The 72,089-nt window shown below is 34.9% G+C and overlaps 4 protein-coding genes across 5 annotated transcripts; 2 read left to right on the top strand and 2 right to left on the bottom strand.

The window, feature by feature from the left end:
* Positions 1-13,108: 13,108 nt before the first annotated feature.
* Positions 13,109-17,319, bottom strand: LOC145589447 (ABC transporter F family member 1-like). Its single transcript, XM_081646017.1, has 6 exons — positions 17,170-17,319; positions 16,852-17,060; positions 15,912-15,985; positions 15,600-15,810; positions 15,271-15,505; positions 13,109-14,664 (listed from the first exon to the last, which is right to left on the bottom strand). The coding sequence occupies exons 2-6, from the start codon at positions 17,050-17,052 to the stop codon at positions 13,610-13,612; spliced, it is 1,776 nt and encodes a 591-aa protein (XP_081502143.1). The 5' UTR covers positions 17,053-17,060; positions 17,170-17,319; the 3' UTR covers positions 13,109-13,609.
* Positions 17,320-27,182: 9,863 nt separating this feature from the next.
* On the top strand, positions 27,183-35,813 carry LOC145587515 (uncharacterized). Its single transcript, XM_081644252.1, has 6 exons — positions 27,183-27,523; positions 27,727-27,917; positions 28,358-28,403; positions 32,167-32,249; positions 32,327-32,443; positions 35,378-35,813. Exons 1-6 carry the CDS (start codon positions 27,325-27,327, stop codon positions 35,447-35,449), a joined length of 708 nt encoding a protein of 235 aa, XP_081500378.1. The 5' UTR covers positions 27,183-27,324; the 3' UTR covers positions 35,450-35,813.
* A 1,966-nt stretch (positions 35,814-37,779) lies between these two features.
* Positions 37,780-47,373, bottom strand: LOC145589448 (ABC transporter G family member 3-like). The gene is made up of 12 exons (XM_081646018.1): positions 47,051-47,373; positions 45,931-46,524; positions 45,753-45,832; positions 44,162-44,448; positions 42,991-43,162; positions 42,404-42,517; positions 42,148-42,276; positions 41,163-41,354; positions 40,217-40,303; positions 39,743-40,015; positions 38,513-38,620; positions 37,780-38,058 (listed from the first exon to the last, which is right to left on the bottom strand). Exons 2-12 carry the CDS (start codon positions 46,406-46,408, stop codon positions 37,801-37,803), a joined length of 2,178 nt encoding a protein of 725 aa, XP_081502144.1. The 5' UTR covers positions 46,409-46,524; positions 47,051-47,373; the 3' UTR covers positions 37,780-37,800.
* Positions 47,374-53,877: 6,504 nt separating this feature from the next.
* On the top strand, positions 53,878-57,381 carry LOC145589449 (uncharacterized). Of its 2 annotated transcripts, none has more exons than XM_081646019.1 (4): positions 53,878-54,006; positions 55,596-55,749; positions 56,703-56,855; positions 56,967-57,381. In XM_081646019.1, the coding sequence occupies exons 1-4, from the start codon at positions 53,955-53,957 to the stop codon at positions 57,052-57,054; spliced, it is 447 nt and encodes a 148-aa protein (XP_081502145.1). In that variant the 5' UTR covers positions 53,878-53,954; the 3' UTR covers positions 57,055-57,381. The 2 variants fall into 2 exon arrangements, with proteins under 2 accessions (XP_081502145.1, XP_081502147.1); XM_081646021.1 differs by having other exon boundaries at positions 53,885-54,006; positions 55,589-55,749.
* Positions 57,382-72,089: the final 14,708 nt, after the last annotated feature.

Below are 72,089 nucleotides of genomic sequence, written 5' to 3' on the forward strand. Positions count from 1 at the left end.
ATTATAAATTACAGTTTTGTAGACAGAGGCTTCATTGTATATGTATGTATATATATATGTATGTATATATATATGTATATGTATATATATATATATATATATATATATATATATATATATATATATATGTATATATATATATGTATATATATATATATATATATATATATTGTGAACAATTAGTATTGTTTGGAAACATGTTATTTTGGGGCGTGTTTATTAATTTGAATGAATTCAATTTCTTATTATGCAACAAATTTATTGATGTTTCAACTTACATGTTGCAGTTGCACTTCCAGTCAACATTTACTTAATACAATACCAACCTAGGTTAGTTAAGAGTCAATGAAATAGTCATTAAGAATATTAATGGTGATTGTAAGTCTGTGACTAAAACTGATTGATTAATGTTGAATGTTATAAATTGTTTATTTATATAGCAGGTTGAGCTATGTTGAGCATGACTTATTCATCTAAGCATTAGTGATTGATAATTCTGAGTTGCCATATGAAATATATTCAGGAGTCAAATATCTAAGACCTTTCAGCTTTAGGAATCAAATATCAAAAGGGTTTTATTCTTTTGTAACACTATACATACATTCTTCTCATAAATTTTAATTGGTTGTTATGATTAAGGAGATTAGAAGATTCGAAAACTGGGTGTTATGATCATAGCGTTTAGAGGATTGGAAAACTGGGTGGTGCAATGATGGGGATGTGAGGATTGGCAAACTATGTGGTACAATCAAGGCAATTGGAGGATTTGTAAACTGAGTGTTGAGATCAGGGCCATTATAGGATTGACAAACTGGGTGGTGTAATCAAGGTGATTGGAGGATTGAAAAACTGGTGCGATCAGGGAGATTGGAGAATTAGCAAACTAAGTGGTGCGATCAAGGCAATTAGAGGAATGACTTTAAAAGTTGAGTAGTGCGATTAGGGAGATTGGAGGATTGTAAGTTGAGTGTTGCGATTAAGGAGATTAGAAGATTGGCAACATCCAATTTGCCAAATTAAAATTGAAATTTAATGATTGAAAAATAAACTTCAATTATCGATTAACCTTATAACTTTGAAAGTTTTACCAATTGTTTGTGTTGACTGAATTAAATGAATTCAATTTCTTATTGTGCAACAAATCTATTGGTGTTTCAATTTTCATGTAACAATTACACATTGAGTCAACATTCACTTAATACAATACCAACCTTGGTTAGTAAAGTGTCAATGAAATATATAGTCAATAGGAATATTAATGGAGACTATGAATAAAATTGATTGATTAACGTTAAATGCTATAGATTGTTTATTTATATAGAAGGTTGAGCTATGTTGAGGCTTACATGACTTATTCATCTAAGCATTAGTGGTTGATAATTCCGAGTTGCTAAATGAAATATATTCAGGAGTCACGACATTCCAGCTTTAGGAGTCAAATATTACGGCTTATATTCTTTTGTAACACTATACATACATTCACCTCGTAAATTTAAACTGGGTATTGTGATCAGGGTGATTAGAAGATTGACAAATTGGGTGTTAAGATAAGAGCGTTTGGAGGATTGGAAAATTAGGTGGTGCGATAAAAAGGATGTGAGAATTGGCAAATTGGGTGGTACAATCAAGGCAATTGGAGAAATTTGGTAAACTGGGTGTTGAGATCAGGGCGATTGGAGGTTTTCCAAACTGGGTGGTACAATCAAGGTGATTGGAGTATTAACAAACTGGGTGGTGCAATTAGGGCGATTGGAGGATTGACAAGCTAAGTGGTGTGATCAAGGCAATTGGAGGAATGACAAATTGGGTGGTGCGATCAAGGCCATTGGAGGATTAGCGAACTGAGTAGTGCGATCGGGGCGATAAGAAGATTGCAGATCGGGTGTTTCGATTAGGGAGATTGGAAGATTGACAACATCCAATTTGCCAAATTAAAATTGAAATTCAATAATTAAAAAATAAACATCAATTATTGATTAAACTTATAACTTTTAAAGTTTTACCAATTGTTGTTACCTTATGTCACTTTTGTTGTAGTGTACACTTTCTCCCTTTTTTCCCTTTTCTCTCTATTTCCGTTTTTCTTTTGTTCTCTCAATCTCTTTCTCTCTCGGGCCTTCTCTCTATCTCCCTTTTTCTTTTGTTCTCTCAATCTCTTTCTCTCTCGGGCCTTCCCTCTTTCTACCGACCTATCTTTCTTTCTCAACCCTTATCTTCCTGTATTGCTTTAGTTCTTTCTCTTTTGATTTCTCATGGTCGTCACTCTCCTAGTCTCTTAATATTGCTCTCCTTTTCTCCCAACTCCTCAACTTTCTTTGTCTCTTTTTTGTAGCTTTTCACTTTGGGTCTTTTTTCTCACTCCTGATCTCTCTCATGTCCGCTCTCTCGTCTTTCTTGACTCCTCACTTCTCCCAACATGCCTTCTCCTTTCCTCTCCTCTCCTCTCCTGGCCTACCCTTTTTACGTTGGCCCTTTTCTTTCTCCTGACCCCTTTTTTTTCTCTCGGCCCCTCTCTCTTCCACATCCCTTCTCTAACTTGGATTCTTCTCCAACAACACATACCTCTATTCCTCCTCCTCTATTGCTCTCTCGCATGTCCCTTAATGTTCTCTCCTTCTCCCTCATCACCCCCCCGCCCTCCGCCCCCCCTCTCTCTCTCTCCCCCCCTCTATCACAATTTTACATTAAGGTTGATTTTTTTTCCTAATTATAATATTATTGATCAATTTTCTTTCTATACAAAGTATCAAATATTGAGTTTGAGCACATAAAATTGGCAATTAAGTGACCACATCTCTCTTCCTCACTCCTTCCTTCCATTACTCCATCCTTCCTTACTTTATAATTTTACAAAATTCATAAAGTTAATCTTTACTTGCGTTCAATTCAAACCACTTCTCCAACCCTCACTTGTTCTCCTCTCCTTTTCCATATTCCTTAACATTTTTACACTTAACCTGTATGGTTTTTAAAATCTTAGAATCTTTTTAAAAAAGTAATTTTTATCACTTCTTTGATTACAATCTATAAAAATAGTCATTGAACCACCTCCTTGTTTTTCTTTTTTTCATTTTCACATTCCTAATTTCTCTCATTTATGTATCTCCTTTGTGACAGTTGTATCTTAATTTTAAATACTAAAAATGATCTCTTAAAGTGCTTTATTCTCACCTACTCTTTCTATTGTCCCAAAGCTCTCCTCTCTTTTTTTGTTTCTCTTCCCCTGACCTTGTCTACTTACTCTTTCTTTGAAAATTATTGATATACACTTGCTTACCTTTCACAATTCCTTCCTTTATTTAACCAAACTCCCTCTTTTTTTACTAATTATTCTTCTCGTAGTTCCCTCTCTCCTTTTTTTTTTATTTTAAAAATTGGATATAAAATAAAATTATAGGTAGTACTTGTTCACCCTTCTCTTGATCCCCCCCCCCCTTCACCCCCCAATCTAGCACAAAATCTTTGTTAAAAATGCTTATAATTCTTGTTGTTACGAGCTATTCAATAAGTGTATCATAATTATAAGTTTTAATTGTTGAACAATTATCTTAAAGGTCTTTATGTTATTACAACATAAATAGCTTGTTCTTGTGTTATTTTACGAAAGAGGTCTAAGTGCTGTAATATCAATAGAGTAAAAATCTTCCATTCATCTTACTTACTTACTTGTATCCTATTTATTTTCTCTAGTAATCTATTTCATTTAGGAATCTCTTTTTAAGTGGTTTATATTCCATCCTCTATTCTCTTTTTATTTGTTAACAATTTGGAGAGTTTATAGTTAAGTGCTACTTGCATATGTACTTTCTTCATTGGGTTTCACATTTATAAGAATATTTATCCATTTCAATCTTATTATTAGAGTTTGTACTTTCTTCCCCTCTATCTTCCTCTGTCTCTCTTCTAAAAAGCACATATGTATAAATCCAGCATAATTCTACTATAAACTCTCATTATTATTGGTGTCTTCTAACCCCACCTTACCTCATCGCTATCTTGTTTCATTGCTTACCTTCTCCTTTAACTTCACCCCGTCTTCTAAGGTTTTACAACAAATACTCTTTTTCAATTTGTTTTTTTTTTTTTTTCATTCCCCATATTAAGTACTTAAGTACTTTCCTTACTGTCTCGTCTCTTATGATTTTGCATATTTCATTGTTGATTTTCTATTTGCTTTGTTTTTCCATAAAATAAAGCATACACTAAACAGTAAACACTAATGATGTTCTTTTTTAAAAAAATGATCAATATACCCAAATTGGAGGTACCGGTCATTTTACCTCCAATTAAGTCATTAGCCACCAGCTATCATAATAGTTTTTTCATTTTACTTGCTAGAAAAATGGACATATGAATGAGTTTAATTAAGATTTAATGAAGATGGATGGGAGTCAAGTGGAAAATCAAGGTTAAATAAATAAATAAATAAATAAATAACCCAATACGAAGTATTTTACAAGAAAAAAATTTATTCTTAATCAGAAAATGAGTGGAATTCTGTTGTAATAGTGTAATAGCAAGTTACACTTAATATATTTATACGAAAAAACTTATTCTTAATCAGAAAATGAGTGGAACTCTGTTGTAATAGTGTAATAGCAAGTTACACTTATTATATTTAACATAACCAACATTAACCAAAAACAAATACATTAAGTTCCAAAATAATTAAAGCTACCTCTGCATGTTAAATACAAACAATTAAGCCCTAAGAAAGTAAAGAGCCACAAGCTGATATTTCACATTTTGAAGATCAAGTATGGGCTCCCTTGTGTGATCCTGCTTTTTTAAATCAACAATACCACATCAATGAGGGCTATAATCCAACAAAATCTAGATTCAATGGAGCTATAAACAATTCATATAAAGAGATAATCAAGAATTTAGCTGCTATTTTCCAAAAATTTAAGATATTAATGACAATATAACAACAATAATTATGAAATCAAATTATACCAAATTCCAATTAATTAAACAAAAATAAAAACAAAATAATCAATTTAATTGCAAAAAATACAGAAAATCTCACCCATATCCATACCCATACGCCATGATCGCAAGATTTGATAAAGAATCAATACTTTTAAATCAGGTATTAACACTCCACCAATTATTTAACAATGCAGGGGTCGTGAGCACTATGGCTGCTCTTATGTGGGCTGCGTGGAGAGGGAGGAACCTAAAGCTCTTCCAAGGTGAGAACCCAAATGCTGTAATGTTGGCTGCTGGCTATGTGCGATTGGTGTCTGATTACAATATATATGCTAAAAAGGTTCTGCCTAGCCCTCATTCTGGTGGGCAGATTTCTTTGAGTGCTGCATTACTGTGGCAAAAACCTAGTCACGGATGGGTCAAGGTAAACTCAGATGCACATGTGCTAGGGGGAAGCAAGGTGGGGCTTGGTGTTGTCATTCGCAATGAGGAGGGCCAAATCCTAGCTGCTGCTGCCAGGGTATCACATTATACTTCCTCAGAGGTGGCTGAAGCTATAGCAATAAGGTATGCGCTGCAGGTGGCTAGAAGGTTTGGGTATGATCGAATTGAGGTAGAAAGTGATGCTCTGAATGCCATTCAAGCTGTGAAGTCTGCTGCTGGTGGGATGTCTCCTATTCACTTGGTCTATGAAGATATTAGAAAAGATAGCTTGCTGTTTGTTGGATGTAATTTTGCTCACATTAAAAGATCTTGTAATACGGTTGCTCACCTCGTTGCAAGGTGAGATACCGGCACTAACTCTGAGCTTCTTCGTTTAGGTCCGTTCCCTCAAAGTATTATCACTTTGGCGGAATTGGACCTCGGTTAATCTTTAATACATGGCTATCTTTTCTTTCAAAAAAAAAAAAAAAAATTTAACAATGATAACAAAAATTTATCTGATATGCACTTCAAAAGTGAACAGTCAAAATCAAACAGCTAAACAGGGGAAAACCACATAAAGATTACTTTTTATTTAAGAACTCACCTCTCAATATATGTTGGCAATTGCACATCATTGTTTTTCTGAGCAACTTGAAAATAGAGAGTTAGTTGTCAGCCAGACCTATTGGTAATTTTACCACTCAACCCTTTCACACATTATTTAACTGGCTTGAGTTTATTTTACCCAATGACATTCTTTTCATAATCAGAACCAGTGAAGCGAAACCAAAAAAAATAAAATAAAAATCAAAACCGATGACTAATACTTCAAAGATCTCAATTTGATTGTAAATTTCCAGTCCAAATTCTAAGGCATTGATTGAAAACCTAATTAACATCAACACATTTTCCCAGCATTAACAACACAAAGTCCAGTAAGTATGATTGCAGATAAAAGCTCAAAATCCCAAAAGTACTACCACCTCATTCCCCTTATAAAAGCTCAAGCTAAACCAACCCACATTCAAAAAGTAAAAAAAATCCATCAAATCACCCAACTAAAACAATAAACAACCACATTTCACAAAAACAACAAGCACCGAAAAACAAAAATCACACAAAATAACGAATTAATACAAAACCATTAATTAATACAAAGTATAAATACTGTATCTAAACAGTGTAGTCTCCAAAGCAAATTTCCTTTCCCACTGTAACCTCCAAAGCCAAATTTTTATTGACATACTTAATGAGGCTAAGTTAATCTCTAATTAATTTATAATAGAAATCTACAGGAAATTAATTTTTGTTCACAATTTTATTAGCTAAAGCTAAAACATAACATACTTAATTAGGCTAATGAACTAATTAACTAACTAAACTAAAACAACATAGCAATGAACTAATTAATTAATTAAATCAACCAAATCACATTACTCATCAAACTCAACAATAATTAAACTAAAATTCGCAAAAAAATGCGAAACAATAACTAACCACACCTCACACATAGCAATAACCAGATCCACAGCTGCGACCAAAGAAGCTCCTTCAAACCACTCCATGAAATTAACAGCTGCCAAAACAAAAAAACACTATTATCTATTTACAATTAACAACAAGAAGCGGGAAAAAAATTGTTAAATTTTAAAACAAAGCCACATACCTTACAAAGAACGAAATGAAGAAGATAAAAGCTAAAAATGGTAATAATTCAAGGTCGATCGCCATTTTGGTACAACGGAAGAAGCAATTAACCCAATGCACCTCACATCCGCTACACCCAACACTTCACTGACTACAATACATACACAGCTTCAAGCTTCTTCTTTTTTTAAGTGGGGAATTCCAATTAAAATACGGCAAAAAACAACTAATTCTCAACCTTACTCAAGTAGACCCAACATTCATTAATATTATACTTCAGACAATACGGAGTACTTATATCGTTAAGCAAAACTACAAATCTACTCAAATCAGAGCACAAAATACTAAAATTCATTGAATTGAAAAAAATACAGTAAGACCCACAAAAATAAAGTAAAAACAGAGCAAACCCAGGTGAGCAAAAAAAAATCATAATTCATGCAAAAAAAAAAAAAAAAAAAAAAAAAAAACAGGTAAATTAAGTAATTAAGATAAAACAGATATAATTAACAAATAAACCCACCTCATTTTCAAGCTTAGCAGTTCTTCCATCCAAATCTTCGAGATCGTCTCCATCCCTAACAGCAATCGCACCTCCATTTTCAGAAATTCGTGCGCTAGAATTAGTATTCGGCACTGGAGTTTTCTGATTCTCTCTCCTCGGCGACAAAGACCAATCCGTAAAAACCTTCTTATGGGGTGTAAACATTGCTTCAAACTACAATTCAATCGATTTACAGCAGAAGAAATGAACCCAGTAACTCAACTTCATCAAAAAAGATGAAGAATTTTGATTAAAGCAAATCAAGATTTGAGTATCTTGAAAACCAACCAAAAACCCTAACCCTAACCCTAACCCTAGAATTTCGAAATCAGGCGAAAAAAAAACAAAGGATAAAACAATAAAACCTCCAGAAAACGCCGGACTTAAAAGTTGAAAATCCAATTCACCGGCAAAAAACTCAAAGTAGGCTTCAATGGATCAGAGAACTCAGAGTGCGCTTTAATGGAGAACTCAAAGTGCGCTTCAATGGAGGAGAGAAAGGGGGAAATTTGAGGATGCTTAGGAGAAGTGATGATGAGAGGAGCAAAAGCAAGAGAGAGAAATGGGCAACACGAAAAGACCAAGAGGATGAATGCCACGCGTCAGCTCATTCAGAACACTTGGAATGTCAAAGCAAAAAGACCAAACCACCCCTGGAAATTTGGTCAATCAAGGAAGGGTGCTAAGGGCAAGGGAGGGCAGAAACGTCAATTTCCTGTTCATAAGGAACAGTAAATGTGAAACAGTAAGGGTGGTTGGGGCTTTTATAAGGGTTATAGATATAGATAAATACCTTAATCTTCGTGAAACAGTTTTTTTAAAACCCATTTTTAAGACAGTAAATAAATTCCTTGTATTTATGTAATCACTTTAAAAAGTTTGAGGCCAAGCCCCAATGAGCCTCGATGTAGATCATCCCCTGCTACTCTGCTAGCGAGAAAGCAAAGACGATGATACTGAGATATTGGGTATATTTTGCTCTGAACTAGTCAACATTGTTTCCTTTTGGGAGAACCAATGATAATAGTTTTCCAAAGGCCAAAAATTTCCACAATCCAAATTAGCTAGTAATGACATCTTCTGAATCATCAAAAGAGACAAACGTTTCGAATGGGGCAAAGAATTTTCTAGCAATGAATCCTTGTTGTCGATGTACAAATAGTGTAATGAGATAGGCAAAGTTGTATGATGCGCATGGATCGGAATTCATGTTTTCAATCATTTACGTACCAAATATTTCTAAAAATGAAGGTTTAAGCTGTTTAGCTGATTTTCAATGAACTGAATGATAAGCAAGGAATTCGTGAAATTTTTGGAGGTTCGTTTGGCATTGCTGTAGTTTTTTATTTTTTTATTTTTTGATTTTCATAATCATATAATATATGTCATATAATGAATAAAAAATTAATCAAACATATTAAAATTATGTTAATTATGAAAACTAACAACAGAAAAGTGAAAACACCTTTTTCTTGTTTCCTGTTTTTAGTTTTTTGTTTTCTAAAAAACAGAAAACCGAAAACTAAAAAACGATGCCAAACAAGCGATTAAGGCCTTGTTTAATTCACTTTATTTTTGCTTATCCGATCTGGTCTTGTCTAATCTGGTTTGGTCTGATCTGATCTGATCTTATTATCTGATTTGACCAAACTTTAACCTTAAGTGTACGATAATGTGTAAGGAATAAATAAATCAAGTGGGATCTTATTAGATTAGTAATAATGTGTATTTTATTAATATGTAATTTTCATAACTTTTTTCATTACGAAATTTAAGATATTTGGAAATTTTAGATTTAACAACTCACAAAAAGCCGAAAATGATTTTTAACACCCCCATAAAAAAAAAATTTAACACCAGACAAACTTACAAAAAATTGGTATTACCACCACTTAACAGATTCCGTTTAGGAATTCCGTTAAGTGTGGTCCTTGGTGACTCGTGTCACCATTTTATTTGTTAAAAAAAAAGAAAAAAATTAAAAAAATAGAAAACCTGAAACCATCCCAACTACCACCACAGCACCACCATCGCTCCACCACCGCCCTCCCCCCAACCCACCACTGCCCTCCCCGAATCCACCACTGGCGGCGCACCGGCACTCCCAACACACCTAAACCCTCCCCCTCCCTTTCCTGCAACCGTGTCGCCCCCAAAAACCACCAAACTCAAAACCCTCCTTCCCCAAAACGGCCACAAATGGCCGAAATCGACCAGTTTTGGGGCTGAGTGGCCTTAACCGGCCGATTTCGGCTATTTATGGCCGAAATCGTGGCTGTTTTGAGGGATTCGTGGCCGTTGAGGGTTGTGGGTTTGGTTGTTTTTGGGGCCGATTGCGGTTGCGGGAAAGGGAAGGGGGGTTCAAGTGGGTTGGGGGAGGGGGGGGAGGAGACGCGCCGTCTATGGTGGCTTCGGGGAGGATAATGGTGGGTTGGGGGGAGGGCGGTGGTGGCGCGGTGGTGGGGCTGGAGTGGCTGGGGTAGTTTTAGGTTTTTTATTTTGTTATTTTTAATTTTAATTTTTTTTCGGTTTTTTGCCAATAATAAAGCGACACGTGGCTTTATGGGCCCACTTAACGGATTCCTAAACGGAATGAGTTAAGTGGTGGTAATACCCATTTTTTGGAAATTTGTCTAGTGTTAAAATAATTTATTTTTTTATGGGGGTGTTAAAAACCATTTTCGGGTTTTTATGAGGTGTTAAAATCTAAAATTTCCAAGAGATTTTGAGATAAAAATTGCAGATAAAACGATGATCTGATTTGAGCTTATTTTTTCTGATCTGATCTGAACTTATTTTTTCTAAAATAAGTAAAATTAAGGTAAACTAAACAAGGGCTAAGTAGTTGTTACTCATTTGTGTAGTCAGCTACTCAGCTTGTTTAGCTTGAACAACCAAGTTAGAGGTGTTCGCGACCCGAAAAAAACTGACCGTTTCGAACTGTAACCAATCCGATTTGATCTGAGAAATTCAAGACTCAAACCCGATATGTAACCGAACTGAACTCAACCTGAATCCGAACTTGACCCAATCTAAACTTAACCCGACACCGATTTGATCCGACCTGAACTCAACCCGAATCCGAACTTGACCCGATCTGAACTTAACCCGACACCGATTTGATCCGACCTGAACTCAACCCGAATCCGATTTGACCCGACCTGAATTCAAACCGAACCGATTTGATCTGACCCGAGCTCAACCCGATCCGAAATTGACCCAGCAAATAACCGATCTAATCCGATTTGTTTTGACCCGAACTGATATTAACCCGACCCGATTTTAACTGGATTTGATTTTTACCCGATCCGAATTTAAACCATAATTAATTATTGACCTTTTTATTCAAGTTCCTATACTATGAGTACTATATTTTACTAATTATTAATAAGTTAACGTTTTTTACTACAAAGAAAAAATCCGAAGTAACAAATTTACTTCATGTATATATCAATTATATAAAATAACTTACTAAACTTTATATTAGTCTCATCTAAAATTTGCTACAAATAATTTGTAATACTTGAACATTAAAACCTCTTTTTTCAACTCGATAAAAAATATGATACATGAATGACTTGATATTGACCCAATAATAAGGTAAAAACACAATAACAACTCTAGTTTAAAAATAACCTTATTTGGATATGAATTGGGTCAACTCGATTAAAATCCAACCAAACACAAAAAGGAATTGAATTGAAATTGACCAATTAATGAATCAACGGATCAACCTTATTTTAATCAAATCGAACTTGACCAAACCGAAATCAACCCGACCCGAAATTAACCCGGTTAAACCCATTTTGAACCCGATCTGAATTTATCCGAACCGAACATGAACCGATCTGGAGTTGATCCGACCCATATTCGACCCGTACTCTATAGATCCGACCCGTACTCGATAGATCCGACCCAAATTTGACTTGACCCGACCCAAAAATAAAATTTTTGACCTGAACATATCCAACCAGATCCGACCCGAATAGACCCGACCCAAACTCCATCCGATTATCCGAATCGACACCTCTAAACCAAGTGATCAAATCTTGATTGCTAAATTAAACTTGTTTTTTGACCACTGCTACGTTGCCAATTGTACAGTTTTCATACTCCCTTCAGTAAATTTGAGAGAGATTTCCCTTAGAAATTTGGGCATCAATTCGTGAAGATAAATTGTGGAATAAGTTAAAAGATTAATTGTCACAGGTCACCGCAGATATATCTCATGGAAAATGCAGCACCAATTTAGTGCACGTATAAACGCAATGAAAATCCATGAGCAGCAATTTCATCTCATAGAATATCGTCTTATTTATCCAGCTAACTACTACACTAGGCATAACATTACATACTAGAGTGGGGAGCCGATAGCACACAACAATCTACATAAAAAAGACAAGGAATACTTGATTGGCTGCTGTTGCTATCACACTTGATGCACAAAGCAAAAGCCGGTTGCATCTGCAAGTTCATCAATTTCTCCTGCATAGACGCGTAGTACAGCTCATATTCTAAGTTATGACAGGTCTCATTTCAGAACGGAGGCAATAGTTAAATGTGAAGCAAAAAAAGACCAGAGAATTGCTCGGAGGTGTAGAAATCAATTATTTTATCACGGGAAAAACTAGCTTCCTAAATACATTAACTTGTTGCAAGATTAAAGCCCTAAACAGAGAGCCTAGCATGTATATTGTACACCAGATTCTCTTTTCCACTGTTAAGCAAAGTATTTATATTATTATATACTCCCTCCGTTCCTTTATATAGTGTTGCTTGCAAAAAAAAATACACAGGAACTAAAAATGGAAGGAGGATGTATAAAAGTATACTACCTCCGATTTTTATTATTTGCAACTTTGGAGTATTATTTGTAAGATATAAAATATTCCAAAGTTACAAATAATAAAAATCAGAGGTAGAATTTTTTTTTTTTTTAATTCCCTATAATACATTATATATTGGTCTTTAAAATTACAGATTTTTACCATACCGAAATCATTTTCAAATAGCAGCCATGCATAATTTCACATCACATAATGATAAAATTATGAAAACTCCATATATATTCTTCTTGTTTCAATGGCTGCTTATGTGATACCCTTCCTCTTCATCACAAGTTAGATAAATAACAGAAACTCAATGTCTCTTGTTCCAAAAATCACTGCTCATGTTATGGCATCTTCCTCTCATCTCAAGTTATTACGAGTATAAGAAAACGAGTAGTTGATCTGTTAGTTCATTTCTACCAGAGCAAACACGATGTTATAGAATCAGCCGTATGCTCGCTCAGTAACTCATTAGCCAAAAAGGAACAATTGCATATCTCAAGTTATCTTCTTCCACTGTTTTTGTAAAAAAAAATCAGTGAATGTCTGCTTTGAATTATGAATTATATTCTGCGAGTGAAACTAACATCGACTATTCGACTGCCAACCCTTTTGATTACTCAGTCATCTAAATGGCACCATGTAGAACACAGTTCAGGAGCAAATACGTGAGAACTTAAAACAAAAATCTACAAAGTACATACAAAATACAAAGAACTTTGTAACTATCAATGATCAAACTAACTGCCACAAAAAAATAATTAGTATTTAGACTGTTTGGGGTGTATTTGTTACCAAAGTGTAGCTGACTGGCTAACATCCCATTACCATTCCCAGGTACAACAGCCAGCAACTAATTAGTAAATAAACAAGAGGATACATAAAAAAAAATATTTAGAAGTAATTTAGAATCTCAAACATGCAGGTTCACAAATGATCTCGTTTACATAATCTCGTTGGTCAACTACAGAGTTTGTTTTTATAAAGTGTTTTTTTTAAGGGGATAAAGAAGCAAAAACAAAAAATTACCTCAACTCAGGCCACAGTAATGCTCAACTTGCCAAGCTTGGGACTATAGCCAGTACCTTCAAGGCTCAACTGCAATTTTCTATCCAAACGTCGAGAAGGAGCTATGCTCATTGAGGCAAAACTGAAGATCGAGGTGAGGTGCATAGTACTAATAAACGTTTGACAAAATTCTAACCAACTCACACCCATTATAATCATCGGCTTATTCGAATCCAGCTTTCTTCTTCAGATGATTCTTGAAGGCAATGATATCCCCTCCCCAACGAGTGACGGCTTGATTCTCACACACCCATATCTCATGGGCCACTTGGTTGATGAGCCTGAAATCGTGGCTAACAAGAACCATACCACCATCCCACTCGTTCAACGCCTCGGCCAATGAATCAATAGTCTCAATATCCAAGTGATTAGTAGGCTCATCCAGCAACAGCATGTGAGGCTGCCGATAAGCCAGCCAAGCAAAGATAACTCGACTACGCTGTCCATCAGACAAATTTTTCATAGGCATAGTCTGTGCTTTGCCAGATAGCCCAAACCTCCCTATTGCTGACCTCATTTTCTCTTCTTCGGTACCTGGATATTCTCGCAACATATATAGTAGGGCAGAAATTTCTAAGTCAAGCTTTTCTGCAAGATGTTGATGGTACTGGGCAATCCTCAAGTGATTGTGTCGCTTCACTGTGCCTTCAAGAGGAACCAAATCCCCTGTCATCAGCTTCAGAAGCGTACTCTTTCCAGCACCATTGGGACCCACCAGGGCAATCCTGGAGTCAAGGTCCACACCAAACTCAAGGTTTTTGTAAAGAATATTCTCTGGTGTATAGCCAAATGACACTTCCACAAACTGCAACACTGGAGGGGGAAGCTTTCCAACATCTGTAAAACGGAAAACAAGAACTTTGTCTCTGGAAACTTTCTCTGTCAGTCCTCCCCTCTCCATCTTTGCAAGTGTTTTCTCCTTGCTCTGTGCTTGACGGGCTAACTTAGCAGACCCGTGACCAAACCGAGCAATATACTCTTTCATGTTAGCAATTTGTTCCTGCTCCCACTTGTATTGTTTCATTTGATTCTCTTCAAGTTCAGAACGGGTCTGAACATACTGATCATAGTTTCCAGAGTAGATTGTCAACTTCTTGTTTTGCATGTGTATAATGTTAGTGCAGACACCATTCAGAAAATCTTGAGAGTGTGAAACCACAACCAGAATGCGATTGAAATTCTTCAGATTCTCCTCTAGCCAAACACAAGCTTCAAGATCTGCCATCAAAATGAACAAGCAAGGTAAATCAAACTTATTTCTTAAGAAAATATGCGCAATAACACCGACACAATACAAGTTCCCAAAGAGAAATATAATTCAATTAAGCTAAACATATCTGATCACACCACCACCATATTATTAGTACATTATGTGCTGAAATTTTAAAAGAGTGCCCAAACACGATCCAAGCGCACTTACAACAGTTTTGTGGTTAAGTGCCTAGGCCAAATCAAACTTATTTAAGCATGGTTGACTAACATTGAGCCGTCCTTCTACATTAAAACATGGCCCAGAGCCCAGCTCAAAGTAACATTGCCATGTCAATCGGGACGGGCCAGCCCGGCTCAGTGTCATTTTTACTGTTAATGTCAACAGCTCAACGTAATATGTTGACCAAGTATGTTTACAGAGGATAAGATTATCTAAATTGCACCATCTGGCATATGAATCACCGTAAGATGTTCTCAAAGCATCTTAACATAAAATGTTTGAGAAACATCTCTCCTTACTTTAAAGGGAAGTGGATGTCAATGTCAGAGAAACTTGGGCATAAGAAAAATTAAGCACAAAAGAAGTACCATGAGATGAAGTGGTTAACTTACCAAGGTGATTTGTAGGTTCATCCAGCAGTAAGATGGTTGGATTCATAAATAACGCCCGTGCCAATGCAATCCTCATTCTCCAACCACCAGAAAAATCTCTAGTCATTTTTTCCTGCATCATCTTGTCAAATCCAAGACCATGCAAGATTTCAGCAGCACGCTTTTCAGCAGTTGCTACATCAAGAGCTTCCAACCGCTCATAAATACGTTCAAGTGCTTCCCCACCTCCATCATCCTATAGGCAAAAATATTAATTCTGCAAGCCAATGATTATATAAAATAAATAAATAAAAAATCAGGCAAACAATTAATATATGCAGAGTAAACACCTGTGCCACTAATCTTTCAACTTCTTGTTCTAACTTGATCCTTTCCTCATCACAGCTTATTACAGCCTTAAGGGCAGACATGTCAGATGCTTCTATCTCACTGCTAAGATGATAGATATCCATGTGCTCAGGAATTGGAAGCTCTCGGAGTCCTATTGCAGTAAGAAGGGTAGATTTTCCACAACCATTTAAACCCAGCAAACCATAACGTCTGCAGATGTAATTTACAAGTATAACGCATTATGTCCAGAGTGAAACAAAGTATAAATATAAAAACAAACTTAAGAATACAAGTTTGGGATAGCAACAAACCTTCCATAGTTCAGCTCCAGCATCGAGTCAACTATCAGATCATGTCCATGAAAAGTAACTGACAAAGACTCTATCTGCAAGGTAGAGTAGCTCTATCATGACGCAAAACAGAGAGCTACAGAGACTAGAAGCAGTCACATGCTCAAAATACAAAAGCATACTATACATAACTTTACCTCCTAAGTAAGAAGGAATCACAAGGGATGACATTTCGGGAAAATTCACTAAATTATAAGTTCATTCAATTAATCCAGCATCATAGATGGCAGAACACCCAGCTGACAGACGATCTGCTCGCCTAGGCATTGGTCTAAGTGCGGCATAGCTAACAAGAATAAGCTAGAAGTGAGACCAGCTAATCACAATGATTTGTGAACATGCACGTAAACATATGTGAAAGAAAGGACTCTATTACCAACTACATATTCAACAAAAGAAACTCAAAGGAATATAGACGTGATTGCAAATACCATAATATATATAGACACGATTGCAAATACCATAGTATATGCAAAGACTAATATGCAATAAATGGATCAATTCCATATTCTCTACACCGCATACTTCGATGGCTAACATATCATCCAAACCTCGCCATTCAATTTCAGATTAACAAACAGAAAAATCATTTTTTTACATCAAAATTTCATGAATTATTTATCCCAATACAAACAATCCCATTACACGATGATGACTTCCAAATAAATTTGTTAAAAAAAATAAACCCTTTAACTGATTAATTCAAACCCCTTATTCAGTTCAAGCAAATCCCAAAATAGACTTCAATTATCTAACATTAGTAAACTCCAAAAACTCCCCCTAAAGCTCCCATTTTTATCCCAATTTTTGTAATTATAATCAACAGAAACAACAGAATTTCACATAAATAACAAAGGAATAAGAAATTCAGCACAAAACAGATCGAAAAAAAAAACCTTACCCTAACATCTCTTGACAAAGGATGCGAGCAAAGAATACCGGTACAATTCCGATCAGAAATCACCATATCCCCAACTGCTTCAGTAACCTTATCAACACTTTGAGCTGCCGCCTTTGATGAGGCAGGCGCTTTACCTCCTCTTTTCGCCGCCGCAGCTGCCTTCTTCTGAGCAGCCTTCTTCTTGCTTGCGTCCGACACCATTTTCAAAGCTACAAAACCACACAAAATCAATCAAAAATCCAAAATCAAAACTACAAAATCACATCAAACACAACAAATTCAACTAAATTGATGAGTATTATACATATACAAACATACCAATTAGGTTACGGAGAAGATAGAGAGATGAGATCGGCGACAAAAAATGGAGGAGAGAGAAGATGAAAAAAAAATTAGGATCTAGGGTTAGGGTTTCCGACGGAAGTGGAATTATATCGGACGATAGAGGGAGAAAATAGACTCCCAGGTGTGTGGATTATAAGGCTTGTTAAAAAGAGGGTTTACAAGTGAAGGTGCTCAATTCATAAGTACCTAATTGGTGTCGTGACCGACTTTTTTTTTTTTTTTTTAATTATTCCCCTAGCCTAGATTTTTACATCTTCTAGATATTTATTTTTTGCCAGATACAAAGCCACAAAGGTGTACAATCCGGTCAAAATATGCGGTTCATTCCAAAGAATCATGCCCTTGGCCTCTTAGATGGCCCGATTGCTTGTCAAATTTAGTCCGTTTAAATCTTGCGATGTTATTTGAGATCTGAAATCGAAGAGAGACTATGAAATTATGATTGGAAAAAAAACAAATCTAAAGTGATTCATATTTCAACCCAACTCAAACTGATTCAATAAGATTGCTGAATTGAAACTGAATACATCATGTGTCTATGCGTGTTTGCTCCTCCCTAATTTTCAACCTTCGTATAAATCCCAAAATTCTTGCTTCGTAAGTATCATAACCTTCTTATAAATCCCAAAATTCTTGCTTCGTAAGTATCATAACCTTCTTATAATCTATAGTGATTCATATATTAGGATTATATTCTTGCTTCAAAAAAAATATAATTTCTATGTTTCATATCATTTGTTACATATTACATTTATGGTATTCCTTTTTTGCTTTTTCTATCTGGAATCTTTTTACTTATGTTATACGAGTAATGTCTAGACATACTTGTTATTACTTTAGCTTTACTTTTTATTATTCTATTGTTACACCATATTTCTCGTCAATAAATGTGCCCTTCTTTCTTTTATTTAATGCGTGGTTCGTTAATTAACTTGCTAACTTTGTATATTAAAATCTCATTGTCCATTAATGAATTTACATTACATTCTCTTTCCTCATATCTCATTTCATTATTTTCTTTCACTCAATCTCTCTCTCCATTTGTATTAGATAATTTCTCTTAAGAACCCTAAAAACAATAATTTTTCACTTATCAAATTAATTTGATGAGACTTGGTGTTTGGTGTTTCCGGAAATAAAATCTTTTATCAATGAAGCTTGGGAGGTGGAGTGTAATAGGTCACATATGTACAAGCAGCTACAACATTCAAAATGGCTTCGTAGTAAGATCAAAAAATGGTGTTTGGACAACAAAAAAGTATGAGGCATTAATTGGAGGAAGTACTCAAATGAGTTGCAAGAACAGGGAGAGAGTATTACTACTTTGCAACAATGGAATAGCTATTAATGATACTTTTTCTCAGAGTACTGATGGGCGTTAGAACGGTCGCACATTCCACACTCAATCAAACACATTTATTAACAAACACCTTACAAACCAAGCATAATGACAAGTAAGAGTTCGGTCCACAAGGAACGGGATATGGTTGCCAAAGATCTTAACACTTAAGCTAATTCGAAGTCAATGGTGAATTGGGGTTCGTCAAGAAGACAAACAAACTATGGTTCTAAATCAATGGATTGAGGACACTGGGGAATGGGATCCACTCGACCAAGACAAATACACAAACGGGGAGTGAAATTGATAAGATATAGCAAGGACTATATGTAAGATCAACCTCATGCAATTAGGAAACAACTCACACTACTAAACTTAGATTCCTCATTAGTTTAGCAATAGAAAATACATAATCAAATTGCAATAAGTAATGCCATGCTTCATTCACATTTCCATGTTAAACTAAGCATATCATGCTATCAAGCTCCTAAATCAAGGGTAGCTAATCCTATCATTGAAGAACTAACAAGCAATCTCATATAATCAATTTAATTGCAATACAAGCATCAATGCTTCTCCCACATTTGCATAATTAACCCAAAAGGTTGAGCTTCACCCAACCCCTAGCAAGTAGACTACTCACAACTCATATTTATCAACATGCAAACAAGTATTAGGGTTCTAACTTCTTCAATAATTGGGGAAAAATAATTAACAATTGAAATAACTATCATCCAATAACAAATTATCAAGAACTAAGAAGATTTAAATATCATGCAACAACAAATAAAATCAGAAATTAAATGGAGAAAAGTAGAAGGAAGTTACTAATTGAGGCTTGAAATTGTTGAATACAAAGTGCCAATCTTGAGAAACAAACTTGAAACCAACTATTACAATGATTGAATTGATGAAAATTAAGCTAAATTAATTAAAAGGAATGTTTCAAACTAAGAGGAGTCTCTAAAAACTAGGCTATATCTGTCTAGGTTACAAATGAATAAAGGAGGAAGTATTTATACTCCCCGTAACACATAGGGAAATCCGTCAAAGAAAACGGATTTCCCAGCCAGGAGCGCCCGCTCCACAGCCAGGAGCGCCCGCTCCACAGCCAAGAGCGCCAAGGCTGCACGCCCGCTCCTCACAGGGTGTGCAATTCTTGAAGCTTTGGCAGAAAGTTGGCAGAAAGATCGGAGCGCCCGCTCCTGCTGGAGCGCCCTCTCCATTCTTTAATTCTCTTGCCTTAAACACAAACCATGCACCGAAAGTTTGCCAAATTGAGTCCATAGACCTGCAAAACATGGACAAACACAAACCAAGAGGGGGAAAGCCGAGACAAAACATTTTCATTCAAAATTGGGTTAGAAAGAGGGGAAATGATCGCAAAACCGGGTTTAAATTAACACAATAAGTGGTCAAATAAACCACTTATCAAGTACTCTTAAGTTTAAGTACTGGCAACAACGAATGAAAGATAAATGGATAAATGAAGGGGATATTTCTTCAACTTTGATGTACAACCACTTCTAGAAATAGGCTGATTTCCGACGGACTGGTTCCGACGGACATGAAATTCCGTCGGAAACATCGGAAATTTGACGGATCTTTAAAAATCCGTCGGAAATTTACGACAAAATATAAATCCGTCGGAATAAATGGGCTTTCCAACGGAATATTCCGTCGGAAATTTAATTTTTTGACGGAATTAAAATCTGTCGGAAATTTTCGACGGAATATATATATATATATATATATATATATATATATATATATATATATATATATATATATATATATATATATATATATATATATATATATATATAACCCTCTTAAAACCCTTAACCAACCCGCTTCCCCCTTCATTTCTTATTTTCTGTATTCTCTTTCCTCCTCCTTCCTCTTCTCTCTCCTCTGCCCCCCTCCTTCTCTTCTCTTCTTTCCTGTTCTCTTCCTCTATCCTCCGCCCCCTCCTCCTCTTCTCTTCCTTTCTCCTCCTCCTTCTCTTCCTCTCTCCTCTTCGTTTTGTTTCTCTTTCTCTTCGCCTCATCTCTTTTCTTCTCGACGGAAAAAATAAGCTTTTTCTCGATGGTCGGATCTAGACTCTTTAACGGTTTTTTGGCCGGAATATATGGGTGTTGTTTTCTCGATGTTATAGAAATTAATGGTTTTTTGGTCAGGTCGAATTTGGCCTATTTAAACCAAATTCAAGAATTCAAAGCCAATTTCGGTTATTAAGGTATGTTTTTCGATTCTTTAATATTTTTTTTTTTGTTTTTTTTTTTTAATATTGTCGGTTGTTGGCTTGTTGCTGTAGTGGGTGTGGATGTGATGGCTGGTGCAGATCTGGTGGATGTGGCGGCTTGTTTTTTTTTAATTATTTTCGGTTATTATGTTTTTTTTTCTTGGTGGGTGGGTCGGGTTTAGGTGGACCGTGGTGGGTGGTTTTAGATCTGGGTTTAAGTGGGCCGTGGTGGGTGGTTTTAGATCTAGGTTTAGTTTGGGAGGGTTAGGGTTAGGTGGGGTGGGTTAAGGTGGTAGGTCTGGTTAGATTAGGGCTAGGAGGGGTTTGGTTCGTTTAGGGTATGTGGTGGGGTAGTGTTTCGGTTAAGGTGGGTAGTGGTGTGGTTCGGATAGTTGGGTGGGGGTGGGGTTGATAGCGGCGTTTTGGGTGGTTGGAGGTGGTAATACGCCATTGGGTGGCGCGACGTTTTTTTTTTAATTTTATAAAAGAATTTTCCGACGGAATTCCTGTCGGAAATTTCCGAAGGACTTTTCCGATGCCGAAAAATCTCTTACGACGGAAAATTCTGTCGGAAAAGGTGGGTTTTCCTACAAATGCTTTTCAAACGACCACTTCCGATGGAATTGCCGTCGGAAATGTGTTTTTCGACGGATTTTTCCCGTCAGAAATGGCCTTTTTTCTTGTAGTGAACAGAGTTAAACAACGTTAAAAACGGAGAAAGATTGTTACCCTTAGGAATGATGAGGATACCTGGATTATGGGTCAAAAAAACTTGGAGGCTTTAATTCGAGACACTCTAAAGGAAGTGTATAATCCACCTTTAGTGGCTATGACTGTTGGTTTTGAAAGAATTGATTTAGTTCTACGTGAGTCAGACTTGCTTGTAATAGCAGACTTGGATGCACAGTCTTTGGTCCGGCCTTTTTCACATCAATCAAGAGATTAGAAAGGCGATGTTCTCTATTCATAATCTTAAGGCTCCAGGTCCGGACGACTTTATTGCAGAATTTTTCCATCAACACTGGAAAAAGGTGGGTACTCCAGTGGTTGAGTGGGTAAAATCTTTTTCTCTACATGCTATTTATTGAAAGAACTTAATGCTTCACTTTTAGTAATGATTCCAAAAGTGGATATTCCAGAATTAGCAATGTAGTTTAGGCCTATTAGTCTATGCAATACAATTTATAAATGCATACTTAAATGTTTGGTAAATAGGATGAAGTCCTTTCTGCCAGATCTTATTTCAGAATTCCAACATGCTTTTGTGCCAGGGAGGTATGTTGAGGATAATGTGATGCTAAGTCATGAACTTTTTCACTTGATTAATACGAGTAATGGGACTTCTACAAAAGCTGTGATAAAATTGGATATGTCAAAGGCCTATGATCGTGTGAACTGGGGATTTCTTTTACGAGTCCTTAATGCGTATGGTTTCCTGGCAATTTGGATACAGTGGATTTCTCAGTGTTTCTCAACTGTTTCCTATAAGACCCTAATTAATGCAGGTTTCGAAGGCTTTTAAACCGGAATGCGGGTTACGCCGGGGGACCCTCTGTCCCCTTATCTTTTCTTGTTTTGTATGGACATCTTGTCTAGGATGTTCTCAATGGCAGAAAACGTCAATCAAATTAAGGGTCTTCACGTGACAAGGAGGTCAGCCCCGATCTCACACTTATTTTTTGCGGATGATGCAATTGTTTTCTTCCAAGCGAATCAAACCTCATGTCAAAGCATGTCAAAATGTGGGGGATATTTTGAAGAGATTCGGTGAAATTTTAGGCCAACAACTAAATTTGAATAAATCTTATGTCAAATTTAGCAAATAGGCTCAACAGGAAGAAATAGAGGAACTGAAAGGGATCCTTGATATTGGTCAGGTCCCTGTCTTGGAGAGACATTTGGGGGCACCAATTGATTTTCTTGCAGGGAAAAAGATTGTCTTCCAGTTCTTAGTTGATAAGGTCTCGAAACGGATTTTATCTTGGGGATCTTTAAATTTGTCTCAGACGGCAAAACTGGTATTGATTAATACCGTGTTGATTAGTACTTCTTCTCACGTGATGAAATTTTTTAAGTTGCCTATTTCGATTACTAACAAGATTGACTCGCTGATTACTCGATTTTGGTGGGGTAACAAAGGGGAAAAGGGTTTGCATTGGGTGAAACGGGAGTTTATCTAAATGCCAAAAGGCATGGGTGGTCTAGGTATTAGATCAATGGCTGGCTTGAATGATGCCTTACTGTTTAAACAAGTGACAAGGATGCATTAAAATCCATAGTTGTCGGTGGCTTGTGCTTTAGAGCCAAATCATTCTTGTGCTTTGTGTGTAGGGGATATAATGACAAGGGTTCGTGGAAATCCTTCTTGGGAAAGGCGGGGTTTGCTCAATGTGGCAAACAAGATGGTAAAGGGTTACCACTGGAAAATAAGGTATGGGGATAGAGTTAAATTTGCTAATATGAAGTGGGTGCAGGGTGCGATTCCATAATTTAAGTCAAACCAGCTCCTCAGTGGGGTTAGAACGGGCAGAGTTTCAAATCTAATCTTATAGGGGTCTAGATCTTGGAATGCGGCAATCATTAGGGACAAGTTCGAATGGAATACGACACAGAAGATGTTGGCAATGGAATTACCGGCTTCTGCGGAGCTGGATGTTCTATATTGGGGAGGTCACTCCTCGGGTGCTTACACGGTCAAGTCGGGGTATGCTTTTTCTAATGAGTGATTTTTGTTTGCAATAGGGTGTCTGGTGTGACTTAGTTTTTCATAAGCTCATTTGGAAGCTAAACATACCGCTAAAGTGGAGGTTATTTCTATGGAAGCTTGTGACGAATGGCTTGGCAGTTAAGTCAAACTTGGCTCATAGAGGGATGGAGGTTCAAGTTCTTTGTGATTCTTGTGGTATGGAGCCAGAAGATCTACAACATCTATTTAGGATGTGCTCTTCTGCAAGGTATGCTTGGCAGAATTGCCCTTTGCATATTTTCTCTAAACTTGATGAATCTACTCCGCTGTGATACTGGATTCAGAAATATATCCTGGTTTTTCATAGCGAGGATGGTAGAAATAGTGAACGAATTAGTTCTTTCATTGGTGTTATTTGGAGCCTTTGGCTGACAAGGAATGGAAGGGTGTTTAACAATGAGGGTAGATATCTGGTGGACTTATTCATAAATTATACCTCTACAATGACAATTTTATCTGTTTGGCAAAGGGTGGATTCGAGAAGCTCTATTACTACTCAAGATATGGGTGTTAATGATGTACCTTCGGGATTTGCAAGACTGGATATTGGTAGTGAAGGAGATCTCATAATAAGCATTTCTCAAGATGCAAGATTGGAAATGCTTGTAATGGTAGATGGCTCCAAGCAAAAAAGTACGAGAAATGCAGGAATGGGATGGGCATACTCTGTGGACAAGACAACCTATTTGGAGGGTGGAGGCACCTTTGGAAAAGCACTTTCACCTTTACATGCGGAACTATTAGCGTGCTTAAAAGCTATTCAATGAGTGCGGCTGAAGGGTTATGACCGAGTTATGGTTTATACAGACTCTTTAGCTATTACCCAGTTGCTACAAAACCCCAATCGAAGAGAAGTTAGACTTCTTTGGACGATTGGTCCTTCGAAGCTTTTGAAGAACTGCATTATTTTTAAAGTTGGAAGAGAACAGGTCTCAAGAGCTCATGATATTGCTAATATGTGTAGGGTTAGCTTACATAGTTTCTCTAACTAGTTTTGTTTGTTTAGTTGCTGTTGTAAAAATAAATAAATAAATAAAATAGTTTGATAATTTCTTTAGGTTATGTACTCGATTATAAGTATTTGTTCATCAACTCTATTTATAATAACTAGATCTCCAATATAATTTAATAAACCCAATTATGATGGGAATCATGAGTATATTCCCAATATTTAAAGCCCCATTGCATTTTCTCTTTAGTTGCAACACCTACTCCAATCCTCAAAAAAGAGGTGATTGCTAATGGTGTACCAAATGTGGAAAGGAATCCACCATATAAGGGATCACCATCGGCGATAAAGTTGTTAGTCAACTATATATGTCCCAGGTGATGGTGTTCAAAGTGATTACGAAGATTAGTGGCAGACTCAGGATTGATTGATAGGTTTTCCCATCCTCGACCACATATAATGTATCAAACAATAGCCAAAGCTTTAATAACAAATTAAAAAAAGTAAACATAAAAGGTTCATTTTATAAAGTAATATAAATTCATAGTACAACCAAATATACTTAGGTTTATTACGATTGCTCTCGACGGGTTTTCATATTTTGATGATGATTTACAATATCATTCATGCTAATATTATTTTAAAAAAAAAACACAACAAATTATCTCTAGATAAGTAATCAAGCAATTTTTGAACATTTGATCTCCCATGCTATTACACAATTTATCTTTTCCTTGCGTCATTACGGAAAATAATCTTTCTACACTTGTCCTTACAACGAGAAGAATCAACACTAACTTTGACAGTAAGAAGACTCGATCATGAGTTACAAACTTTCCTATCTCAACAAGTTTCGTAGAAAGCTCACTTAGAATTTTCAAAAACCAAATCTCTCATCATTCGAACATCAACAATGAAATTTTCAAGTGAATTAAAAAAATATTAATTCCGAGCTTGAAAATTCTCAGGATAGAATTGTGCGAGTTGAACTAATTTTCTTTTGTCAAAAAAAGAAAACCAAATAGCGAGAATAAAGCAAGACATACACACAAGTAGATCCTTACTCACCTCGGCAAATCTATTTTCAAGTTCTTGTAATTGAAGATCAGTAACACCTAGAAAAACTTCAACTCGAAAATGATGAAGATTTGTCACTTGTGGGCCTTTACCTCGAAACATTTTTCTCCTAAGAACAATATATCGCCCCTCCACCTTTGGAACCTCAATGTCATATTTATCCATACAAGAAGTGACTTTCTCAATATGATAATTCCATCTTTCATCTCTCATGAATCTTTTGCAAATTAGTCTTGGTTACATCAACCATGACCATTGCATTTACAATTTCTTGATCATGTTTTAGAAACGCCACATTCAACTCATTTGTAATTCTAAATATAGCAACTATCAAGTGTGCCACAAACACATAATTAAATGACATCAACAAGTATGTAATGGATTGTGTTTATTTAAAGGGAAATTCTCTTTGGTACAACTATAGTTTTTAATTTTCTCAGTGGTGAAGTGTGAAAATTCTTATTATCTATGGTAAACTTGAACTTTTTATATTAAGTTAACCACGACATTAATGATCAATTGCAGTTAAATATTTAACTATAGTTAGTCTAATTATTTATTTAATTATTATTTTTTACTTTAAAAAAAAAAGAAATAATTTTTTTTAAACAATAAAAAAGCCACCCTTCCCCTACCAACCAGCCACCACTCTCCGTCCCCCTCCCCCTTAAACCGGCAGCCGCCACCACCGCTCAGATCGCAACCCTACCTCCATTTCCTTCCCCCAACCCGACACCTAGCCCCTTCCCTAATCGCGAACCCAATTTTCCGTCACCCTCCCCAAATTACCGCCCCCAAACCCTAAACGCCGTACCGAACCAGCCTGATTGAGCAACATCAAACCTAAAGTATTTTTCGCTTTTTTTCTTTTCTAATCTGACGATTTCAGGGATTTAATTTCACATTTTTAACAAAGATTCTTGAAGATCTGATTTCTAAGCATTTTCAATTTCCCCAAATTTCCCTTTTCTTTATGTAGATTTGGGGAAAATGGGTTGCCAATTAAACCCTAAAAATAAATGGGTTGCTGCTAAGATACTCTGATTTGTTGTTTAGTAGTTGTTGCTTGTTTTCTCTATCTCATCTCAGGTAATTGGTTTCTTGATTTGTGAGAATCAAGGTGGGGGATCGGAGTGGAAGAAGATCGAAATGGAGAATCGGGGTGGGGGAATGGGGAATCGGGGCGGGGGAGAGGACTACAATCGGAGGGAGTGGAGGGTTGCCGCCGGCCAGGGGAGCTGGGCGGCGCCGCAAGAGAAGAGGGGGTTAGGTGGTGGCTGATGGGTGGGGGAGGGGTTGGTTTTTTTTTTAAAGAAAATAATTATTTATGAAATTATTTTATTATTAAAAAATAAATAATTAACCATGGTTAAAGATTTTTATTAAAAATAATTATTATCTTTAACTATTGATTTGGGTGCAACGTGTGCTATTAGTAGGTATTTTGGGCACTCAAATTGAGACATTTCTGGTAATTTAAGGACAATTAATGACACGCGTTATACCCTAATTAATAGTTGGATGTGTTCCGATTAGTAGTCAAAAATTTAAGGTGTTGATTGCACCAAGCTACATTTCAGGGTGTTGTGACGAATCATCGTATTGCGTGCACTTCTTAGATTGTAGCACTAGCCAACCTTGGGAAGTCGGAAAGTCCTGCTCTTTGCTCTCCCTTATCCTAGGAATTGAAATTCCTAAGAAGATAAGCACCTGTCATTTGATTTGAAACAGAAAATATCTCTGAAAGGTGAAACCCACCAAACAGAGAAACAATGGCTGCCATGAACCACCATTCACCTCCATTGTTGCTGAAAAACCCTCCTTATTCTCAAACTCCTCTCTTCAATCCTTCCTTTCCCATTCAATTCCATAAATACCCACTTCGAATTTCTTCTGAATTAGCCCCTAAAGCTCGAATTATCGCCCGCCGCAAGGAGACTGTTCCTGTTCACCAGCTTCAACGCCCTCTTTGTAATATTACTCTATTTCCTTTAATTTAAATGCTTGCATTATTGATTTCTATTCTTGGGTATTTCTTATTTTGGGTTGTTGATCGTTTGCCTGTTTTCATTTATATCTTACTGTAATTAGGAATTTGATTATCATGTTTGTTTATGATATCTTCAATGATTTTATTAATTTATTTATTTATATGATTGTTTGTGGGCGAGTAGTGGAGTATATGAGCTTGCCGGCAAGTCAATACTCAGTGTTGGATGCAGAAAGGATAGAGAGAGTAGATGATAGTACATTTAGGTGCTATGTCTACAGGTTTAAATTCTTTTCTTTCGAGGTTTGCCCGGTTTTGCTTGTTCATGTCGAAGAAGAGCCTAATGGATGTTGTATTAAGCTCTTATCCTGCAAGGTCTGACTTCTTCTTTGCCCTTTTGTTCTATTGTTAGCAATGTCCAATTTTTGGTAAGCATTGGTTATGTGATTTGAGGCTATATATGGTTCAATTGCCTTGATTGATTGTCTTTGTTAGTGTGAAGCTGACTAGATTGTCGACCTTAAAATAGACATTTTCAAAAAATAGAGGGGTTGTCACTTACAACTTTAATAAACTGTCATTTAATTTCTCATTATGTTTACAAGCTTAAAGTGTATCCTATGCATAACTCATTAGTTGCATTCTTTCAGAATTTTGTAAAATTTATTATGACATTAAATCATTTGCTTGTTAATGAATTATGTGTTTGTTTAGAGCTACTTTGTTTATATACAAAGCTCATGTGTCTGTAGTTTGGCCTTTTGACACTGGTGGACATGGAGGTTTTCCTTATCGTGTGATATTCTTCATGACAGTTGGAGGGATCACCGATCGTGGTTGCACAGAACGACAAATTTGAGGGTAAGGATGTTCTGTTACAAAATTTCCTATAGCATTAGTTTTCATTTACAGCTCTAAGCCATCTTCCTCTTGTATATGAATTGCTTTGAAATGCTTGAATTCTTGTTTCTGTGGCCATTAAGTTTCGTTTGTTATGTATATCCCTGATCTCTGCTCCAAGTGTTCCTTGTTGAATTGAATTTTCTAAGATTCTTACTGTTGGTAATTTGGTATGAAACATTGACTGAGCCCTCTGGATTTTGATCTGGTCTGCGTCTGCCTAGGCATATACCTTAGTTGTGCTTTTTTAATTGATTTTTGTTGACCTATAAAGATTTTGACCACTATAAAGCACTCCTCAAGGTTTGAAGTAGTACTATCCTATTTTGGAGAACTCAAAGTCTCAAACAATGCAATTAATTTTTTTGTATATAGAATCGAAATTAGTTTATGCATAATAAATTGCAAGAATTCAATTCTTATAACTAAGCTTCATTTAGCCACTTAGGTACCAATTGGGTGTTTAGATTGCTTATGTAGGTTTCATTGATTCATTCACCATTTCACCCATATAATCTAAATTAAGGTTAAAACTTACACTACCTTTGTGCCTCTACACAGCAATGTAAAGGTATGTTGTTAAGTTTGCTCAGGAAAACAAAGGAGATAAATGTAAAATCAGGCAATCTTAGGTCCCATGGTACTTTGGAGTCAAATTATTAAAAGGAAACCAAAGTCTATATATTTAAATAAACGAGAACTTTTCAAGACCTTTGAGAGCTCCTATATAAGCATGCCATGTCACAAAATAGAAGATTTTAAGATAAGAGATAAAACGAGTTTAATTTTTAATATAGCATAACACATTAAAAATAATTATGTATATTAAATACTTGCAACTGTGATTTTAGCAGTGCAACATGTCTATGTGGCATAGGGTTCACGAACAAATTAGCTGAAATTATTTAAACACCAATAATACATGTCTATCTCACTCGTTTTCAAATAATATTAGCTAGTTTGTCCGTTTACCTCTTGTAATTACCTGCTAAAAATTCATGCTAACGGAACATGATGTACTTATTAAAAAGCGGAGGGAGTATAACTTTTACACAATGCAATAATCCACATACCAATAGAAAAAGCTAATTTATAGTTTGGTTCCAACTTATGCACATGAATATACAAGTTCCATTCAAATTATCTAAATCTTACTAGAGCATGAGTGTAAATTACAATTCCTTATTTGTGTGAGATAAATTGGGGTTAAATTTGATTGAATAAAAGAGGTAAATTTTAAATAGAATAAGATAAGTTATTTCCAAAGTGTGATACTTGAATAAAAGTTTTACATCGCAATTTACTATAATATACACCCAAGGAAGCACTTCCGGTTTCATTAAGATAAACAAAAATAACATGATAAAATTAACATATTGTTGCATTGAAAATAATATGTTATACTGAACAACAATGCCATGAGGCTAAGCAAAAATAACATAGTTTATGAAGGCCTTGGGCTTGGCATCCACGCAGTTATGAGTTATGTTTAGTACATTCAATTATATTTCCATTGGGGTCCTCAATGAATATATAAAATGAATATATAATATCAAGATGGCATTGACATGGTAACATTCAATTTTTCGAAATTAATTAGCAAAATACACCCTAAATTGCCTAGTTGTACTCTCATTTGCAAAGAAAAGCACTCCTAAAAGGCTAATGGTACTAAGAAACATTACCCTGACAATTAAAAGATAAATTAGGCAATTTTTGGTTATATTAATGCCATATGTCATAACAATAACCGGTTTGCCCTTAATAATTTGTGGTCTAACACTTTATAATGATTTAACACTAATGAGAGAGTTAAAGGTACAACATTTGTGACACCATTGGATGCACTATTACGGGACAAAAAAGAGTAAAATTTAGTCCACCATATAATTTTACTTGATGCCTTTTGTCTCAATGATACAAAATGCACGTGTTATTATTTTGTACATTTGTAAATTGTTATTTGTGAAATCATATTGGTCTGTTGTCTCTACAATTGCTAAAATCTTGATCAAAGATGATAAAATATTGTTTCCTTTTTCTTCCTTTATCTTTTTATATTCATCTTATCTCTAGTCTCTACTTCCTTAAAGTATTATTGTCCTCACTTTCTCTCACCTCAATTGAAAAATAATTGAAAAAAAAAAAAAAATACATATATTTTTATTCACCTTTACTTAACAAAATTTTTATATCAACACTATCTTAAAATTATGTGCCCTAAGATAAATGAGAATTTTTGTGATAACTAGAGGCAAAAGAGACAACTTCTAACCCAAATTTGATAGTTGTTTAGTTTAAATCTTTTACTCCTATTTTCAACATCAAAGGGTATGAAAGGTTTATAAAAGAAGCTTGTTACTCCATCATTTATCGAAGTGAGGGATTAGACATATATATAGTGAGTATCTTCATACCATTACCAATGTGGTAATTAGGGGATAATGGTTACACAACTATTCAACCTAGTAAAACACCACTTGAGCGTTATGTTTGGTTTTTTTAGGGTCTAGCATCTATAATTTGGATAGCTAGCTCTTTTTGTGGTCTTTTAAGAATGAATTGTAGTTGAACTAGGTTTTAAGTCATTTTGAATTAGTAGTTCACAACATTCGTGTACATCTATATTAAGTGGATTTTGTTCGTTTATTATAAGTTTAGTTATTATTTTTATTGGATAAGCTTAAAGTCTTATTTTGTAATAGACTAACCTAATGAAGGGCAATATTGGTAGTCTAGTATTATTAGTTTTGAGTCTTTAGCTTTAGTATAGATAGAGAGAGAGGATGAAAGAAAAGATAGGCTGAATTCTGTATTGGAAAACCTAGAGAGTTATGGCCTCAAGCCATTGTTAGAGAGTGATAGCCTAAAGCTATTGTTCAAAAACCAGCCTATTACAACTTGCACTGCTGTTATATTGGTTTTGCTGTGTGACTGTCCGAGTCTACTACATATTTTCGGTTATTATATTTCTTAGGTGTGTTATTAGCCTTGATTTTAATTTTTTATTCATAATTCTGGATCAAAATTGGTTAGAGATTAATTTATCCTTCTCCCAACATAGATTAATTTTTAGGTGAGTAAAACCTTAAAATTAATTTGAGATCCCTCTATTTGAGCGTGAAAATAAACATGAGTATGTTTGCAGCTTTTTCATCAGTACTGGCTCTGCTACCTCTATCTTGTAATATTTGCATTTGCATGGTTGACAAAACTTATTCGTGTAGAAATTAGTAAGAGGACTGAAGGGTACTTATAAGTTTGGAAGGTCTATCTAATAATCTAATACTGTATTTATTGGCTCCTGAAATGTAAACATGAGATGTTGCCACTACTACTCTGCTTCTATAGGTGAACACGTTATCTGGTTTCCACCTTAAATAAAAAAAATGAAAATGCTTATTTCATAATATGAATGTACGAAAGATGCAAGTGTTTAAGGTATTGGATAAATCCGGAGGAATAAAAGAAATATATGGAAGGGTTACAAATTTAAATGTCCTTGTTTCCCTTGGAATTTGCATGTATATGAAAGTATTTTTTGGGCTCTGTGAAATTATAAGTTTGGTTATGGAACTGCCTTGTATATAAAGGTGACAAAACACTCCATAAATAAGTGGAGAACTAACTGTCTTTGGCATGTTATAATCATTATGCTAGTTTTGAGTCCTTGTGTCATGCTATTTCAGGAATGCGTTGACATTGATTTGGTATGGGAATGCAGCTTCCATGGTGAATCGTATATCTTGTGATGTGGAGCAAAGCAACTCAGAAATGCAGCAGCTCACTTCAGATGCAGTTATTGAGGTAATATGCTCTTTGAGATTATGTTACCATTCTTACCAACTAGTCTTGGATTTGCACTCATTTCTCCTGTATTTTAGGTGAGCATTGATGTACCTTTTCCATTTCGAGCAATTCCAGTGCAAATGATTGAATCAAATGGAGCACGAGTACTGGAGCAAATACTTGTGATTATGCTTCCTCGCTTTATGGCACAGGTTTGTAGAGTTAATGTGAATGTGCTTCCATTGGTATTCTTGCTAAAGAGTCATTTCGAATGTACTCCTTCCATCTCACCTTACTCGTATTTCTGTTTTAGTTTGACCTTATTATTATCTATTTCCTTGTTTAGAATAGGTTTGCCCAATGGCACATCCTAGGTTTGGTCTCTACCATCCACTGACCAAAACAATGCTTTGTTAAAAAAAAAAAATCATATGGAGTAGAGAGTCGGTCTAAGAGTAATAAATATTACTCCATCCATTGCTTTTATTATTCTTCATGTTTGATAATATGCACAATGATTATAGAGACCATAGTATGAGCTCTTCAAGGCATCCTACAACAAGGACTTGCCTTGAGTGGTTAAAGGAAGATGCAAGATTAATCAGAAATGGGAATATATAACACAAAAATCATTTAATTCTACATAAAGCAATAAGAAAGAAACTAACTTCAGAGAATAAGCTAAAAGCACCAAGAATGGGGATAAATATCACAAGAAAGGAACTACATTAAGGGGATAATGAGGTATAAAAATGGTCTAATAGACTACCTATAAAACACCCCCTAACTTGCTCCTTTGCTCGTCACAGAGCAAGCGAAATAAAATATAGAACGAAGACTAGATGCAAGAATATATACTAAATCACTTCCGTAGGAGTTGTGGCTGTTTTTAAACATAAACAACAAGCCATGTAAACCCCTACATCGCATAAGCTCCAATGGTCTAAAAGACTACAAAGGTTGATTTGAAGGATTAATCTTGCTAAGTGTAGAGAACTTGAACAAGCTCCAATGTCGCCCGCATTTCAAATAATCAAACCACTTCTCTCATCTAGATTCAATTTGACCTTCAATGTAACTATTCTTGACTACACCAAGGAGCCGGAAAAAAGATAGTAAATTCAGAGCAAGGGGAACCCGACATCTAACTGAGTCATGCTTTCTCCAAATGCTTGAAATCTAGTTCTCTCCACTGATTAATGACCAATCCAATCTAAGGTTTAAAGGACTTTATTGGGTTGAAACGCAAGCTAAAGAGAAAAGGTGTGGAAAATTTTGGAAATTAGAGTTAAGCTTAACTGTGAAGCAAAGGGTGATCAATCCTCAAATTCAACATCAAACTTTCTACCAACTTTTAAATAAATTTATCACAAACTTGGAAACTTTGAATGCCCTCAACCTTGTTTTCCGAAAGATACTTTTAATTCTTTTCCTTTTTTTTTCACACACTTTCTCATTTTTTCCCCTTCTTTTTCTCTTTTTCATTGAATTGTTCTTGCCTCTTTTAACTTTGGACGACTTTTTCTTCCTTGTGTAATTACTTTTTATTGAATTCATATTTACAATCACAATCTTGCGTTCCATTTAATTGCTCTTTTTCAGCATTCCATTGTAAAGTAGCAACACTGACCTTTATGAATTATGATTAAATAACTCCACAAAACTAAAGGTGAAATTAAAACAAATTACTACCCTATGAACAATATTAACTCACATCGGAATACAATTACTACTCCTAGGGCTTCAAATCCACTAATGAGAGAGACTCCATCTTACCACAAACCCGTGAATTAAGGATCGATGGGCCCTTATGAGTTTTAGACACAAATAACCTTTGCATAGACATATATTAGAGTAAACCAACGACATTCGAAGAGCGTGCAAACTCTTAATTCTTAGGAAGAAAAGCATTTAAACATATATATCCCTCTATGTTCAACTCAAATATGAAACAAAACAATATTTATAAGGTTTGTCTTCAAAGAAAATTTTGTATTTTCATTTTTTTTTTCCATTCATTTTTTCTTTATATATATTAAAGATGGATCAAGCAAATGTAAGCAAGCAACTAAACTCTAAGAGCGAAGAAAAACAAAAGTCATAGCTCATGAATCATGCAACATCAATCAATCCTCAATCTAAAAATAAGATCATGACAACATCGCCGCTGATCGACCAGAAATCTCAGATGTATTGCAATCAACATTAGATCATTTAACTTCCCTAAACTATTCCTAGAACTAAAAACCACAAGAATGATTTAAGGAGTTAAGGTGGAACAAGCTCACCAAGTGAGCTTCGAAATAAAATTCTATCAATGCTTTTTCCTTCATTGAATTTGATTTGACTCTAATGAAATTTTCTCATTGCACAAAAGGTTGGAGAACAACAAAACTCCAAGTACAATGGGTTAGTTAAAAAATAACGAAAGAAAGCCAAAAAGAAAAACTAGGAAAGACTACTATGTAAAAGGGACTCAAAGAGCCTAACTCTAAAAGAAAAATAAAAGCTACGTAACCAACCAAAACAAAGCTAAGAAATGCGGTTTGGATTAAATGGGTTTGAATCTTGAATATTGGGGGAAAAGATAGAGATTACATTCATCAAAATGCAAGTCTTTGATTTAAAAAAAAAATATTGATTGAAATGGGAGGGAGAGCAAAACACCAACAAGCTTAGCAAGCAAGCCTCGCATGGCAAAAGGCATCCAAAAAAGGTTCCTGATCACCCCAATAAAAACATTACAAGAACACCCTGTAGCTAGTGGAAGATTTTCTTTTCCACAATTTTGTTCAGATTGGTAAAATTTATCCTATATCTCAGCTTATCAGTAGTTCGTATTTTCTAGCTCTCATATGGTTTGTGACTCCAAGTTTGTTGGTGAGCTATGGGAGCATATCTTGTGTTAGTTGTAAATATATACTTGTATGTTTTTGCTTTTGTTGATGGTGGTTGCCCTTATGCAAAGTAATGATTTTTATCTTAAACTTCAACAGCAAGTGTTTTCAGAAATATTGAGTAAGAAATATCCTTATTAGGTAGGGGAATTGGTTTTACACTTGCATCCGGATTCCATCATATTAGTTCTGATGCTTGGCTATCTTGTATTCGTTAGACTGAACACTTACCTTTGATGGTTTGTACAGCTTGTTAAGGACTATCAAGCATGGGCTACAGGGGATACCTCAAGGCAACCTCTTGGAACTGGTCAAATATAACTGGAAGTCATGGTACTCTCGTTCATTCATCTCCTACCCAGTGGAAGTGTTACAATATCTTTTTTCTATTGTCAGATAACTTCTAGGCAATGGAGGAAGAACATAGACGGCAATGGGAAATCGTGTGTAGTATAGTTTTAGTAAAAATTATTAATAACAAATTAAGAGTTAAATCTCGTGCACATGTATATTGTTGAAAGTGTCTCAGAAACTCTGGAGTAAAAGCCGTATTATGTTGTATTAGTTCTTATGATACACTGTAACAGTCATTTTGCTTTGGCATTCGACAGACAATGTAGGTGAGCATGATACATTGTTGTTAATTTAGTGAATTGAGATGAAAATCGCATTTTATTAGCCAGAACTGCTTGGCCGGTGCATCTAGTGGGTAGGACTTCAATCGTGTCTGGCAAGGTTGCAATTCAATGCAGCGTAAGCTCATTAATAAATAGTTACAAGAAATCCAGATTAAAACAGGACGATAATATAAAAGAGCACCTATAACCTCATAAAAAATAAATAAATAAATAAATAAATAAATAAATTGTACTGAGTACTAGTAAATAATAAGAAAAATCCCTCTATTTGGAAAAAAGAGCACCCATGTCCCATAACCACATAAAAAAAAATGTACCGGGTAGGCGTAAGAAAAATCCCTTTTATTTGGAAACCTAATGCACAATTTCCTTCTCTATCTAAATCCACACTCTCTTGTACTAAGTAAATTGTTGGGTTTGGCAAAGTGCGGAAAATGGTTCAAAGTATAACATGGTATCGGAGCCAATGTGACATTGAGGTCACATATTCGAATCTCATCCACCCCCACCTTTAAGTGGAATATTAAGTGCTGGGTATGAGGAGGGCCTATGCTGCATCCACACTTTAAGCCCAATATGCTCTCGTGTGAGGGGGGGGGGGGGGTTGATAGAGTATAAAATATAATTCTGGGCCTCAAACCATCATCTTAAGCTTTTGGTTAAGATTGTCCTTTAACATGAGTTTAAGCTCTGGGTTATTCCTTAGTATTAAGCAATGATGGGTGGCAAAGGGATGATTTCGAATGAAGATATCTCAAAATTTAAAAACGATTTTGAGATGATTCAAGCTGGAGATGATAGCTTGCCTCAATAGCTTTCAAACAATTGGTCATAAGCTCGATTTGGAGAAGACACGACAAAGCTATGATTGTTTTACTAAGTATTGTGAAGTCTACCAAGTTTTGCGCGCCCGCACAAGATTATAAGGTGCATCCGCGCAAAAGTAGGCTAGAAATGCGATTTTCAACCTGGAGGCAGTTGAGTTTGCGCGTACACAAAAGGTGAGCATAGCGCGTTCACGTAATGTGTTGTTGTAGCTCGATTTCTGCCATGCGCTATATTATTAACCGTTGATGTTTCATTTATGCTCGGGGTATATATGCTCATAGCTGTCATATATTAGGGGAGAGGGGAAAAATGTAGAGAGAGAAAGATCGAGAGTCTCAATGTAAAACCAAACACTTAAGGTTTGAGTGTTTTAGAGGGTGAGTTTGGATTGGAAGCTTTCATGGTGTTAGAAAGCTTGTAAGAAATCTACATTGTAATTCCTCAAAGTATTACTCCATAGTGGATTGGTGGATTTTTTTTTCCTGGATCTCTGATTCCCACAGTAAATTCTTCTTGTCATGTTTGTTGCTTGTTTTTTCCATTCTTTGTTATTGTTAATTGTGTTAAACATAAATTAGCTAGCACATTTGTTAATCCTTTCATTGACCAAATTCATTATTAGTCAAGGGTAGTGGGTAGGGTCATTATCAACACTATGGCTCCCTTTTGTCTTGGTAGAAAACAATTTTTTTTTTTATTTTTTATTTTTTTATTTTTAGGAAATAATATTTCCCATTTTCTAATGCTTGGTTTATAAAGGGTGGAAAATAATTTTCTCAAAAGTGGAAGATAGATTTCCTAAGTAAAGAAAATATGTTCCTTTAGAAAGAAAGGTTTACCACATTTTCCTTCCTATTCTTAATATCCCCTTCCTCTCCTCCCATCCTTAGCTTCCCCTTTCACTCTTGATTTCCTGTTACTCTATAATTTTTCTTACAAGGAAAACAAATGACAAAAAACTATTTTACTGTAATATGTTTTCAGTCATAACAAACGATGCCTTACATGAGCCCCCAGCTGAAAATATGAATTCACAAGCACGAACCAACATGGAAAGAGCTGTCAAGACTCAAGAGTAAACAACTCGGGTCACAAAAATGGCTAACTGCAATGGATAAATCTCATTAAACCTTCAAATTCAGGTGATCCACCATCTGCAATAGAAGGGAAAAGAAACTGAAGGAATCAAATAAATATTTCTTTCATTCATTCATTTCTCATTGTTTTAAGATTACAACGGCAAACTTTGCTCCTAATTAATCCTGTCCCTACACGAATACTAAGCAAAATGAACACCATGAAGCGGTAACCAACCGCCATTAAAAAGAGCACCAACAAATTATTCCATTTAGCGTTGATGTTGGAGGAGATATTATACGCACTGCTAACCGCCTGATATCCTGAAATGGCCCTGACTTCTCCTACTGCAAAATTTGTGCCAACGTATTCATTCTCCAAAAGTCCCTGGAATAAGAAGTATATAACAGGGTCATTCCGCTGTGTAATTAAACTAAGAATTCTATTTCCAAGAAACTACCATAAGCAAAGGAATAATCACAGACACACTTTGCACATTGAGGCTCATAGGGTCGATTGCCCCCACTAAAATCAAATATATTTTAATATTCATCTCATACATTTCGGACATTTGAGCTTTCTTTCAAATGAATTTAGCCAACTGCCCCCAGTACAATTTTTTAATCTTGTTTTTCCCAATTATATATTTTCCTCCTGCATCCACACTGGATAAACTGACATGTACAGATCAACAAAAAATAGTAGTCTGTATAAATATAAAGATAATTGAACCCAAGAAAGGTACTGGATAATCAATACATCTTACCAACCACATATAGTAAGCAAGCCAAATCTGTTAGCTCACATTGGAAAAACACGGAGAGAAGAAACTTGTACTTGCCTGAATGGAGTACGTGTGAAAGGCAATGTAGGACAAAGGGTAAGTCCATATTGATACAGGCAAATCACTACGGATCCTGAAGTACCCAGCGGGGAGCATCATCATGATCTGAATGCAGAAAGTACTCATTTGGTAAGCATATGACGTGAGCTACTGACCAAACCACAATAGAGCAATTGTTGGCTTGTTGCTCAAAAATACTCATCACAAATTCAACCATAATTTAAACCAAATCTCATGCAGTAATTTACTTCACGAAACCTATAATACACCCTCAGTTCCAAAACTTGAGGAAAAAACAGTGGGTTTGGGTCCAAGGAGAAGTACTCAGAAGTACAGAGGAAAAGGGGGTAAAAGTAGAATGTTATTTGAGCGGGGACATCCGTTATTTGTATGTTAACCTTGAGCTATAGTGGCTGTAAAAAAATTCTATACATGTATGTTACGATCCAGCATAATATGAATGATTCTAAAGATGATTAATGATTTTGACTAATAAAGCTTAAGAACTGGAAAATGTAAGCTGACTTCCAAAGGAAGAAGAAGATAAACTTTGCATTAAAATCTGAAAAATAAGAAAAGTAGTACAAGCTTTCGAGAGGCTTGTCCTCTCCCTAACCAGCATTCAAGAGGTTGGAGCTCTCCAAAGTATTTATACTACTAAACAATATCCAGCATGACTTCTATTTGACTACCTATTATGCCCCTCCCTTAGGTCAGTTTGTTAAAGTATTATCATATGAAATGAATTGTAATATGTATCCAGATCATACTAGAAATTCACGAGCAAAAAAATATAGACTATACATCACTTGAACCACCATGCCAGCAGATTTTTTTTCTAAAAATTTGTCATTCCATGTTTTGAATACTTCCACTGGTGACTGTCAAAGGCATGTGTTCATGTTTAAATGTAAGATCTAATCACCTGGATTACGCAAGTTGTATTCAAGAGGCTAGCTATAGAGAAAGCTAATTACAAGGGGGTTATAGTTTGTCTAGACTACCATGAAAAATTGATTTACAAAAATCAAACACAACAGCAGTGAATAAACTATCCACCACAAGGGCTAACTATCAAAGCGCACCCTGCCCATAGTTACTCCTGCAAAACTTGAGGTAAAGCATAAATAAATAGATGAGAAACCAATACACTGCAGTGGAGAAAAGTTCAGATGTTATGGGCAGTACACAGGCAATTCATCAGAAAAGGGATCGGCAAAGACTCACATGTACAAGCACTAGTGTCAAAATGCTCCAGAAAACATCTAGCTGGAAGGCCGCAACAGTTAGCAGTAATCCCTCATTGACCAGAAGGCACATAAAGTAATTCAATACGAAGTACATCAACAAGCTGAATTCATCTCGTAATCCAATCAAGAAATAGAAAGCAAGACTTGATGAAATAGAAATCAGGAACAGGAAAGGTATGCTAGATAAGAGTTGTCCAATAAGGAAAACAAAAGCTCCAGAATGCTTATTTGATTCTTCACAGCTATATGTCTGCACAGCAAACACACTTGGATTAAAATTAATAACCAAAGGACGAGGATGGAACTTCAAACCAGAATACTTTCACCCTGAAGACTAAGAAGAATATGGCATGACTGAAAAGATTAAAAAGAACCATTGGATGGTGAGTTAGAAAGCTGAAAGATTGATAAACTTTGAATCTTAATCCTTACAAAAGGTGGGAGTCCTAACCTTTATTTCTTTCATGTGTGCTCGCATCCCAGCAATGCTTAGAAGAGATGTAAATGATACAAATACAAATATAGCGGCAACTCTAGCCTGTAGATCAAAACAAGGAAAGCAATGGTAAATGAAGAAAAGTTTAAGGGGAAAAAAAAAACTTTCAAGAAAAAACAACTTTAAGCCTAGGAATGAGAGCATGTGTACAAACAGTTCAGAAGGACCAAACTAATACAAAAACAAGCCTGTGCTATATGAGCATTGAATAGCTTTAGATTTATTCAACACCAAAACCCCATAACAAAGGTTAAAATCAAGTGGATTTTGCAAAAGGTTCCCAACCAAAGAGAATAATGCAGAAAAAAGGAATGAATATGGTTGCCAATCACGATACAACATCAAGTCAGAGAAGAACCAAAACCCCCATATCCACTCATTTGGTTGCATCATGTCTCCATCGTATCCGGTGCTTCAAAAACAAATCAAATGAAAAACTTCAATTGAATAATTATTTTTAATGATCTTTCCTTAAACTCCAAATTTGCAAATGGACTAAAGTTGTTGACTGAAATCATCGCTTTGCCCCTGCATCATTTGTGCCTCAGTTGTTACAAATCTAACAATCAACAACTAGGACATCGGGGGTGGGGTGGTGATAAAAATTCCCAGCAGTAATACATTAGTGTTGAATGTTATCTGTGATTCAAAATTCCAGGGTTATAAAGGTTATGAATACAAGAGAAACAAAATGGATCAGAAACGTCTACTAAAGTTATGGCAGGGGTGGGGATTGGGAATTAGCTCATATTATCATGAAAAAGTGCACATTTAGAACCAATATCAAACACCCCCCCCCCCCCCCCCCCCAAAAAAAAAAAAAAAAAAAAAAGAAAAAAAGAATATGGCCACAAATGTAAAGCACAGCAACACCAGAATTTAGAAATTTGTAGCAACTTACCACAACAGAAGACAAAGAATGCCCCAAGCCTGAAAACACAGTACCAATACAGAGAGCCAAAAGCATATTGAGAACCAAGCGAAGCCAGTAATATTTCCATTCTCTGGACATAATTAGTAATGATCTCCAGGTCAAAACAGCAATCCGGGTAGCCCAGCCTGCCCTTCCTTTGCTTTTGAGAAGAGGACCTTCCTGAAGAGAAAAGTTCACAAAAGGCAGAATAGTGATGCTAGCAGCTCAAATGAAGTTACCCTTCAGATCTTAATAAAGTACACAAGAACGCAACTATCTCCAACCGAAATTTAAACTGGATGGAAGACAAAATTACTATACTTGCATTTAAAAAGAATCGACATAAAATTCATTTTGTTTTCTACTTTGTATAACTGTAGAGTCACAGTTCTTCAAGGGAACAGCTCATAACAAATTTTCGTTTAGCGCTCATGAATAGTCACACTAAACAAACAATGAGAAAATTACAATGATAGTATCTGTTTTGGTTTAGGAACATAATTAAAATTCACTGTAAAATATGTATGCCACAAATGAGGCAACGGTTTACGACTGTGTCAGTGTATATACATATGAAACTCCTAAAAAAGTATTGTAACATTTTAAGTTTTCCTTCTCTCTCTCTCTCTCTCTTTTTTTTTTTTTTTTTTTTATTTATTTATTTTTTTTTTTTGGGGGGGGGGGGGGGGGGGGGGGGGGGTGGTGGTCTTGTTTATGGACGTAGGTGAAGTTATACTTCCTCTTACCTAAAAGTTGGCCCTTCTTGAAAATTGAGAATGAGTTTAGGATGGAGAGTGAATGACATATGACTATATGACAAACAAAAGTGCAAAATACATGCCAGTGGTTCAGCTCACAAATAAATACTTTACAAGTATGTTGTATATCAAAAGTTAAAAGAAAGCGACCAATCAAGGAAAGGAAAGGAAAGAGAAGAGAGATCTAGATAAACTAACATATAGCAGCAACAAACCTTTTCAGTGAGCTTTATAATCATTGCCTCAACAGAAGCCGCATCTGCGGATGACTTGTAAGTTGCTTCAAGGGTACGAATAGCTACAGCAGTGTCCATATTCACTGATGACAAGTCACCATGGTCATCCTGATCAAGTTTATTAACATCTTTATGACTTTAGTTCAAACATGAGTAAGATAGCTACAATAGCATAGATGGCAATCGAATGAATCATGATGATCCAAAGATAAGTAAACTACATGTAATGCTATACCTGTAAGTTTTTACACATTGCAATAATCCGGTCAAAGTCTGTATTGATTGCTCGCAAAAAATGATCAGAAGGACTTTGCATGATAGGGCACGGAAATCCAGCATTGGAGAAGTGCTTCACCAACAAAGAAAAACTATTTAGTTACACAGGAAAATGTTCATTTAAGAGTTGGTTTCAAAAAAAAAAAAAAAAAATGTTCATTTTAGAGTTAGTTGCTACTGGAATAAAAAATAGAGGTTTCCTACGGAAAAAAAAAAAAAAAGATATAATTGATCCCAGAAATGTTGTACATAGAAAGAAGAATTAGAGTGCATGTGTCCACTTATCAACACAAAATACTAACAATAAATTTGCCATTCTAAAGTTTGGGAGTGCAGATTAGTCTGCTTGTACAATGCAAAGCCAAGAGTACCCAGAAGGGAAATGGTAACATAAACAAACCATTTGACAATAATCAATCAAATTTGAGATTATTGAAGGCTGTAGAAGACTGATTTGGGAATTTCAGATAAAGAAATGAGCTTCATAAAGGGGAAGACACAGAAAAAGTCACAATTTCAAGTTTTCAACATCTTATTGAAATTTACCTGCAAACAAGACAGTGTTTCCCCGAAAAATAAGGTATTTCCATTTGAGAGTAGGCAGATTCGATCAAAGAGGCCAAAGACTTCTGTACTGCTCTGGTTTAATGTGAATATAAGGGTGCATCCAGTGGTTGCAAGTTTCTTCAATGTAACCATCATAAGAAGTGCAGAAACACTGAAAGACAAGAATTCATTAACTTCTGGCAATCAAGTGATGCATTAAGTTAGTGTTAATCATAGCAATTTCCAACACAACACTTCCACATGAGGCGGCAGAAAATTGTTTATGGGTCTAAATGAAAAGAAGTGGCATGGCAAGCCACAACAACCCACTAGGCAATAAACCTCAAGCATTGTGTTATGGGATATTATTGATATCAGGAGACCCTTTAATGTTTCCGAACTCAAGCACCATTTTAGTTGACAGATTAAAAATTTAAATAAAACCATTTCAAGCCACATCCCCAACTTTAATTTACATAGCTTCCCAAGGACACAATAGTTTTAAAATCCATCTATGACTCAAAATCATCAACAATGGAGAATCAATAATCAACAAGTCTTATGAAAATTTTAGCCTCAATAACATGCACGTGCTTCTTCAGATGCATGAAAAAAAAAAAAAAAAAAAAAAAAAAAAAACTGACATCAAAATCCATTTTTTAATGCAAATCTCATCATATTATCTGATACTAATGGTAAAAGCTCACGAGTTATTGAGACAGTGATATATTCATGTATAGTACAAAAACACTTCCCAACCTTATTGCATAAATATACTTTAAGGGCAAAGGATTCATTTAGCTGCATGAATATGTGTGTTAAATGGATGCCACACTAGAGTTAAATGAGTTAAACAACAGATCACTTGAAATCAGCCATTTCTGCATCAACATTTTTATAAGACTCAGACACCTGCATATCACCTATTCCAGAACAACAGATCTATAGGTAGCAGCACTCTATGACAGGAAAGAAGAATCTTACGGCAGATAAAATGTGTTGAAAAGTCCTAAACTTTAGCACTTAAGGGAGTCATTTGTCTGTATATGAAAGTTTTTTATTGGAAAGATCATTACAGAGCATTTCAGTTGGTTTAATCCAGTAAGGAACAAAGTATTAAAGAGTTAAGGAGGGGAAAAGAAAAAAGAAATCTAATGTACATCAGCAGCACCTGTCTAGATGATAGAGAGGCTCATCTATAAAAAGGAGATGTGGCCTCATCACAAGCTCCCTGGCAATGCTAATTCGCCTTCTCTCACCACTACGAAGACCTTTCATGTAACAGTGCCCACCTATTAGTTTGTTTGCATAATCACCCAAAGACATAGAAATGATTGCATCTTCTACTACATTCTTTTTCTGACAAATGAACCCAGGAAGCTGAAGCAGTGCTGAATAATAAAGGAACTCTCTAACAGTTAAGGATCCAATCAGTGTGGTTTCCCTTTCTACATATCCCTGCATATGGAAATTAAAAAGCAGATCAATATTTTAATGCATTCCAGGACATCACAATAAGTAGACATAGCAACTTAAGATCCTTGAACAGCAACTGAAAAGACCAAACCATCAACCTAATACTTTAAAAGGTTAAAAAGAAATCTCAGTCCACTGAATGAGAGGAAGGACTACTAAGAAGAATTTTCATCCCCTCTACTGAGAGAATTGTATTTCTTCCAGGAAGTCATTCTTATTTTACAGTTTTTTCATTCCCATGGTCGATTTCTGTTCTAGCACAAAGCCACAAAGCTTACAAGGAGCTATGTGGGTCCTAAAAAAAAAATCTCCCTTAATGCATGGAAAACAGACTTTCGGCACCAAAGATTTCATGGAAGAAGCTCATTACTCCTTAATATTTTCTTCCAGACAATTAATCCGAATTCACTTTTTTTCCCTTATAATCAGGAGCAGTATTACATTCTAAGTCTTGCAAAAAGCCACAAACAATCCATGGAAGGGGCTATATAAGCAACAACAACGTGTCAAATCAATTTGTGGCACCAACTACTTCTACTTAAGAAACTAACGACTCTATAAAGTGAAGACAGAAGGTCACACACCTTTAAATGTTGAATTGACATCAAAATGTAAGAAACATCAATAGATCTGAAAGTCAAAATAAAATCCAATCAAGTAGAAGGCTAGAAGAAAACATTCACATCATTAAACTTCATCCTTCTCCATATTTGTAGCGTGTTAAAAGTCACAGAACTAGGATGCCTCATACAAATCCCAAGTCAAATGATCCCCAGATTAAGAACGACATCATCTAATAACAAGACAAACAAAGAAACACTGAAAGGTTTAAGCTCTTCACAAAAACATCAATATGTGCCAAATAAAAAGGTTCATATTATAAGTCTTCTATTTCTATCAAGAATCCCATGTGTTCTTTAAAATTATCAGCAGATACAAACTGACCAAGACAAGTGGTGAGGGAGCCAATGTACACTGGACGTCCTTATATTAATAATGTCCTTCTTTGCTTCTATGGGTGCATTAATTCTGTACAGAGATAAATCATTACATAATGATTTGCCATAAGATCACAGTTATATATAATTTATTGTGTTAGAATATGAGAGCAGCCTAAATTAGCATGAGTAAAACAATTTAGACAAGTACAAATAGAAAATTGCAGAAACATTGTAAGCATGTCATATAGTTATAACCAACATGAGCACACAAAAAAGGAATTCATGAAAGTAACAACCAAATATTTTACACAATTAGTTTATAGTATATCATGATTCGGAACTCACGTAGGACCCATAAGGTAAGTCACATTTCATTCCATTGACAAATATATCACCATACATTCTAGCTGAATGAGGCAGTCTTCCTGAAAGATAAAAAAACCAGAAACATTACATTAGAACTAAACTCAAAAACTATTATAACGTGCTCAAATTCTACTAATAAGAAACTAAATATTCAAACCTGAAAGAGCCCTCAGTAGGGTTGACTTCCCAGACTTGGCAGGACCCATGATAACTGTCATTGTTCCTGGTAATGCATAGCCAGTAGAACTCTTTATGACTTTGTCAGAGTACTTTCGTTTACTCCTAATCATTACAGTTAAATCTTTCCAAACAACCGAAGCTCCTGCCACCTTTCTCGTAACAGATACACCTTCATGAGCATAAGGGGAAGGCAATGAACCACTATTGAGTTTTGACAAAGTTGGCGAACCAGGAGTGGTGGCAGCATTAATTGAGTCAGCCCCCTCATCCACCCTCACATCAATATCCGTATCATCCCCCCAGTCCGGAGAATCCTCAAAGGAGATAGGTTGCCTCAGCGAACCAGGTTTCCTCAAGTAGAAGAAATTACTCGAAGGCACCCTACTGGTAGCAGGACTACTAGCTGAGGAAGATGAAGACCTATAATTATCTGATTGGGACTGAATTTCTTCCATTTTCAACTTAAATTATTCACTACTGTCTAATTCTTCAAACCAACCACTACACTCTTCTCAAACAAAATTCATCCAATATTCTACAATACAACTAAATGTAAGAATCAGGAGCCAACCTGTAACAAGGAGCCAGTATTATAGGAGGAAAACAGAAAAAACATGCGAACCCATAAAAACTTGTAATCTTCGCTATTGTCTAATTTGAATTTGAGCACCCACTTAACCATATGAGCAAAATAAGAAACACCCAAAAGCTGAAATACACTATACACCCAAAACACATTATATTACACAAACATAGTATATTATCAGAAATATACTAAAAAGATAATTAATTTGAATTTGAGGCACCCAATTAACCATAAGAACAAAACAATAAATACCCAGAAGCTGAAACACACATTAAATTACACAAACATACTATACTAGAAGAACTATATTAGAAAGATACGGAGTAATAAACTTGAATTCGAGACACCCAAATAACCCAGAAGCTGAAATACGCCAAAAACCCAACAAATTACAAAATGGGTTTTAAAAACTGTCCAAATAACATGCAACAATGAAATATCAATAAAGATTATAAACTATTAATTCAAAAAACAGATGCATTAACATGAGAAATGGCTTAAAAAAACTAACCTTGTTGAAGATGGATCTGATAAGTAAACTAAAAAGAGTGAAGAAGGTATGAAAGTGAGAAGTGCAAGGCTAAAAATGGAAAGGGAGTGAGACAGAGAGTGACTGCAGAAGGACAAAAAAAATTCTTGACTTGCTTTAATTTTACAGCTAATTGTTGTTTGTAATGAAAGAAGTATGCTTTTTTGGTCTTTTTTGCTTGGTTTTTTTTTTATGTGTAAAATATAATTCTTCTTTCTTTGGTTAGTGGGTTTCTTTTTCGTGAAAAAATTGAATATAATCGTTGTTTTTCCCATCATTTCATTCAAAATTTTACTTGAAGGCTTGTTCGAAGAGAAAGACACGAGGCATTATTACGGGCAATATTTGCGGAAGCAAAGCGCCTAATGTCGGCACTTCATTCTAGCTTAAGGCTTAAACAATCTACAATAGCATAATCCTTTTTGGGATTCAAAGGGTCTTTAATTTGAAAAGAGATACTCGGGTTATGTCAAGGATATAGTAAAGTCGAGGCTCTAATTGTAGGTTTTGGTTTGAAGGGTTCGACTCATTTCATGTTTAAACAGTTTTTGTTAAGATAATACAAAGTATTATTTAATGAAATAATGTGAGTTAATACTTATATTGCAATGTGGGTGGTTTGTAGTAGAAATGATAAGCTTAACTAAATCACTAGGCTAACCACGAGCTTACATCAAAAGAGAGTATGACCATAAATAAAGGTTAGCAAGGTTTCATCCTAAAATCAATTGGTGATAGGTGGAGTAGCTCACTAATCTTATATAAAATTACATGTGAGTTACGTTTCTATTACTAACCCTCACATGTGAACAATTTTAATATTACAATCTAAACATATCACAAATTTTCTCATTGACCATCTTTGGACTTCTAACACGAGGTCAAGTGGTCTCTACTTATGACAATCACAATTTTAATTGGCTACGTGCTTCATACGAATCTTCAAATCCTTCCTATCTTGCATTTTGTAAAGCATTGAGTCCTCCTTCATTGGATGTTAATAATGGGCCAAGATAGTTGGCTTTGATATACTACCTCTGTTAAGTTTTATTTGCAACTTTTACTATATTTGAATGTTTAGTATTATTTGCAACTTTTTCAAATCTTTCCCTTTTTAGTAAATTTTTTTGCTGGAAATATCAATATTGCCCTTATTTTAAAAATTAAACATTCACTTAAATGATTAATTACATTACACTAACAAATTAATTTGGATCTAACAACTCCCAACTTGGCTCTTTCTCTCTCCTCTCAATCACAACCTCCATTGATTTCGACTCCGGCAAGCACTAGCAGCAACGTCGTCGTGCCTATGGTGGTTTTGCGGCAAGAAGGGAAGCAACACACATGTTTTCGTGTATTGGATGATTTTCGTGGGTTTGTGGGTATTTTGGGTTTAAGGGTTTTAGTAGATTTGTGGGTGGTTTCAGTGATTTGTGGTGGCTTTGTGGGGTGGTTTCGACGATTTTCAGTGGGTTTATGGGTGGTTTCGGTGATTTTCGTGGGTCTTGTGGGTGGTTTCAGTGATTTTCGTGGGTTTTGTGGGTGGTGTCGATGGTGTTGGTGTTGGTGGGTGGTCTAGATTTAGGTGGTGTCAGGGGTTTCAGTGGGGTTTCCCTAGTGTAGATCGGTGGTGTAGGTCGGGTTTAGGGTGTTTCGGCGGTGTCGGTGGTTGTGGTGGTGGTTTGGGTTTAGGGGGGTGTCGGTGGTGGTGGCTAGTCTGGTTTAGGTGGTGTCGGTTGTGGTGGCTGGTCTGGTTTAGGTGGTTTCGGTGGTGGTGGCCTGGTCACATGGTGAGTGGCTTGGATAGTTTACTAATCATGTTTAATTTATCTCTCTCCTCCTTAATCACAAACCCTTTCATTCCATAATCACCATTATGAAATTTTGACTTGGGATTCGTGTTGCACCTCAAAGTTGCAAATAAAACTTAACGAAGGTAGTACAAATTTTTACCTACACCTGACGGCAGGGAACACTGCCTGCACCCCCCCCCCCCCCTCTACGCGTGTCCCGCCCCGCCCCTTTTCATTTATGAATTTTCTGTAAATTTTTATAACATATTCATTTCTGCATTGGTATTGTTCATTTATGTATCATTACATGTTCATTTTTAAAACACAAACTTTTTGTTCATCAAATTAATATATTTTCTGAATTAAATTTTAAGAATCTTTTATAATTAAAAATGAGAGCAAATTTATTTATAAGGATTATTGCGTTCAAATCATTTTTATTATAAGAAGTATTGCATCATCTAATGTACATTTTTGTTTATTCGTGTTTCAACAAATGTTCATTTTTGTATCATTGTATGTTCATTTCAAAAGAAAAGTGTAAGTTTTACAATGCAAATGCATAGGTCTTAGAATTGTAATTATATAACTAAAATGTTGTTAAAAAATAATTTCCAATATAAAATAATTCAATTTAATTACAATAATAATGCATTTCCATACAACTATTCTATTATATGTAATTGTTTTATAAACGTGAAAGTGAACCAAATGTACATATATGTCTGGTTAAATGAACATTCTTTGTTACATTTGGTATAGTAAAGTGTATATATATATATCATCCTTGTTGCACCTCTAATCATATAATTGTGTGTTTTCCATGAAAATATAATCCGAGCACAATTTATATGTCGCCTTCAACTTTCTTACTTGATTATCATGTACAACTTATTTACTTGATTATCATGTATAATAAGATATCGATAAAGTTTTTCAAAAATAACAATATTAATAACAACACATTCTTAACAAAAGTACGTGAAATCTAAGAATTCAAAATTGAACATTTACGCATGAATAACAATAACGAATTCAGAAATGAACACACTAACATATATCAAAATCCAAATGAATATTTATTAATATGTAAATGACCATTAATAATAATTCAATATGTCAAAATACAACTTGATATGTATTGATATAATATGTGGATGAAATACCATAAGATTATATTACATTTTAAATAAGAATCATCAAAGGTCAATGATGAATGAACAATATGTGATTTATTTTTGAACATTTTTGAACATATGAATGAACATACATTAATATATATGTGTGAATATACACATTTCCAAATGAACATCTACATATCAAATTTGAATAAACATCTATCAATATTAGAATTAAAATGTATGTAGTATAATATTCAAATGACGCTCATAAGCATATATTAGCTAAATATGAAGTGAAACATGTATTATTATAGTATACGTGGATATTTTCAATACGAGAATGAATATATAGGTATTTAAATCTAAATGAACATTTGTTTAAATACCAGTATACATTCATTAATATGTAAATGATTGTAAACAAAACTAGGGTAATCTTTTCTCAAGACTGAACCCAGTAAAACTAAGGTAAGAATGTAAATGATCATATACTAATATCATAATGAACATCTATCAAAATGAAAATGAACATTTACCTAAAAGTCATTTTCAATATAAACTAATAATTTAAATATGAGTAATTGTACGAAAACTCAACTAATAATTAAGAAAATTAGCACAATTATACTCTATACTTAATTTTCAATGGCAAACAATTTTATAAATCCTTATGATTTTTATAAATATAAATGTACAACTACAAACATGTATATTTTGAAAATAAAAATCAGTAGGACCACTACAAAAATGTACAACTACAAACAAGTACATATGAACATTTAGTAAGTTATAAATGATCAGATCATTATACCTTGGAATTCGAGACATTTCATTTTCAGCAGGACAATTCGACATTATTATATCTTTTAGAAGTTGAGGATCAATAATCACAGGAGATTTAGGTTGGTGCATTTTTTGTAATGTATCCAGTCGTTTTTTAATAGGAATATCGTCATCTCTGTTTTGCATATTTAAATTTTTTTTTTTCATTTTTGAAAATTAAACTAAATTGATAAATAAACAACTTCACATTAAGTAAATAGTGTTTACAAAACTGCAGATCTTCTTTGTTGCTTTCTGGAACTTCCTTCTATGGTCTACAAAAGAAATTAAACAATTTACTACTTTCTTTACTTGTTTTTGAACAATGTATTGTAATTACTACTTTGTTTACTAGATTTTGAACAATATTTTGCACTTAATTAGTTATGATGAGCAAAAATCGTGATGTTTAATCATAAAAAATGCACAAATTAACTTACAATTTTGATTTTTTTGGGAGGTTTTTCTTTTGCTGGTGCAGTTTCTTTTCGTATATCACTCGTTGTTATTGAAATTGTAATAAATTTGCAGATTTTTTTCCAGAATTGTGCAATTTGAAAAGGTTTGATGAGAGAGAAAATGGAGAGAGAAAATGGCAGTAAAGAACAATGTAGAAACTAGAAAGTGATGACTTTTTTATTTTTTGTTTCATTTTTTTGTATATATATGTGGGGTAGGGGAATTAACCGTGGTTAGTTGGAAATTACTATAGTAACTATTCTAACTGATGCAGTTAGTATGGTTTAGGGCTAGTCTGGTAATTTTGGGAGGGGGGAGTAGGCAGCATTGCCTAGAGGGGGTTGTAGGCATTAGGAATTAGCTTTAATATCATGACAACTTTCAATTAGCCTACGCAAGTCTACAAGAAGAAGAGTATGTATGACCGCATATAAAGCCAACAGAATTCCATCCTAAAATCAATTGGTGATATGAGTAGGCCACTAATTTTATAGATTAGTCTTCCTATCTCCCAACTCACATGTAAATTACTTTTCTTAAAAAAAAAAATTTAAAAAAAAGAGCACACAAATAAACAAATTAGAGAAGGAGAATAATTCGTGTCTTATATCATTGATTTCTCTTAATAATATACTTCGTACATGATACAGTAGCTTACATTAAGGCTATACTTGTATAATTTAGGCTACAAACTAGGAAAAAAATTGACTAGATATATTACAATATTTACCGCGGTAGTCTCAATTAATCAATTTGATAAACAAAATTTGTTTATCAAATGACAAAATGGTAAATAAAACAACATATGTGTCCAGTCATCATGACATTTTTTTTTAAATAAATTAACAACAATAGGACCCATATTTAATACAAAATTGTTAATTTATTTACAATTTTGCCATTTGATAAACAAATTTTGTTTATCAAATTGATTAATTGGTATTTTCCCATATTAACCAGGTTAATACTCTGTATAAAGATATTAAACTTAATCAACGGGCGGGTTGGGCTGAGCCATAAAAAATCTGCCCATTTCTTGGGCTAGGCCGGGCCTATATTCGGGCGAAAAATTCCCTATCCAATCCCGCCCAAAATGGCGGGCCATATAAGCTTTTCGGGCCATTTTCGAGGCGGGCCAAAAAATGAACTAAAATAGCATGAAAATGCATTCACAAGCCCGCCCAAAAAAAAAACAGGCCAAAAAAGTTGTCCAAAACCCACCCAAATTAAGCCCGAGTCAGATTTAATTAATTCTAAAAGATATACTACCTCCGTTTCGTATTTTTTGTAACTTTAGAGTCGACACGATCTCCTAGGCAAAAAATGAGAAATGGTGGTTAATGTATGTTTGGGCATATGAAGAAGGAAATAGAAAGAAAGTGGATTATTATTTTTTGACCGTATCACCACCAAGGCACCAAGGGCACCAACATCCACCTGACCACCACTCGCACCGTCAACACCACCACTTGGCCAACACCCCTACCACTAGCCAAACTTCCATCACCACCACTAGCCACCTTTTCATTGTTCGGATCTCCCTGAAACCACCATAACTACCCAAAAACTTGTCGTTGTTGCTGCAAACACCCACCCCATTACCAAATTACCATTGAAAACTAATAGAGTATAAAACATATTCCTGGGCCTCAACCATTAGGTTAAGCTTTTGGTTGAGATGGTCCTCTAACATGGTATCAAGAGCCAGCGTGACACAAAGGTCACGGGTTCGAATCTCATCCACCCCTCCTTCAAAGTGGAATTAATTCGCACTAGGTATGAGTGGGCCTGTGTTGCATTCACATTTCAAGCCCAAAGGGCCTTTCATGTGAGGGGGAGTGATAGAGTATAAAACATATTCCTGGGCCTCAACCATTAGATTAAGCTTTTGGTTGAGATGATCCTCTAACAAAAACCACACATCCACCCCGTCACACACCCACACAAACTTGAAACCACCTATCCACCCCGCTGCAAACACACCACCCAAAACCTAAAACCTACCACACAACCACTACACAGCCACCCCGTGACACACCTAAACAAACCCGAAAAGCTGTGTGGTGGTTGCGTATTGACATCCCTACTCTCGACCGTCATTTCTTTTTCATTCATTTTTTTTAGTCTATCTTTTTCTTTCTACAACAATAATATTTTCCTCCGTTTCTTTTTAGTTGAGACGTTTCTTTAGTCACATTTGTCAATGTACATACTCAATTGTTAATATCTTTAATTATTGAAAAGCAAAAATTATAATAAGTTAATATTTTGAAAATATATATTGTGACGAATTTAACAAGACCCCACATGACTATATTTTTCATTACGTATAAATTACAAAACATACTCAAAATGTGTGAATAGTGGTAAAGTCAAAACACGTCAACTGAAAAAAAACGAAGGTAATATTACTTAGCCAATTGTGATTTAGGGAGATTATCCCAACATTTTATGCAAAGATCTCTATATCAATTATTAAACGTTCAACTAGAAAATTATTAAAATTACCCCCGTTTCATATTATTTATAACTTTAAAATATTTTATTTCTCACAAATAAAACTAAATTTAAAATAAAAGGAGATTTACAATATGTCAATTATGCCCTTATGCGATATAGGTACAACTCTCAGATTACAGCGACGAGAAAAGGGGATAAGGATTGAGGATCATAGCTTTGAGCACAAAGATGGAGGTCGCCTTTCATAACCATTCAATATCAGTCTTCCCTCCCATCAGAGGTTAGCTTCATCCTTCAACTCTCTCTCTTTTTCTGTGTTACTTCTGCTTAATTTTACTTTGTTTTTTGCTTCATTGTAATTAGTCGTATTTTTTGATTCGTTTCAACTTTGTGTGATATACCAACTGATTTTTTATGTTACTAATTAATTTACACGATTGCAATTGCTAGTTTAAATTACACTATAAACGTGACAATTAATACGGACGACGAGGGAGTATATAATGTTAGCTTTATTAACGTGCCTATAATTATAATTATAGCTGTGATAATATTAATCACGGGCCTCATTTTTTATAGTTGAAGTTGAGCTAGTAATGTGATTATATTTTTTGCTATAGTTCAATACCCATTTTACACATTAATGGTAAAGTTCGAGTTTTTTACAATCTAAGCGAAATGCAGCCTGTTATTTTGGATTAGTTGATGGTAAGATTGGTAACATAAAAGAGTAATTTAATGTTTTTTTTGTCCATGATCAAGGTTTGTGACCTTAGAGTTCCTATACAAAACTTTGAAACAGATGACAAGTTGCTTACCGGATTACTTGGTAAAAAAAATAAAGAAATAAAAAAAAATCTCGTCTGCATCATTGCCCTTAGTGGCTCCCTATATATGGATTAACCACTCAAAACATAAACTTACTCATAAGTCCCTACTACATTGACTGATTGACGTCGTCATGTACATTGGAGAGATTGTAAAATATTGCTATCTCTGATCTGATCTTCTAGGTGACTTTGGTTTTGAAAGTAATATTTGGAAACCTGTTTGGTATGAGGTGAAAAAAAAATGGTTCTCTATAGTATGCTTGAGTAGTTGTGTGTAATTAGGAAATTTCCTTAACAATGTCCATGGTATAGGAAATGCATTTCCACTTCCAAATCGTAAATTTCTATTACCACTCATTATCGTCTTCTCCTTCAAATATCACACAAACCCAACGAGATAAGTTACAGCCAATTTTTTTTCTGCTGTCTGGCTTGGCTTGTTTCCATGTGACCATGTGTATCAAGATTCAAGGCCGAAAAAGTTGATTGTAGTGTCAATTTAGTCTTTAATGAGTTGACAGCTTAACCAAAAGAATATTGGCGCTTGAGCTTTTCTAAGAGGCTGACTGGCTGAGAGACTGTCTTTTCATAGAGTATTTTGTGCAGCACTCATATTAGTTTGGGTTCTCTATTCCTGTGCTTTTGTACATCAATTTACCATGGTTTTGTCTGTCCAATTCTTTAATTTCTGCATCATTTATGGAAATACTTTAGAAAGAAAATCAATATCATCAAAAGTTGATAAATCTTTTGTAGTTTGATATCATTTTCTAGCTTAGGCCTTAAAATGATTAACCAGTTATTTCGAATATAACATGTATACAGGCATATTTTAAAATGTTCTATGGACTATGGAATAGTTGTTTAGTGAGTCCTCATGTGTTGGTAGTTTAAAACTTTAAGTGCTGTTTTTCCTTTTTTTTTTTAATGTATTTTTTAATTTTTTTTTTATAAAAAATTTTCCCAGAACATGATCTCTTTAGTTCATGTAGTATATTGCCTTGTGATTTTCATTATGTTAATGTAATGAAGTGACTAGGATCCAAGTGCATGAAGTTGCAAGATCACAGAAGAAAAATCTTCAGAATATCTTCTGCATTGCCAGAAACATTTGTGTCTGTGACAATAGCAACTGCAGTTGTTGGTGCAGCAGCCACTATTCTCGTTAAAAGAACCCAACAATCTGAAAAAAGGTGTGTGCTACTACTTTCTGTTTTTGCTGTATATCTTGTTTTATCCGGAAATCAACTTGTAGTACAGGATATATACTACGAGTAGTCTTTTATGCTTCAGAAGAGGTCCTCCTTCTGACCAGTGACTTTAGATGTTGAATATTCATTACTGTGTGCGTGTGGTACTGTGGTAGTGACTGCTATGTTCTAAATGTTAATATGGAGGTGAATTTACCTGTCAATGGGTGCAGTGGATTAATGCTAAAAGCGCCTAAAAGCAGTAAACCGTTACTACTTGTGCTAGTTTGTTTATCGTCACATTTTCAATATTCTGATGATTTCACTTACTGGAGTGACAAAATACTAGTATTTTAAAAGACCCAAGAGCTTCATTGTGTTAAGTCAAGCATCTGCTACCTTTTCTGCTTTGCTAGTGCCTAACTTCTGATGTCAACAAATTATGAAAACGAAAACAGCTTCCAATAAATAACTTTCACATTTGTGGCATATTATTGTTTAACCATGATTAATCTATTTAAGGTTAATATTTGAGAATTACCAAAATATTTCTAGATTAGAAGAAACTTATAAATCCAATGTTATTTATGAGATTTTTGAAAAAGTTTTAATACATGAGAATGTGCAATTTCTACCATAGAGAATTTCCCACAATTTTATCCTTGTCTTTTTAGCACTGTATGATAGAGGCCAAAATATGTAGGTTTTGCTACATATTACTCGAATGCTGACATCCAATTTGTAACTAGATATGCTCAAATACAATAAATCAATTATATGCTATGAAACTGCATAATTGCCAACAAATGTGAAAGTTATTTATGGCTATGTGCTCAAATATTACGGAGTACAATTTTGAAGTCTATTTCATTTCACCTACAGATGCTGTGTTTATTGACCTCAGTTTTCTGTTGAATTGAGATTTAACCGAAGCACATTTTTGTAATATAATGAAGTCAGACTCCAGTGAAAATCTGTGAAGATTGTAGTGGTTCTGGTATTTGCTCAGAGTGCAATGGAGAGGGTTTTGTGCTTCAGAAACTGTCAGAAGAAAGGGCTGCAAGGGCTAGGATGATTTCTAAGGATGCAGCTACTCGCTATACATCTGGGTAATGATCTGTGTGTAAAAATTTAAAGTAGATCTTCTGATATGTATTTCCTTGGTAGTAGTTGGTACTTCCCTTTGCTATCCTCACAGTGAAGTCACTGATCTGAAACAGGCTTCCAAGGAAATGGAGTTATTGCACAAAGTGTTCAGCTGCTCGATCTTGTAGAACCTGCGATGGCAGTGGAAAGCTGAGTTTGTAATTATCATATCGGTGACATCTCTAGACTCTTAGCTTAATTTTACCTGGATGGATCTTGGCCATTCAGTTCTATTTTTCTTCTAGCCAAATACTTTTACACCCTCAGTCCAACATTAATCAATCAGTCAAAGCCTTAATTCCATAAGTGGGGTTGGCTACATGAACCAAAAGTGATTATTCCGGATAGAGTTCGACATTAATAGTCATATAAAATATTATAAGTTATCCTGAAAATGCTGTTTTTCTGGTGAAAGTGAGGATTTTGATAAGAACAAGTTTTGTGTCAGATGTTAACCATACCAGTGATGAACAGCTAAAGTCTAAACGATCTGAAAGTCTGCTTCATGCCTTCACACATCGCTTCTGTTATTTTATGAAATTGTAGAACTGTTAGTTTCCCATGCCTAAAACTCAGCATGTTTCAAGGCATACAATAATCAGTAATGCCTACAATAGGTCTCATGCAGCAGTGTGATAAGTTGATGTTGCAGAAGTCATTTCTAATTTGTAGTTAATTATTGTGTTTAGAAGAATGTTTCCACGGTATGATTTAAGAGATGTAATTGCATGCGTCCCACCACGGGCTGCTCTTCCAAGACAGAAAGACCATCTGGTGCTTGCAATTAAGATTTAAGAGATGTAATTGCGTCCCAACACGGGCCAGTGAGAAATTAGCTGGAAATTTTATGGAAACTGTGATTACTTGAATCTAATGTTTGCTTTGAATCATAAGAGTTAAGACATGATCATGGCTATAATAGTTGGAGCAAGACCCAAGACGTACAATAGTTCAAATCTGAAGTTTATTATTGTAGACACCTAAAAATGTCTCCCCAAAACCAAACTCGACGATGAACAACCTTTCACCGCCATTATTGGTCAAGTTGAGTATTTAATCTTGGAGTGCTTAAATTCATATTCAATCCCAAAACATTTCATAAACCAACCCAATTCCTAGCCCATTTTCCCAAACCATAACTTATTTTCCTCTTTTCGTGCCTTTAAACCCAAAATAATTCATTTCGTGTCCCTTAAAATCATTCATTTCGTATCCTTTTTATAAAAACGTTTAGACCAGTTTATTTTAGTCCATAATCTGGGTCCAATGATTGAATAGTTGGATAGGGTTTGAAAAGAGCTTTCCAATGATATATTATAAGCCCAAATCCGAGTTATAACAAATAAGTTATGGTCAAAATACTAAACTGGGCCTAAACCGAACCTAAGCCCACCTTACCTACGACCCAATGATCATGTGGAGGGTCCAAAGGATTTAATCCCATTCCTAAATCAATTAGGATTAATTGGAAGCTTCTATAAGTTTCTAAAAGATCTTAATTATCCTTTTTGAAAAAAATATGATTAAAGAGTTTGAAATTGAATAAAACTCCTCTTTTTGAAAGTCCTAATTCTATTCGAATTAAAAGACGTTCGAAGATAGTCAGATATGATTTCGTGCCTCATAGTTTTTATCTAAATCTTATGTGGTTGGATAGCCCTTGAAATTATCTTTTCAATGATATATTATAATATTAATTCCGAGCTATAACGAAAAAGATATAAAAGAAATACGAAACTCTATTCAAAATTGACATCATCCCACTATTTCGGCCATATCTTTTATTCTACAAACTATTTTAATCTGATACTAATTGGGTTAGAAAGTAGATTTCAAAAGCTTTCCAACGACATATTATTTATCTTATTCCGATTTCTGGATCAAAAGATATGATAAAAACATAAACCGCAAAAACTGCTGCCTATCGCAAGAGTTTTATTCCGATTCGAATTCGGATTTTATCTTAATTCTTCGACCTTTCTTTTTTCTTTATAAATAGAATTCATATGACCCCTTTTTCAATCATCAACAAGCTTGATCACAAAATCATTCTCTTCTCTCTTTCTCCCTCTTTAGCCTAAACACTAGCCTCCCTATTCTTCTATAATACTTCCCCTAAGCACTCCAGGGAGTCCATACTTGACCCGAAGTTCTATACTTAAACCAAGACGTGAAAGGTAGAATTAACTGAGGGTTTGGACCAAATCAACTCTACTTTTTATTTAATTTAATTGTCTCAATTTAATTTTTATTATTTATTGTAGTTACTAAAAGTTTATTCATGATGTAACAATTCAAGAAAACGCGAAAAGTGAGTAATTAATTCACTTAATTACTCTTATTATTTTTATTGCTAGCATCATGATTAGGTTTATTTATATTTGATTTGACTAACAATTTATCGTTAAATTGCTTCTAATGTTAATGTTAATTTTATTATATTTATTGATCACCATATTGCATGTTAAAGGGGATACGTAATTGAAAATCACGCCTAATAAGATAATTTGGACAACCGGTTTAGGTTCCTTTTTAATTTTGTTATTAATTAAAGTGATCACTAATATTTTAGAATTATGTGTTGCATTAATATTCAACCAATTTAGCATAATAATAGTTTGGAGCGAATTGAATATTTGTTTATATGCCTTTGAGATCGCAGGAATCGCTTTTCACAATAAGAATCAAGTAGAGGTCAATACGGGCGAATGTGACTCCATGACTCACTTCGTACCGTCATCCCCGATCCTCCTTCGTTGTCCCTTATCGTGGTTGCCTTTTATGATCCGTGAACGGTTTATAAGTTCCTTAAAAACTTGTTGGCGGCTCCCTACTTTCCTTGTCCCTAATCGTATATGTCAATTCCCACTTCCTAAGAGTGTCAAGCATATTCACAACATGCTTAACTTAGACGCACTTCAAACGACGCTTACAATTACACATACTATACATATACATAGGTACATATACATAGGTGAGCTCTTGCTCAACGATTAACCTTTAGGTTGAGAAATAAACAAATGGTCAAACAACCCAAGTCACGAATCAAATCGACAACTTTGACTTGTGACTTTGTGAAGCAGAAGAGGATCAGACTGTAACTAGAAGTCCGTGTCGAAGGAAAAGGTCCTGAAGGTAGCCTCACAAAGTTTTGGTTGCCATTGTCATGATCATGGCGAACTGGTGATTCCTTCCTTCTGGAGGTGCCATAACAATTCACAAATATGTCTCAGATATCTCCTAGACAAACTGCAACATTCGGATGTTCAGCAGCTTCAGCTTAGTTAGCAGTCATTCACCTGTAGCATCAGCTCTGGTTGTTAAGGGTCGCGGCCAATGATAGGCTCTTGATTGACGACTTCATCTTACACGGCCACAATGATATGGACCACCACGGTTGACTCCATCCTGCCTCCTCTGCTGCATTGTGCCATTTTTTGCCTCTCCTTGAGATATAAAAATATCATGTGCAGCATGTCTAGCTCCTCTTTCAATTATCACACATTCACATGTTACAACATTTACTCACTTTATTTATTTTATATGTATTTGTACAATTGTACTATTGTTGCATATTAGATGGCGTACTAGGTTTAAATAGATATTGATTATAATTTGAATCAAGTATTAAATGTGCATTAAAAATAAGAGAACATGATGCAAGGATGTACTGTCACAAGAAAATGCCGTGCACCCGTTTTCATTGGCCCTTCTTTTGAAAATTCAAGTTATTAATCCATCGTACTATTGTGCATTTGTGTACTGTAAGCCTGTAATTACTTCTTTTTTTTTTTTTTTTTTTTTTTTTTTTTCAAAAAAAAGAAAAAATCCTTCAACATACATGTTATAAAACACTCGTAAATTAACAAGGTCAAGACTAATATTGTAAAGAGCTTGTTACTTGGAGCAAACTATAGGGAAGGTTGGCCTCTTTGATAACTAGTCCCACAACACCAGTTTCACCCTATATTGGTCCAGGAGTTCCAAAATAACAATGTCCAAGATCTTCTCCCTGGCAAACCATCACATGCGGGCGTTCAACCTAACTCACGTCGCTAATGTATGTCTTCCTTCTTTGCTTGTAGACTCCGCTCCGGATGTGGGGGTTGGCCAAGGAGAAGATCTTGATCAACATGGTCATTTGGCTTGTAGATCACAATGATAGGGCGAACCTTGGTGTCAGATTGGCAAGACCACAGGAGTTTTACTCTATTGTGAGAGCATTTAGGTGTTAAAAGAGACAAAATTAGAAAATGAGACAAAATTTTCATTTTAATTTTTGGAGAGACCAAAAAATTTAATAAACTATTTACAAAAATATAAAACGTTTGTACCTTAATTTTCATATTATTCAAATTGAGGTTGTCTAGGCTCCCGCCGGTTTCCCTATGTCACCCCCTACTTGTAGAATTTTCCAAACTATAAGGAATGGTTTGAAAGTCAAGCACTTGAAATAACACAACCACATGATGCTCACTTGACCTATTGCATCTCTTTCATTCATTCCTTATCCTTCCAACTCACTCACATTCGAGTTTAAAGAATGTAATCCTAGTATGGTTGTTTTTGGGAAGGTTTAATTTGGTGGAGGTGTGTAATTTTGAGAGGATATAAGTAGGACTTTTGAAGTTGACATTGTCATTAGTAAAGATAATGATTCTTCTCCTTAATCACACTAGTTGTTAATTAAACAAAGTATAATGGAATACGTTTAGCCGCATCTTTTGTTTTTGGCTTATGGAGTTGTATTAAATACATTAGCAAGGACTAATCGTACATATTAAGAGATCAAAGTTTGATGATCCCATGTATTTAAGGAGGGATATTCATTCAACTATGTTCAAGTCAATTGGGAATATTCATTCACTCATTCTTAATCCTTACAAAAAATGCATCTTTGTTGTACTAGTATTCATATAAAATTAATAGAGATAGTTAATAGGAGAATATTAAGTTTAATATTCTATAGTTGACATTTAATATTCTTTACTTGTTATACATAACTTTGTCTTTATTGCCAAGTTATTGCGTGTTTGATTCTTTCTCAATACCAATACTTTTAGGTTTACATAGTCTTGAATCTTGATGATACATTGGCAATTAGAATGTATGCTTGTAGAAATTTAAATTACATTTATAGCCTTTTATATATATATATATATATATATATATATATATATATATATATATATATATATATATATATATAAGAACCCTCCTTTATATAAGAACCAATCTCAGCCATTTATTAATTTTGATCTAACCATCTAAAATAATCCTTTAGTAATGACATTTCTGTAATTTTGAAGGGTTTATATTTAGAACATAGAAAAAAAATTTAGAACATAGGAAAAGATTTAGAACATAAGCAAAAAAAAAAATTGAGAATATAAGAAAAAAAATTTAGAAGATAGCAAAAATTTAGAACATAGACAAACAAAAATTTAGAACATAAGAAAAATAATTTAGAACATAAGTTGAAAAATAATTTAAGCACGGGGAAAAATTTATAACATAAGCTGCAAAAATAATTTAGAACATAGGAAAAAATTTAGATTATAAACTGAAAAAATAATTTAGAACATTGGAACAAATTTAGAACATAAGCAAAAAAAAAAAAAAAAAAAAATTAGAACATAGGAAATAATTTGGAACATAAGTAGAAAAAATTTAGTATATAGGAAAAACTTTAGAACATAAGTAGAAAAAAAAATTTAAAACATAGGAAAAAGTTTAGAACATAAGGGGTTCTTACATAAGAAAGGGTTCTTATATACGGAGAAGTTTTTATCGGATCCCTCCCATATATATATATATATATATATATATATATATATATATATATATATATATATATATATATATATATATATATATATATATGACCGGATTCACGTGAGTTCGTTCTACACAAAACTTTTACTAATCTAATTTCTGACCATTATAATATAATATCTGACTATTATTATCTAATTTCTGACCATTAAGATTTTTTTCCTCAATATCTGACCATTATAATCTAATTTCTGACCATTATAATCTAATATCTGACTACTATTATCTAATTTCTGACCATTAAGATTTTTTTCCTCAATTTTTTTTTATTTTATTTTTTATGACCGGATTCACGTAAATCCGTTCTACACAAAACTTTTACATTAGATTATAATGGTCAGATATTAAATTATAAATATCATATATTATATTATAATTGTCAGAAAATAGGTTATACATATCATAAAATAGGTTAAATATATCAAATATTAAAAAATGGAGTCTCTGCCTCACCTTGCCGCCATTGATGCTCAATCATCAACATCAACCTTCACATTGTCTTCATCTTCAACCTCACCTTCACCTTCCTCGATCGCCTCTCCTCCGCCGCCATTTCCGTGCTCCTCTGAAGCTTTGCGTTCTCTTGGGTTTCTCTCTCCTCTCTACTCCAAAATCCTCGACTCTCCTCTCTACTCCAAAATCCTCGACGGAGTTTCGATGTAAAACCTCGTCGTATAATACTTGAAAAACCAAAATCAAAATTACACAAAAATCATTAATCAATCAATCAATCAATCAATCAATCAATCAAAGCCTTAATCCCAAAAGTGGGGTCGGCTAACATGAACCAAATTTGATTATTCCGTGTAGTCATCAACATAAATCTTTCTCCTCCATCCCTTACGATCCAAAACTTCATCCTCACGTAAATCCATGCACTTCATATCCTTCCTCACTCCTTCCAACCAAGTCATCTTTGGTCTCCCTCTTCCTCGTTTAATCCCTCCATGGTCCCACTCTTCCACTCTTCGCACCGGTGCACCCTCGGGTCTCCGTCTTACATGTCCAAACCAACGCAGACGATTTTCCCTTAATTTATCTACAATGTCCGCCACACCTACTTTCTTGCGAATAACCTCATTTCTGATTCTATCTCTTAAAGTGTTTCCACACATCCACCTTAACATGCGCATTTCCGTAACCTCCATCTTTTTAATATGCTCTTTCTTAGAAGCCCAACATTCTGTACCATAGAGCAACACTGGTCTTATGGCAGTCCTGTAGAATTTTCCCTTCAACTTTAAGGGAATGCTGCGGTCGCATAACACTCCCGTGGCCGCTCTCCATTTAAGCCACCCTGACTTAATCCTGTGGGCCACGTCTTGATCAATGTCACCATTCTTCTGGATGATCGACCCTAGGTACTTAAAACATTCACTCATGGTCAAATCCTTTCCATCCAAACTCACCACTTCATTGCTTGTCCCCCTCTGAGTGCCAAAACGACATACCAAATATTCAGTCTTACTCCGACTTAGCTTAAACCCTCTAGATTCCAACCTTTGCCTCCATTGCTCCAACTTGACATTAACCCCATCCTTAGTCTCATCCACCAAAACGATATCATCTGCGAACAGCATACACCATGGAACCTCATCTTGAATTGGTCTAGTTAATTCATCTAGAACCGTTGCAAAAAGAAAAGGGCTTAATGCAGACCCTTGATGCAATCCGATTGTAATAGGGAAATCTTTTGTCAACCCTCCGCATGTCCTCACATTTGTTGACACATCCCGATACATATCCTTAACTAGGTCTACATACCTTCGTGGGATACCTTTCTTCAACATTGCCCACCAAAGTATCTCTCTTGGCACCTTGTCATATGCCTTCTCTAAATCAATAAAGACCATATGAAGATCTTTCTTCTTTACCCTATAAAACTCCATCATTTGTCTTATCAAATGGATTGCCTCCATAGTAGATCTCCCAGGCATAAAACCAAATTGGTTATCTGAAATGCTTGTGCATGCCCTCAACCTTTGTTCAATCACCCTTTCCCACAACTTCATAGTATGGCTCATAAGCTTAATTCCTCGATAGTTAGAACAATCTTGAGCGTCTCCTTTGTTTTTATAAACCGGGACCAAGGTGCTCTTCCTCCAATCTTGTGGGATCCTTGTAGCCGTCCATATCTTGTTGAAAAGGTTTGTTAACCAATCAATACCAATCTTACCCAAACACCTCCACACCTCTATCGGTACCCCATCAGGGCCAACCGCCTTCTTAGGTTTCATCTTCCTCAGTGCAATCTCCACCTCTACTCTCCTAATCCTTCGCACATACTCCATGTTGATTTCTTCATCACTCATAGAGGTATCTCCTATCACAACTCCATTACTTCCATTAAATAATTCATCGAAGTACCCCTTCCACCTGTCCTTGATGCCCTCCTCTTGCACTAGGACCATTTGGTTCTTATCTTTGACACACTTCACCATGCCAATATCCTTCCTTGCCTCTTGTCTTCTCTTTGCCATCTTATAAATGATCCTTTCTCCCTCCTTGGAATCAAGCTTTTCATAAACCTCCTGATATGCCTTTTCTTTTGCTTGGCGAACAGCTGCCTTTGCCTTGCTCTTAGCCTCCTTATACGCTGCAAAGGTTTCATCACTCCTACATTTTCCTAAGGCTTGATAGCATTCCCTTTTTTGCTTAATTACTGCTTTCACCTCTTCATTCCACCACGAAGTATCTCTCTGTACCGAAGTTCTTCCCCTTACTTCCCCTAAGACCTCTTTGGCCACTCTTAGGAAACAGTTCTTCATTCGTAACCAAGTCATGTCCGGATCCACCTCTCCATCCCAATCCGCTTCTTCAATTACCTTTTCTGTAAAAACCTTAGCTTTTGCATCCCTTAGGGTCCACCATCTTATCCTTGGTTCTTCTTGTCTAACTTTTTTCTTCGCCTTCTCTTTCAGACGAATAGTTTGGTTGTTTGGTTGTTTCCTAGATGGTGTAGGTTGGTTGTTTGGACTAAATATCAATCAAAAATCCGGTACATAGTTCTTGGCAAGATAAGATAAGCTTGCTCAAAACTAAACACGGCAAATAAAGAGCTAATGATCCAGGAAATAGAAATATTTCAGCTAATTAACAGTCCAAAATCCGGTCATTAATCAATCAAAAATCATATTTGCTGTGTAGTTTGGTTGTTTCCTAGATGGTGTAGGTTGGTTGTTTGGACTGTTAATTAGCTGAAATATTTCTATTTCCTGGATCATTAGCTCTTTATTTGCCGTGTTTAGTTTTGAGCAAGCTTATCTTATCTTGCCAAGAACTATGTACCGGATATTTTCAATTTAATTTGAAGTAATCCTTTTCTATTAAAAAAAAAAATCAAAAATCATATAATTAGGGAAGAAATAAAAATCAATTTTTCAACTAATACAAACCCATTAAAGAGATGATCATCAAGAGATTCATATGAGCATTAGGAGGAATACATTTAGATTGAAGATTTCGACGGAATTTAGCGTCGGGAATTTGAGGAGAGAGAGTGAGAGGAAATACTAGAGGTGTACGACAGTTGTTGGGGATGGGTGGGAGAGGTTTGCCGGCACTGGGGAATGGAAGGGAGAAGGTCGCCGGCCACCAACAGGGGATGAGCAGTGACCGTGGGTAGGGGATGGGAGTATGCATTATAAACCGGACTCACGTGAAACAGACTCACACAAAACCTTCTATATATATATATATATATATATATATATATATATATATATATATATAAAGATTGATAATATCGAGAAAAATGAGAGAAAGAGAAAGAGAAAGACCGATTTATTGAATATTAGTTGTGAGAGATCTAGTTTGTGTACGCCGAGATAGTTACAAACTACTCAATGAAAGATTATTAATATTCATATCGTGTGTGTGTGTTTCTTTTACCAAATAAATTCAAACAACCATCCTAATTAAGTGATTTAAGCTAAGCCTAGTTCATGATTATTATGAAAAGCAAAATCATTAAAATCTCTTTTATTACAAGAATTGTTCCAAGAATTCATCTTTTTTTTGTTTGTTTGTTGTGCTCCACTCGATTCACCCTTTTGGGCTAATCCTGATTCGAGGTTCAGTTCTACGTAGTTAGGTTGCACTCCCCTCCCAAATGTTGTTATGAAGGATCGAACACGCGATCCTCCTTACTAAGTGCAGCTCAATCACCACTGCACCAACAATCAATTGGTGCAAGAATTCATCTTTTTATTCAAAGAAAACACAACATTAGTGCTAAAATTTCAACTCTAATATCCAAGTTAAGAGATAAATAATAAAAAGACAGGAGTAAATCAAGCATAAGTGTTATAGAAAAAATGGAATCTAATAATCTCACCTTTAGTGTGTCTTCAAGAAACAATCTCACCTTTGATAGGGATCTTCCATTAACAATCCCTTTGACCTACAACCTGTTAAACAAGTTAATTATTATTTTCTTTCCTAAGCCTCTCTCCTTGGGCCACCAATCCACCACCCCGAAAACCCATTTGCCCCCTGAATTGCAACCCTGCCATGGCTACCCAGACCCCTGCCCACCACAAAACTCTCCAGCCACACTAGAAAGCCCTTTAACCACCTTAAAAAACCCCAACAACCTTGAAAAGACCACCCAACCTCGAATAACTCAACCCCAAGCCACGAAACACCACCTAGCCATGAAAAATACCACCCCCAGCCACAAAAAATACCACCAGCCCCATAAAACGCCACTCCAAGCCATGAAAGACACCACCCAACCCCGTAAAACAACACACCCATCCCCAAAACTCCACCCCCAGCCTCGCTAAACACCACCTAGCCCTAAAAACTCCACCTTAGCCCCGAAAAATCCCACCTAGCCGGCTAGCCCTCAAAACTCCAACCGCAGGCCAGAAAAACACCCTAACCACCCTTGAGAACTCCTCTCTCGTTGCCATTTCTCCGTTGATGGTGGTAATTGATTTCCCCCCTTTTTCTAGGGTTTGATTTAAATCTATTGTTTTTGATTTTTTGTTTAATTGATTGGATGTATTTGGATGGTTGGGAGAGGGTTGCAGCGAGGGAGGAGATGTCAGATGCGAGAGGGTTGCAGCGAGGGAGGAAATGGCAGATGGCGGAGCCGTTGTGGAAGGGGAAAGCCGGTGGGAGTAGGGCTGTCAGGGTGGGGAAAGCAAGGTAGATTTTTAATTTTTTACTTTTAATAATAAAAAAATAAGATAGACCAATAAAAATTTGACACGTGGTAGGACAACCTAGTAAAACCAGTTACCAACTTAAGAAAACCGGTCAACAATTGTTAGTGGAAGATCCATATTAAAGGTGGGATTTTTTTCTAGAATTTCAAAAGGTGGGATTGTTTATGGAAGACACACTAATTTAAAGGTGAGATTATTAGTTCCATTTTCCAATGTTATACCATGTCGAACTTTCACCAAGCAGCTCATGCATAGTTCATCCCACGTATCAAGTTATGTTAGACTGTTAGTGGATTCCTCTTAATAGTTTTTAGATATTTTGTTAATTGATTAAAAATGAGCAAGTCGACACGTGAGTCAACTCGTCATACTTGTGCCAATTTTCGAAAATGATGTATATCCACAGGCCACAGCCCATGGCACACCGTTATGTCTTTTTGGGCCATCTTGGGGTTATGATGGGTATATGTTGTTACCCGCTCCCCCTTTTAGGCATCATTATCTACACCCCCAACACTAAATTACCATAGTACCTACAACCCCTCCCCCTTTAATTAGTTTCCTAGCTACATTTTCTCTCTCCTCTTATAAATCAGTTTTCATAATTTTACTAACATTTAAAATTTCACCCTCCTCATAATTTTACCACTTTATCTCTCCTAAACTACCAAAATCTTCTAAATTTTTCTTGAAAAAAAAATCGAAATGGTCTTAGATCTCTACTTGTAAAAGAAAACAATCAAGAAATCGAAGAAAATTTCTACAAAAGAACGACCATGAATCAAATTGGAAATGATGATTTTGTTTATTTTTCGAAAAAAAAAGATCAAACCCTAACTTTTTATTTTCCCTATTCTTCAATAATTTGAAATTTCAATATTAGTAGTTCATAATTTCTTTTAATTTTACTTGGTAATAATGATTTCTTAAGATTATAGTGGAATGATGTTTTATATATTCTATTTTAAGTTGATTTAAATTGTGGTGTGTGTTATTATCTTATACAATTACTGGACAAAAAAATTAAAAATATAGTTCAATTACCCTAATATATATAATGAATAATTTGATTTATTTCGTAGAATTATAGAAATGTAAATTTAGTATGTAATGGATTTTTTTTTTTTAATTTTTTTTTATGAATGTTCATTTTTATTTTGGTAAATGTTCATTTTTATACTAGTATATGGTCATTTACTTATTAATAAATAATCATTAGAATTCTTCACATATCTAATAAGAATTTCAATTAGATTTTGTGATTTCTCATAATTTTAATGGAAGTGATTCTTATTGAATTAAGTTATAAAAATTTTCTATAATTATATTATAATTTAATTAAAATTGTTATTCGGTGAATTTTGACTAGTACATTTATTCTATCGTAAATGTTCATTTTAGATGGACTTTATGTTCATTTGTAGAAGGATTAATATTCAAATTATAATTGCAAGAAAAAAAATATAAATTATAAATTTATAATAACTAAAATTAAAGACAAATTATCAATTTAATTTGTGAAATTGAAGCATCAATTATTATTTAATATTACTTATTTTGTCACTAAAAAGTGTTATTTGACGAGTTTTGGCTAGTATCTATCATAAATGTTCCTTTTAGATGGAATTTTTTTTTTAAATGAAATTCATATTCATTAAGGATTATTTTCATTTTAATATATGTTCATTTAAATTTGATACATGTTCATTATCTTGGCATTACATGTTCGTTCTCATATGGAAAAATGTTCATTATCTTGGCATTACATGTTCGTTCTCATATGGAAAAATGTTCATTTGCATAATACAATATTTATTTTTATATCTAAGCATATTCATTAGTTTTATACTTTTTCATGCATTCTCATATTAAAGATATTTGTTTCAATTTTTAATACTTGTTTGTTATTATATATTAAAAAATGCTTAATCAATTTTTTTTTTTATTTGTTCATTCTCGTATTAAAGATGTTCATTTGAATTTTGGTATATGTTCATTTTTATGTTGAAAGATGTTCATTTAGATATTAATATTTATTCATTTTCTAGCAATGTGTTCAAATTTGTTTTTATGAATGATTTAATTGTCATATTTTGTTTAATGAAAAAGATTTAAATGTTCATTTAGAATACAATACATGTTCATTTAGATTTTATACATTTTCACTCTTATATATTGAAAGATTTTTATATCTTTGTAGTGTGTTCATTTCTGAATTCTAATTGTTATTCATGAGTAAATGTTCAGTTTTGAATCCTTAGAATTCACATACTTTTATTGTTTGTGTTGTTATTATAATTACTTTTTTTTGAAAAACTTGATGGATCTCTCATTATATTGTATAGGATAATCAAGAAAGAAAGTTGAAGGCAACATATGTATTGTGCTCAAATTATATTTTTCATGGGAAACACACAAGCATATGATTAGAGTTGCAACAAGGAGGATATATATATATCACACACACACATACACACACACACACACACACACTTTATCATATCAAATGTACCAAATAATGTCCATTTAGCAAGACACATATGTACACTTGGTTCAATTTCATGTTTATGGAACAATTACATGTAATAATATAGTTGTATAGGAATATGGGGCGTTGACTTTGCATTGAATTTCTCTCTTCTCTCTCTTCTCCATTGTTCTTCGATTTTGATGGTTTTTCTTCCTTATGATCGTTAGCAATGGCGAAAAAGAAGAAACAAGCTAATCCTTTCCCTAAAAATACACAAAATAAGAATCACATAGCTCCAATTGATAAAATTCTGGAAAATATAAGGAATTCTGGAACTTCATTCAACCCAGCTTCGATTAATGAAGTTGATGAGCTGGTTACTCTGTTGCTTAGAACAGTTCATCCATCTGTTGGATTAATACCCCAGAGTGATGTTGTGATCATTGCTTCAACTCATGGGCTCAATTTTGGTTCGATTTCGAAGGATTCCAATCGAACAATAACTAGGGTTTCATCAGTTACTGTTTCATTGGATCCTAATCTCGATGCCGCTTCTTTGCCTTATCCTAGTGCTTCCATACTGAATACTGATCTTTCTAAACAATCTGAGAGTGTGGTAGCTCCTATTTTGAAGTGGGATTCCCTGTTCCGAGGGAAACTTGCTGGAAAAGGGTCATCTTTGTCTTATGTAGCTCCAGTTCTTAAGGAAGATAAGCCTGTTGCTAAATTAGTTTCTGTTGATTTGCTTGAGGGTAATAGAAAGTGGTGTAATGCTGTGATATTATATGTAGTGGGGTTTTACCCTACAATTGCTGTAGTTCATAGGTATATAGCTTAGAATAGGAGTGATTTTGATAAGCCAGATATATTCTGGCATGATGATGGTTATTTTATCATCAATTTACATTCTACTGATAATGTGAATACTATTTTGTGCTCTGGACCCTACATGTTTTATGAAAAACCTGCAATTGTCAAGCCTTGGAGTGATAAATTTGATTTTCACTCTGAAGTCCTTAGAACATTCCTTTATGGGTGAAGTTTCCAAACTTACCTCTGAATTGTTGGGGTACTGATACCCTAAGTAAAATTGGCAGCCTTATTGAGGTTGATGTGACTAAAGTCTTGCTTAATTCTTTTTGGATTAAGAGCCCAACTGGTGATACTGTTGAGTTAAAGGTTCAGTTTGAGTGGAAACCCCCATTTTGCAAGAAATGTGACAAGGTTGGCCATGAATGTTCTGCTCCTAAGGCTTCTCAGACCAAACAGGCTGTTCCTCCACAGAAAGAGGCTGCTCAGAAGTAGAAGCAAGTCTGGGTTCCAAAGGCTCAGGTTGTTGCTCCTCAAAGAACTGATGTTCCCAAGAAGCTGTTAAGCCTGTTAATCCACCTATGTTTACTCCTGCTCAAGATCACTTGGTTAACTCTGATGACGGTTGGGGATTGGTGGGGAAAAAGAATAAATCTCAGAACACTAGGCAAACTCAGTAAGTTGTTACCAAGGTTAATGTTTATAATGCCTTAATGGCTGATGAGGTGGTTGCTATTCCTATCTGGGGTGATGGTAATCCCCCTCTGGTGCCATGATTATTACAACCTAGAACATTAGGGGTCTTAATGATCCAAAAAAGTTACTGCTGTTAAGCAGTTACTTAGAGATCACTCTATTGATGTTATTGTTATTCTGGAAACTAAAGTTAAAGTGCATAAGTTTGATTC

This window comes from Chenopodium album, chromosome 17 (genome assembly GCF_948465745.1).
Source record: "Chenopodium album chromosome 17, dcCheAlbu1.1, whole genome shotgun sequence".
Classification (NCBI taxonomy): Eukaryota; Viridiplantae; Streptophyta; class Magnoliopsida; order Caryophyllales; family Amaranthaceae; genus Chenopodium; species Chenopodium album.

What these genes read in the sequence shown, in the direction of transcription:
- LOC145589447 (XM_081646017.1), bottom strand. Translation starts at nt 17,052, where the DNA reads ATGGTGTCGGACGCAAGCAAGAAGAAGGCTGCTCAGAAGAAGGCAGCT. An exon ending in CTTTGTCAAGAGATGTTAGG is followed by an intron (nt 15,986 to 16,851) that starts GTAAGGTTTTTT and finishes TCTACCTTGCAG; the next exon opens with ATAGAGTCTTTGTCAGTTAC. An exon ending in TTGAAAGATTAGTGGCACAG is followed by an intron (nt 15,506 to 15,599) that starts GTGTTTACTCTG and finishes TTTTGCCTATAG; the next exon opens with GATGATGGAGGTGGGGAAGC.
- LOC145587515 (XM_081644252.1), top strand. Translation starts at nt 27,325, where the DNA reads ATGGCTGCCATGAACCACCATTCACCTCCATTGTTGCTGAAAAACCCT. An exon ending in ACAGAACGACAAATTTGAGG is followed by an intron (nt 28,404 to 32,166) that starts GTAAGGATGTTC and finishes ATGGGAATGCAG; the next exon opens with CTTCCATGGTGAATCGTATA. An exon ending in CTTCAGATGCAGTTATTGAG is followed by an intron (nt 32,250 to 32,326) that starts GTAATATGCTCT and finishes CCTGTATTTTAG; the next exon opens with GTGAGCATTGATGTACCTTT.
- LOC145589448 (XM_081646018.1), bottom strand. Translation starts at nt 46,408, where the DNA reads ATGGAAGAAATTCAGTCCCAATCAGATAATTATAGGTCTTCATCTTCC. An exon ending in ACTTACCTTATGGGTCCTAC is followed by an intron (nt 44,449 to 45,752) that starts GTGAGTTCCGAA and finishes TTCCATATGCAG; the next exon opens with GGATATGTAGAAAGGGAAAC. An exon ending in CAATGTGTAAAAACTTACAG is followed by an intron (nt 42,277 to 42,403) that starts GTATAGCATTAC and finishes AAACTTGATCAG; the next exon opens with GATGACCATGGTGACTTGTC.
- LOC145589449 (XM_081646019.1), top strand. Translation starts at nt 53,955, where the DNA reads ATGGAGGTCGCCTTTCATAACCATTCAATATCAGTCTTCCCTCCCATC. An exon ending in AGTCTTCCCTCCCATCAGAG is followed by an intron (nt 54,007 to 55,595) that starts GTTAGCTTCATC and finishes TGAAGTGACTAG; the next exon opens with GATCCAAGTGCATGAAGTTG. An exon ending in GCTACTCGCTATACATCTGG is followed by an intron (nt 56,856 to 56,966) that starts GTAATGATCTGT and finishes GATCTGAAACAG; the next exon opens with GCTTCCAAGGAAATGGAGTT.